Here is a 71,789-nt window from a genome sequence, read left to right as displayed (position 1 = left end):
CTTATGAAATAAATGCAGAACCAATTTGACACATGGTACATGTACAAGGAAACTTCAGCTGCAGATGGATTATCTACAAACCTTTCAGGTTCTCTTTCACTCATTAATTTGCTCATTTCGAAATCCAAGAGATTTATGAGTAGACTTGCTAATCCCAGCTTCATTAAAGGTGGAAGGAGAATATGCACAACTTCGTCTGAGTTTTCAATGGTGGCTAACAAGAGTTCAACATTCTGTTAAAAAAAATTCAGTAAGACTACGAACACAAACATTCCAACCTGGAAATAGAGGTAATACAGTTTAAAAGTGACTTATTGATATGTTTTACCAGTCTTTACCCTCTGAAGCATCAGTAAAAAGAGAATAATAGGCATAATCCAAGGTGTGGATCCTAAAACTATTGTCAAAGTTTAAATCAAATATAGGTAGGGTTTTCACACCATATGATTATTTCAAGTCAAGTGGTCCTATATCCGGTATCAATTCCTGAGTTCAAACACAGTTCAACTTCATATTCCATTGTAATTCATTGGTGAAGTGTAAAGGTATCCATAAAAAAGCAATAAACACCACATGCATGATAAAAAGTACAATTATATAAACAAGAACATCCAAAGGATTTACTCGGGCAAAAACTTTTCACTTATGAGTCTAAGAAAAAGTGACGAGGTACCAAACCTCATTTGAGCAAAAACTTAAATGGTATCTGCTACCTTTTCTATAAGCTGTAGATTTAAGCTATTTTCTGCCATCCATAGAATGTGGCTCAGATTGTGTTCAGACTGCAATGCCTTGGCCCAAGTAATACGTTCACTACTATGAAGACCCACAGTTAACAGCCTGTGTCAATATAATGATTGTAAGATTAATCTCTGCATGAATCCTTGGTATCTGTAAAATCGCTTTGTACATGTTACGGCAAGAAGCATAAAAAGGTCTGTGAAATCATTTATAAAATCACTTGGTATCGTTGAAGGCATGAAAAACATTTTTAAATTAGCACCACGAAGAAATAAAGATACATGATATAATAACCACAACAATGTCCTATCTGTAAAACTGTAATAAAATAAGAGTGCAACATATAAGAAGACAGACATGTACCACCACTTCCCTTGTTTGCTAAATGCAAATGATTAGGAATTATTAAGCTCCATATAATTCATTAGAGATATATGAAATATAGAGTACGTACTGTCCTTATGTACCACACAGAAATCGGTTTATAACAACAGAAGTAGAAACGAATTTCAAGGTCGTATATTTCCTCGCCAAGCCAGGAATATGCAAGAAGCAATTGAGAAAATGACTATTACACAGACAGTATACAGCATAATAGGACAGGAAATAAGGATAAACTTTAATAACATATACAAGTCAACACCAAATATGATAATACCAAATCCAGAAAAATTAAATAGGAGTCATGGATGAAACTTAAAAATTACCTGCAGATTTCACATAAACACTGAGCATCATCAGAAAACAATTGATCCACAATTATTCCAATTAATCCATTTGTAGAAATTATTTGTTTCATGGGAACTTCATGACAGGCAAGGTTTCCAATAATTCCAAGGCTAATTTCCTGGAATAAGAAAAGAGAATATAGTCGCATGCTGAGAACCTTCGAAAACTACTAAGTTACCATGTACACTAGTTTTCACCACGAAAGTTGGAGGGAAACAGAGATAGAGGGAGAGGAAAAATTTCGACTTAAAACAAAAATGATGTCATAGCAAAGGACAAAATTGACTAACCATAGCACGCACAGATTGTGAAACCATAAGGTTTGCTAAAAGCACTTCAAGTACAAGGTTTTGCACCTGCACAAATAAGTTTATATGTCTATCTCATGAATACAAAAGAAAATACATAATAAGAAAAGAGTACCAGAAACATAGAAAAAAATCAAAACTACAAATCCAGCACCAATCTTTTATAATTTCTAAAACCTCGAAATTGTGGCCATTGCATATGATATTCTTTTCCAAAAATAGTTCTATTGTTCATGGTGACAAGCAAGTTGAAGCCATATCAAAAATGATAAGCTAGAAATTGCTTTATATTTTTTAAATGTTATCACCCATCAAGTCATGTCAATAATGACTGTTTTGCAAAGAAATAAAATAACGTTAGATATTACTGTTTATAAATTTGCAATGCTTGTCTTTTAAATTTTTAATCAATGATTATTGGGGATAACATGATCACAAATGAGAATATAACACATCCAAACAAAATCAAAATGAGCAAAAAATCATAAAGAGATGAAGAAAATCCCAAGCACCATGAGTTCTGCATGAGTTTTACTTGCAGCAAGATCCCATAAAATGCAACCATACTCTTCCCAAGCCTCTATTCCCACTGGGAGACCATATAAATCAACGTTTTCTCCTTCCTTCGGAGCATTTTTATGAAAATCGTCAATAATGTCCATGCTTTCAGATACATCTTTTGATGAGTGCGGTGATATGTCTCCAGGTGGAGTGGGCTCGCTCTTTTCCATGGAATCAGCATTTAATCCTTGCACAAGGGCCTCAAAACCCGACGAATTGTGTTTATGGTTTGCATTAGCTGGTAGAAGTCTCCGTATCAGAGAGATCACATAACTAGGATCTACTGTTGTTGAGATGTCAAACAGCTGCAATGCGTGCATGGAAAAACAGTTTGAGCATCAATTATGTTGGCCATACGAACAAAATCTTGCTCTTATACATGTCTTTACAATTTATCCATGTAGGCAGCGTGTGCTTTTCAGTTGTCAATCGTCACCAACATAAATTTTCTACTTAGTCAAGATGCAACGAAATACACAATTGTACTAGATAAGCTGAAAATGTCTCTTTGCCACGGCCAAAAACTTCGATACCAAAACCCAATTCACTGAGTGAGGGAAGGTACCATCATTGATCATTGAAACAAAAAACCAAAAGGATTATTAAAATGGGACAGAATTTGTGTAAGCATAGTTTCTTTTGACAAAAATGTCTTTCCAAATTGGCCCTCCATTACTACTTAGTAGAACAAATTAGTTTTCGTATCGAAACCAACATAAATCTAAGCAGCATACAGGTTTTAACAGTGAATAAACCGAAAAGCAGATTAATACCCACATCACAAATTCCCCCACTTTATCTTCCTAATCAAATAAAACGCAACTCGAAGAACAATAATCAAAACCCAGAACCCAAAAACTCCAAAACCCACAGATGCCCATCGAATTTGTACGGAACCATTGAAATTCAAAGAGAGAGAGAGATTAAACGGTGATTTTACCTCATCAGGGGGAGCAGAAGGGTGGTGTGCGGTTGCGTTGTGGTCTTGTAACTGTGGTTCTTGTTCTTCTTGGTCCTGTAGAGGTATTGAATTGGTGTCCAGCGCCATTACCGCCAGCTTCAGACGAGCCTTTCTGTTTGTCTGGTTAGGTTTCCCTCTGTTTTCAAATTTTTTGGGGAAGAAGAAAAGCCCATTCCACTGGTTTCAAATTAGAGTGATATTTATTTATTTCGGTTTAGTATTCTCCTAATACACTCCACATTTATTTTTTTAATTAAAACATATCTTAATACACCCCGTTTATTTTCTTAAAATACTCTCACACCCCCACAATCTCAATATATACCTCATATTTTCTATCAGCAGTTTTTTTTTATTTTTTTTTATTTTTTTTTATTTTTTTTACTGCTTTTATAATATGCAATCATGCAGAAAATTAATCATGCTAAGGTATTGATTCTGGCTGTTTCTTTTCAATTTTTTACAGAATCTTATGAAATTAAAAGTGTTCAATATGCGTTCCTCCAAAAAACCTAATTGAAGTTTCAAATCTTTCTCGGAGTAAAAAACTTGGGCATATAAATCTTTTTTACTGTAAAAGTTTGGTTGAAGTTTCTTCATATTTTTAATATCTTCACAAGCTTACTTTTCTTAAATTTGGAGGGTGCACGAGTCTCAAGTATCTTCTGAATATGCCACACAATATTGAATTCTTAAGTTTACGTAGCAATGGTATAAACGAGTTGCCTCCATCAGTTTAGTCTCACCAAAAAATTTCTTCTTTGGATATCGGAGATTGCAAAGACCTTAAGAAACTTCCAAACAATAGTTGTAAGTTGAAGGTCTCCGGTTATTTTAGTCTTGACTATTGCTCACCTCTAGACTAGTTTTCTGAGCTTTTCAGGAATATTTGACTTGGACATCAATAGAAGTATTGCCCATAACATCAATGGAGCGTCTCATTAGTCTCACTACAATTAAACTGAATTATTGCAAAAGAATCAATACTATGATATCACAGCCAATATTTTGGTGACTGAAATCGCTAAAACAATGAAAATACAAAGCCTTACCTCATGTAAAGTTTTCGAAACATTGATTTCATGTTTCATTCATCAAGAATAATTTTTCCAATTAACGTGTTTGTAGTTTCATTAATTCTACAATGGAAGATGAGAGTGGTTTTGTGAGTTGAAGAAGATAAATAAACTTGGGATATACATGTGAAAAGTAATTTGGATTTTTATTTTTTGTAAAACCTTATAAGGTCGAAATTGTCATTACATATTAGATATGTAAGTCATTTAATATTAAATTTTAATGAGGGGTGTATTCAACATATTGTGGGGTGCTAATAAAAAAAAACCTTTTTTTTTCTTTTTTGTTTATTTATTTATTTTGGTTAAATATTCCGCAAATTAAGGGCTGTATTCAATTGAGAATTTGAGAGATTTTAATAGATTTATAAATCTATGGATTTTTATGGAGTTTAATTGATTTGTAGATATTTCATATAAAATTTTGATACAATTCTCTCGAAACCTTATGTGGAGATGTGAGATTTGTGGATTCTTAAAATACACTATGAAATCTCTCCAATTTCCTATAATTCCTCAACTTTCTCAAAATTTTTAAAATCAATTTCTAATTGAATACACCTAAAATGTTATAAATTTCTTTAAAATCCTAATTGAATAGACTTGTATTTCTAAGGATTTTAATAAACTATCTTAAAATTCTAATTAAATACACCTTGAATTTCAAAGAATCACTTGAAATCCTGATTGAATACCCCTAGATTCATTAAAAGAATTAAAATGCCTCAAAATTCTAATTGAATGCACCAAAAAGAGAATGAACTAAAGCTAAATCAAATGGTTTTTTTATTCAATTTTTATGAGTTTTTTTATGCTACAATAAAATTTGATATTAAATTTTTCGATATTCGAACTCAATACTTCTTACTTAACAAGTAAATAAGAATATAATTAGTACTAAATAATTTTTCATGAGTTAATTTAATTTTTTATTACTATAATTAGTACTAAATACTTCTTTTATGAAAATTATGATTTAATTGCATTATTGTTGCTATCTATTGAAGTTAATTTAGTTAAGGAAATGATGAGTTGGGAGCCACACAACCTAAACGTGAACAACCAATTATGGTATGTGATCAGGTAGTGAGAGTTGGGATTCTTCTAACAATGAATCTTTCAAAATACGGTTATGTCAAATTGGTATCTTCTCTTTATAATGAAAACCATAAAGGGAAATTTTATTTAAACCCATTCAACCTTTTTTTACACCCAACTTAAAATTTTAAAAGTTAATTGTCTATTTTACCATATTGCATAATTACTATTAAGTACAAAATGAAATTAATAATAAAACTCAAATTTATCAATAAACCCAAACACTATAATTAAACCCTACGATCATTCTTTGTTTATCCTACGTTCATTTCGGCTAAAACCCTAATAACTCTCATAGAGAAAAATAAGTCTTTCTATTGATGGATGATGATTTTGAAGTTTTGAATCCTCCAACCAAGGTATGACTCAATTTATAAATTTTTTGTTCGTTTGATTTCAATTCTTCAGAGTTTAGAAGATGAGATTGTAGGAATGCCAGGCTACATGGCTCCGGAGACATTTCTTACTGGAAGGGCTAATGTTGAGACGAATGTTTATGCATTTGGTGTTCTTATGCTAGAAGTTGTCTGTGGACGAAGGCCTGGTAATCAAAACGAATAGAACAATTACAACAACAACATAGTGTATTGGCTGTGGGATCTTTATAGCAAAGGAAGGATCTTTGAAGCTGTTTACTCTAGAATGGATGGAGACATTGACGAGGATGATATGGCATGTGTGCTGATGTTGGGGTTGTCTATGAATGATGGGTTCACTGGCCTTTTACCAGTTATGATCTTCAAAAGGACAACCCTATAACTATACACATCGCTTTTTGCAGTGATTTTTAGCATGAAGGCATATTCTGCAAGTAACAATTGAATTATCAGCTTTTGAGTTGTGGAAAACCATAAAGAAATTAGGTCTAAACACATCAAATTTAGCTTGTATTGGTTGTGGGATCTTTATAGCAGAGGAAGGATCCTTGAAGCTGTTGACTCTAGAATGGATGGAGACATTGACGAGGATGAAATGGCATGCGTGTTGATGTTGGGGTTGTCTGTGAATGATGGGTTCATTGGCCTTTTCCCAGTTATGATCTCCAAAAGAACAACCCTATAACTATACACATCGCTTTTCGTAGTGATTTTTAGCATGCAGACATATTCTACAAGTAACAATTGAAATATCAGCTTTTGAGTTGTGGAAAACCATGCAAAGAAATTAGGTCTAAACACATCAAATTTAGCTTCTAAAAATCAAATGGGTGCAAAAATAAATCCACATATTGAATTGGGTTTATGGGGGTACATTAGGTATCAAATTTGGGTTTAAAGAAATATTAATAGTTTAGTTAAAAATCAAATGGGTGCGAAGAGTAAATTGGGTGTAGAAATATGTTAGATGAGTTTAAATAAAATTTCCCTAAACTATAATAACAAAGTTAAACATAAAATGATTATCAAATATGTCGTAAATTAATTTTCAGTTGGAAAGTGATTTTCGCACATTATTTTTACTTCTCACAACTCAAAATTCACATATCCTCTTTCTTTATGATTATTGGATTAAATCACATAATTAGCCACCAAGATTAAACATTGTGTGTAAGAGACTAAAAAAGTGTAAAAATCACTTATCTTTTCAATTATTTGCATTAGAGATGGTCTAATTTCTTATTAAAAAAATAAAAGGAAAAGTCTTATGTCCAAAAGAAAAAAGAATCTCAAAATAATAAAAGCAGCTAAATATTCATTTATTACTTTTTCCAACCACACATAACGCCAATTGCAACAATAAAATTTTAAACGGCACATAGTAGTAAAGGTCATAAACTTTGTGCTATGTTTAATTTTCATCCCTGAACTCTCATATTAGTTTCTAGGGTTGAAAAAATATACCGAATATTTCAAATTGAACCGAAAAAATCCTGAAACCAAACTGAAAATCCCGAAAATGTCGGTACCCAATACCGAACTAATCCTGAACTTTCAGTACGGGAATCGGTCTCACATTTTCATTCGTTCGGTAATCCCGAACAGAATCGAAATAAAAAAAATATTATTTAATTTTAAATACATATTTGGAATTGTAACAGCCATTGGATTTTGTTGAGATTTAATCTTAACTGTTGAATACAAATCAAACCCTCATAAACTTAGTCACTCTCTCTCCGTCTCTCGACTCGACCTCACCTCACCATCCTTCACTCCTTGCTGATTTCTCTCTTCGTCTTCGAATCCGGCCACACCCACATCACACAAGTGACTCACCTCTCTCTTGGCTGACCTATCATCTCTTTGATCTCTCTCTCGACTTCTCATCCCTCAGACCCTTACTGTGGAAGAGTCTTCCTTCACGACACAGAGGCAGAGTCACGGCCACAAGCACCGCTCACCTCTCTAATCTCTCTCTCGACTTCTTCATCCAGATTCTAGTGCACTGTGCACCGATTCTCCCCCAAATCAAGTAAATTTTGGAATTAATTTAGGGTTTGAATTCTAGATTAGGGTTTGTGAAATTTAGCACTTGGAAGATATTGATATGGAGGTAGAAGATATGTAGTGGCTGAATGATAGTATTAGAAATTTTAGTGCTAGTAGGTAATTGAAAACCTATCAACCATTTAATCTTGGGAAATTTTATTTAAACCCATTTAACCTATTTATACACCCAACTTACTCTTTGCACCCATTTGATTTTTAACTAAACTATTAATATCTCTTTAAACCGAAATTTAATACCTAAGATACATTCTCATAAACCCAATTCAATATGTGGATTTATTTTTACACCCATTGAATTTTTAACTCAGAAGCTGCCGTTGTGCCGCTTGACTTCTAATAGTAAAAGGGTTACCTCTTCCTTCTCTTCGTAACTGGACAGAGCATCTACTTCTACCTTTATATTAAAAAATGAAGTATCAAAGACAATAGGCTTTGACTAATAAAAACATTATACAAAGCAAACATGACCAGAGAGTAGAAAAGAATATAAGAGATCTCACAGTAAAAAATTCGCTCAAATGGGTACTTTTATGGGCTTGGGGCTTCGGTACTCCATCCCATATCTGCAGAATTTACAATAGTTAGAGATGTATGGGAAAAGGAATAAAGTATAAAAGCAACATAGAGTTGAAGAAAAAATTACCTTATGTATATCTTCCCTTAGCACAGGTTCCAGATATTCAAAAAGGGTCTAAACGAGCAGCCACAAACAAGAAAGTATTAATACGCAACAAGAAAATCATTTCACGAGGACAACTTAATTAGATAGATCCTATTAATATGCACACAAAGTATGCTTATACCTTTGTTTTATCACATATAACAAAAAGTAATGTACTCATAAACAAAGAGTGATCGTAAGGTTTAATTGTCACATCCCGACCTGGGCCACCACCACATCCCGGGCTCGACTCCACCGTAGCATGACATTGTCCAATTTAGGCCCCGACCACGCCCTCATGGTTTTGTTTCTGGGAACTCACACGAGAACTTCCCAGTGGGTCACCCATCTTAAGAATGATCTCACCCGAACTCGCTTAACTTCGAAGTTTCGATGTAACCCGAAGCCAATGAGCTCCCAAAAAGCCTCGTGCTAGGTGGAGAATGAGAATATACATATAAGGCTTATAGGATTCACTCCCCTGGGCGATGTGGGATCTTACAATCCACCCCTCTTAGGGGGCCCAATGTCCTCGTTGGCACACTTTCGACCAAGGATTGGCTCTGATACTAAATTGTCACATCCTGGCCCGGGGCCCCACCACATCCCGGGCTCGACTCCATCGTAGTACGATATTGTCCGCTTCGGGCCCCGACCACGCCCTCATGGTTTTGTTTATGAGAACTCACACGAGAATTTCCCAGTGGGTTACCCATCCTGAGAATGCTCTCACCCGAACTCGTTTAACTTCGGAGTTTCAATGGAACTCGAAGCCAGTGAGCTCCCAAAAGACCTCATGCTAGGTAGAGATGGAAATATACATATAAGGCTTACATGATTCACTTCCCTGGGCGATCCCAGTAGGTCACCCATCCTGGGAATGCTCTCACCCGAACTCGCTTAACTTCGGAGTTCCAATGAAACCCAAAGCTAGTGAGCTCCCAAAAGGCCTCATGCTAAGTAGAGATGGAAATCTACATATAAGGCTTACATGATTCACTCACTTGGGCGATGTGGGATCTTACAATCCACCCCCCTTAGGGGCTCGACGTCCCCGTCGGCACACTTCTGGCCAAGGATTGGTTCTGATACCAAATTGTCACATCCCAGCCCGGGCCCCCACCACATCCCGGGCTCGACTCCATCGTAGTACGATATTGTCCTCTTTGGGCCCTGACCACGCCCTCACGATTTTGTTTATGGAAACTCACATGAGAACTTCCCAGTGGGTCACCCATCTTGGGAATGCTCTCGCCCGAACTCGCTTAACTTCGGAGTTCCAATGAAACCCGAAGCCAGTGAGCTCCCAAAAAGCCTCATGCTAGGTAGAGATGAGAATATACATATAAGGCTTACAGGATCCACTCCCTTAAGCGATGTGGGACCTTACATTAATTATAGTGTTTGGGTTTATTGATAAATTTGAGTTTTATTATTAATTTCATTTTGTACTTAATAGTAATTATGCAGTAGGTTAAAATAGACAATTAACATTTAAAATTTAAATTGGGTGTTAAAAAAGGTTAAATGGGTTTAAATAAAATTTTCCCTTAATCTTTTAAGTTGCCATTGCATTCAGATTATTTTTTTGGTTTTAGCATGCGAAGTTAGAATTGTTATTCTTAAAAGAATACTAGGAATATTATAATGTGAATTGCACATTTTCATTCATTTTTACCTCCAATCGAATCTTTGTATTAAATGATGAACCAAAGAATATTAATCTGTTTTTTGTTAATGAAATGCGGCTTTATTTGATAATGAACAGCACAGGCTTTATATTTTGACTGATCTATGTGTTATTGCAGTACTCACTGAGTACTACTCAGGTTATAGTTGCACATAAGGTTGGTTCTACACACCTTGCACAAGTGATCCTGGTTTAAGGTTTGATATCTTTAAACTGAAGCAGTATTAATTTGCTTTGATGGTTGCTCTCCTTGTTATTTTTTTATGCTAACAATTATCTACGTTGATTAAAAGAGATTTCTCTTTTGATCTGACTCTAATTTATTTTTTATTTTCTAATATCACTTTAGTAAAATTGGATTTTGTTTAAGATTCACTTGTAGACTTTTAGTTCTGCTTCCTGTTTAAAGAATATAAAAATGGTGTCCCCTAAAAAAAAACAAATGTTTTCACGCCACAGGGCCAGAGGGGAGCAGTGTGCTATGCAATCTACGGTTCTGGACAATTTTTTGCCTTATTCATTGTGCTTACATCCTGTTTTGTTCTTTTGTTGAATCACATAAGCAGCAAGAGTGTAAATGATCAATTCTACATGTGGAGGATAATTTTTACATAATGTTCTACATGTAAGATTATTTTTTGGTTTTTACATGGGTGTTGGTTGCTTGACATGGTATTAGTATTAGATACTTAATCACTAACCAAGTCCCATGATATATAGGGAGGTGTCAAATCCATCCACTGGCATTTCAATTTTCATTGTCTGTTTTTCCGATTTATGTTTGAAATTAATGTCTTCCCCTTTTTCTTTGTTGCTTAAGTATGCGTTTCATGATAAGTTGTTATGTTCATCTTATCATGCTCTTTTTTGTGCTACTCTCCTTGTGCGTATTGCTAATACTTGCATTAACTTATTCACCTCTAAGTTATTCTTCCTATTGAACTTTTCTGTTGCAGCTCATATACCTTTATATCTGTATCCTTTTCTCAATAAATCAAGCAAGGCAAGACCATTTGAGTACTTAAGAGTTAAAGCTTATGAATTAAGGTTAGTACTCTATCTTCATTGTTTCCTTAATTGTTTCCTCTTAAGTATTCTCTTTAATTGATACGATTTGATTTGAGAATTCCCCTTAATTGTTTCCTTAGTACTCTATCCAAATAGATATAATTTGAGAATTCTCTTTAATTGTTTCCTCTTAAGAAATGTCATTTAGCATGCTTAGTAGATTTAAAATTTAATGTTGTGCTTACTTTGCACATATTGAATATGTTATTGCATTTGAATTGGATATGTGATTTATTGTATTAGAATTTGGATATATGCTGAATTGTGGTTGTGATATATTAATGTGCATTGTTATTATATTTGTTAGGATGGACGGGTCTAGTAGCCAACCTAGTACACCTATGGTCTCGGTATTAGGAAAACGAAAACAAATCCAACCTAGTGGTACCCTTCAACTAGGCACTCCCTCACCTCAAGATTATCTGCATGATGATTATTATGAAGATTGTTGGGATGATGATCCGGATGTGGAGGAGGATATTGCATTAGAATAAGTAGAAGAACAAGGATAAGAGAGGGAAGAGGGGGAAGAGGAAGTAGAAGAAGTAGTGAGAGAATGGGAGGGTCCTCCTCGGAAAAAAGGGCAATAGGAGAAAGGGCCCAAGTCAGGCATGGAATGATGCTAAAAGGGTAATTATCACCGATAATAATGGGGTGGAATCGTACATGGCCGAACGCAAGCATTGCAAACTCTTAGTACTGGCACACCCTAGAATTTATAGGACGGCGGGAATTCTTAAGCATTTGAAGAAATGCCCGGGTTCTAGTCTCTTTAAGAGTGTGGATCTGAACCAACCTACATTGACACAAGCGAGGATGGGAAGTGCAGTTGTCACTCACACTTTCAATAAAAAAAGACTTGATAAGAGATGTGTGAGGTGGATTATAATAGCGGAGATGCCTTTTAGGGTGGTTGATCAAGAGGAATTTCGAGCTTTTATTTGTGACTTGAATCCAAAGTACAAACTTCCTAATAGGCATAAGGTGGCGGCGGCGGTTTTGGAGTTTGTTGATGCACAAAACTGGAGGGGTCTTGGAACAACGTAAATCCGACCGTGAATCTGCAAGAAAGTAAAGAACACATGATGTATCGTGGTTCACCCCAATGTTTGGGCTACGTCCACACTGATGTTGATACTGTTTCACTTTGAATGGTGAATATACAAGAAGGCTAGAGGCAGTGTGCTCTCTAGCCTATTTTCTCTCTTCCCATGGCCTAAGCCTTCACCTTAATCTTGGCCCTTTTAATGAGGAGAGTGAGGAGTCCTTTTATAGAATAAGGGCTCCTCACTTATTACATATTTGCCCCTTCATTTATTACATAATTACATTTGAGTCCCTCGAGTATTTATACGAGATCTAAATACGGAGGCCCTAAGTATGGTACAAACAGTAGTCCCCAAGTCTTCAGTCAAGAGAGTCTTTTGGTTGGAAACTTAAAATTCAGTCCATGTGTGGGCCGAAGTAACTAGATGTCGTCTAAAACTGAATACTCGATATGAGGCGGTGCCCAATGTGAAATGATGCTCAACTAGAAGTAGCACATGTTGCGAGGCTGCTCGGTTTGTGGCTTATGTTGCCTTGGTTAGCTCGGCTTGTGGCGTTGAAGGTAAGGGAGTCCCTTTTATAGAATAAGGGCTCGCTCCTCAATACATAAGTGATGGGTTATGAGTGATGCTCGCGGCGAAGCGGTTGCTTAGCTGGAGGCGATGCTTTCTAATGATGGTAAGAGAGTCTCTTTTATAGACTAAGGGCTCGCTCCTCAATACATAAATGATGGGTTAGGAGTGATGCTCGTGGCGAGGCAATTGCTCTGCTAGCGGCAATGCTCTCTAATGATAGTGAGGGAGTCCCTGTTATAGAATAAGGGCTAGCTCCTCAATACATAAGTGATGAGCTAAGAGTCTCTCTCTAATGAAGGTGAGTGAGTCCTTTTTATAAAATAAGGGTTGGCTCTTCAATACATAAGTGATGGGTGCCCTCTAATGAAAGTGAGGGAGTCCCTTTTATAGAATAAGGGTTCGCTCCTCAGTACATAAATAATGGGCTAAGTCCCCCAAGTATTTTTCATGAGGCACAGTTGCGGAAGCCCAATATATGGTACATAATGTGTAGTCCCCCAAGTCTCCAGTCAATAGAGTTTGTTGGCTGGAGACTTCAAATTCAATCCATGTATGGGTTGAAGTGGCGATTGTTCGGAGGCGATCTTTGTATACCATGAACTGAAGCTTTGTAGGTGAAGCTTTGAAAGTGAAGCTTTGAAGCTGGAGCTTTTGTAAATGAAGCTTTTGAAGTTGGAGCTTTGTAAATGAAGCTTTCGAAGCTGGAGCTCTTATAAATGAAGCTTTCAAAGCTGATTGACATGAGTGATGCTCATGAATGTTTATGTTGATTGACATGAGTGATGCTCATGGATGTTGACATGAGTGATGCTCATGAATGTTGACATGAGTGATGCTCATGAATGTTTATGTATGATTGACATGAGTGATGCTCATGTATAATTTTGGAGTACTGGACGTACTTTTGATCACCTAGTTGGTGATAATAGTGGCAGGCCGTCGAATAATTTTAGAGTACTGGACATACTTTTGACCACCTGGTTGGTGATAATAGCGGCAGATTGCCGAATAATTTTGGAGTACTGGACGTACTTTTGATCACCTGGTTGGTGATAATAGAGGCAGGCTGTCGAATAATTTTGGAGTGTTGGACGTACTTTTGATCACCTGGTTGGTGATAATAGCGGCAGGCTGCCGAATAATTTTTGAGTACTAGACGTACTTTTGATCACCTGGTTGGTGATAAGAACGGTAGGCTGCCGAATAATTTTGGAATACTGGACATACTTTTGATCACCTGATTGGTGATAATAGAGGGTGAACTTTAAGTGGAGGGATGAAGGTTGGAGTTTAAAGCCATAGAGCCTGGCTCTTTTGGGCATATAGGCTTTTACCCTCCACATAACATTCCAGCCCATTATTTTGGGCTTGCCGTTTTGTTTTTTTTTTTTTTTTTGGCATGCCGTCTTCTTTACACATCAGTATAACTATACAATAATTACTCCAGTTTGCAGAAGACAACTTAATACAATATTCATCAATGACAGTGGGTATGGGTGTGCCATGCTTTCCACTTCTTCCTCAACTTTTTTCTTTTCTCTTTTCCACAGCACCTCTCTCTCTGTCTCTGTCTTTGCGCTGCTGTCATGCATGTGCACCCAATTAATCATTAATATCTTCTTTACAGTCTATCTCTGCGCTGAGAGGAATGGGTAGAAGGGAATCTGAAGAAAGTGAGAATAATGGATGGGAAAGCTTCTTTCAGCTGGATCCCTCAAATGGAAGACGACCCATAAATGCTTTTCCCTTTTTGCATGTTCTCCCGTGGGTTTTCCAGTGGGATGGTGGATGATCGTTGTCCCGTCACTTCACCCATCATCAGAGGCTTTCTTTTTTATTATTATTATTATTTTTATTGCAGCATCATCTTCTTCTCGGAGTCCAAACCCCGGGTCTGAACTGGGTTGTTCTGAACCGGATTATTGGGTACCAGATTCTTGAAAGGAGGTTTCAGAGAAACCCAGAGTTGCAGGAGGTCTTTAGCAAACTCCGACAGGTTCCAAACTACGAAGCTGCTGTTGGTGGAGCTCTAGAACACGACCGGGTCAGTAGCCGGGTTGTCCACCATGTTGTACATCTTGCTCAAGAATGGCGGATTAAACTGATAGCCTTCTCCCGCTATCTAACTCCTTCTCTTTCTCAAAATCCACCAACCCCTTTTGAGCTTCCTTCTTCTTCACCACGACGACGACGTTCTTATTGGGTTTTCTGGATTTTTCTGATTCCTTTGTTTTCTTGCTCTGTTTTTCGATTCTAGGGTCGAATGATTTGAGCTGAGGATTCGATTTGGGGAAAGGCTTGGAGGAATCCATGGATGCCGACATCGATTTGGTCTGCAAACGATTTGGCCTGCAAACTGATTTGTGCACCAAGAGAAGAACGGCTAGGCCCTTGCTATACCCAGCAACTGAAGATAAGAAGAACATTCATTCTTCTACTGCAAATAACATCAGTTCTGCTCATTTGGTCACCAAGATGTGTTTCCTATACATGTGGCTCTACTCAGAAGAACCACTCATGGTAGATGTGTTTCTCGTCGATGCCAGTGACGGCCAGAGGTCCATCGATAGCGAAACCACCCACGACCAGAGGTCCATCGACAGCGAAACCACTCAAGTGTTGGAAGTATGCCCACAAAGCCACTCATTTGATGTAATAGCTTTTGGAATACTTATTGTATTAAACTATTATATGTTTAATGAAGGGCAAAGCTTATTGTTAATCACTATTTATTGTATCATGTGTTTAAGCAATAAGGGAATCCAATGAATGTATTTGATCTAAGAGATAAGTGATTTAAGTAAGTTAGATTAACAAGACCTTTCTCTTATGTTCATTCTTAAAACGTTCCTAGCCATAGGATTGCCAATTGGGCATTGACAATCCGCTAAGGTTAGTATGTGTTATGTCAACTCAAGCGTGAGTATGACTAGTCTCAAGTCATTTAGTGTTGGACACTAAGACAAACACATAGGTGCTCGAAAGAGTAATCGAGTACACTGAACAACGATCAAAAGAGAGTTCGAACATACATGTCATGTAAGAACTCGATAGTTGCAATATGCAAAGTAGTCCTTTGACCTGAGGCATCATAGATGTCTAATGGTTAGGTCCTTGATCTTTGATCATGTCAAAGGCATTCCATTGAGAGTGTCTACGGCATTGTTGGGGTCAAGCTATCTAGTCATGTAGGCATATGAATGCACAATAAGGGATCTCTAACCTTCCATGGTGGAAGGAGAATACTCTAAGATATGATTCAGGAGTCTTTGGCCAAAGCATACGAATATGACTTAGGAAGTATGTTCCAAATCATATTCAATTGAATCATATAAAGAAGTATCACATTGGATAGTAGACATGAAACAAACTATCACTCAAACAATGTGATTAAGAATATTGTATTAGAGAAGGACCGTATTGCGTTGTAGTTGTAACTGGATAGGTTCTCCAACCACTTCTACTTAGCTTGGGTAACCATGGCATGCTGCTAGGTGTCACTCATGGTTTGTGGAAGCCTTGAAGATTAGCAAACACTAATCATAATCAAAGGGAGAATTGAAATGTAGTTTCAATTCATAATCGATCGTTAAGAGTAACAATCGCCCACTGCCTCGCTAATTAGAACCTAATGGATCATACACCGAGTAAGGATGAAAGTGAAGAAATATAAATGAAATGGATATGCAATTAAATGGTTTAATTGAAAAATGGTCAAGATTAATTAATTAGTTAATTAATTTTACGAAAGGTTCGTATTGGGCTTTTAAATTGGTTTTGGGTTTCGGGGCCCAAAAGTGTTTTGGTCCACAAGCCCATTATGTTTAAGTTGTATGACAACTAAAACAAAATGGGCAATTAGCCCAATAACAAAGACAAGGCCGGCCATAAGGGAGAGTGGATGCAAACTTGAATTAATTACAAGTTTGCCACTCAAATGTGATGTAGTATAAAGTCCACTTTATAGCTATTTTCTCATTAGGGTTTTCTTTGAGGCAAAGAGGTGAAACATTATTCTCTCTTTTTCTACAAGGAGGCCGGCCACATAGTGAAGAAATAGCTAGCAATCTTTTCTTCTCTAAGTCATCCATTTCATCTGCACACCTCATCCTTGGTGTGGAGACTTAGAGACACCAAACCTTTGGTGTTTTTGGAGATCATTTCCTTACATCCTCAAGGAGCAAAGGAGCACAAAAGGGAAGGAAATCACAAGGAAGATCCAAGGAACTAGGAGGTGACTTGAAGGCCCTCCACTTGGGTGAATCCCTTGTGTAAACAAAGATGAGCTTCAAGGGTAATAAATCTCTAAATCTTACCTTCTCTTTAATGTTGTTAAAGAGTCTTATGGTTCACCATTCACTAGGCTTTGAAAGTCATGGGTTTTAGAATTGTTTTTGAATGCATGCCTACTTTAATGTGTTAATAGTTTGCATATGTGTTCAAATATTCTCACATGTTCTTAGCTAGGACAAAATTTTTCCTTCATCAAGTAGTCCGCTCTTGGACAGTTGCAGTTTGCAGAGAGTTTGCAGAGAGTATGCATGTGCTGCTTGCCCTCACAAACCCATCTGCGCTCTCGGAGCTGGTAACTCAGAAGGGTTTCTCTTGATGTTTTCCTTCGATTTGCATGTTCAGGGAACTTCATACGGACAAAAACGCAGTTTTTCAGCTTGCTTCACCATAGATAGGTTAGAGAGACACAGATGCAGAGCTTGGATTTTGTTGCTATGAAATGGATGGTTATACAATTAGGCGCTGGGCTTGAGATTGGAGAACTGGGAGCTTTTTTCGGATTTTCTAGAGAGGGAGAGTGGCTGATGAGAGAGAGATCTGCGAAGGTTTTTTTTTCTGGAAAAGCTTAAGATGGAGGTTCTGGGTTTCTGCAGATTCACGGTGGAGATTGTGATATGCAAAAAAATGAAAAGAGAATCGACGTAATTTTTTGTGTCGTTTCCCACAGACGGAGCCAAATGTTGATGCACAAAACCGGAGGGGTCTTGGAACAACGTAAATCCGACCGTGAATCTACAAGAAAGTAAAGAACACAGGATGTATCGTGGTTCACCCCAATGTTTGGGCTACGTCCACACTGATGTTAATATTGTTTCACTCTAAATGGTGAATATACAAGAAGGCTAGAGGAAGTGTGCTCTCTAGCCTATTTTCTCTCTTCCCATGGCCTAAGCCTTCACCTCAATCTTGGCCCCTTTAATGAGGAGATTGATGAGTCTTTTTATAGAATAAGGGCTCCTCACTTATTACATATTTGCCCATTCATTTATTACATAATTACATTTGAGTTCCCCGAGTATTTATACGAGATCTAAACACGGAGGCCCTAAGTATGGTACAAACAGTAGTCCCCCAAGTCTTCAGTAAAAAGAGTCTTTTGGCTGGAGACTTGAAATTCAGTCCATGTGTGGGCCGAAGTAACTAGATGTCGTCTAGAACTGAATACTCGATATGAGGCAGTGCCCAATGTGAAATGATGCTCAACTAGAAGTAGCATATGTTGCGAGGCTGCTCGGAACCCCTTGCCTGATTACTTACCTTCTCTAGCCTATTTTCTCTCTTCCCATAGCCTAAGCCTTCACCTCAATCTTGGCTCCTTTAATGAGGAGAGTGAGGAGTCCTTTTATAGAATAAAGGCTCCTCACTTATTACATATTTGCCCTTTCATTTATTACATAATTACATTTGAGTCCCCCGAGTATTTATACAAGATCTAAATACGGAGGCCCTAAGTATGGTACAAACAGAGTTGTTTTTTCGAAGAGAAGGCAAAAATAAAAAGTGTGATTGAGGGGTTGAGAGTGAGTATCACAACCGATACTTGGACCTCGATTGAAAAGATAAACTACCTAGTCATCATGGCCCCTTTTATGGACACTAATTGGGCATTGCATAAGAGGATCCTAAACTTTGTCCAAGTTACTTCTCACAAGGGTGATGACACTGGAAGATGTCTAAAGATTTGCTCGAATGATTAAGGCATAGACAAGGTGTTTAATATTATCGTTGACAATGCTAGTGCAAATGACAACGTTATTGTATACATGAAAAGAAGACTCGAGTCAAATGGTACTCTTTTACTCAACGGGGCTCACTTGCACATGAGGTGCGCTTGTCACATCCTCAATTTGACAATTAAGGATGGAATAACGGAGCTTAGTTGTAAGATTAATGCCATAAGAAATTGTGTGAAGTTTCCACCATTTGTACATTCTCTTTTGACATGCATCCCTCTCCAACATGGGGAGCGAAGGATGCCACAACACACAGAACGACACCCCCCTCGCACCTGGTGCTAAGCAACGAAAGAAAGAACAAAAGAAGTTTGCTCTTCAGGCTAAAGTAGATAAGCTGGAGGTTTAAAACAACAAGATAGCGATGAAGAATGAGATCCTCCAAGAGCAGTATGAGAAGGTATTCGAGATGCTCCACGAGGCTAGATATACTAAAATACATGAGCTCATCATCCTTGTGGAAGTCAACCATCAACTAGGTGCCTCCCAACATGGAAGGTCATTTGCCTTTGACATGGGTATTCTTGTTGAGGAGTGAGCTAGTCATCGAAATGGCGACCAACATGAGACTTCTTTCAACCTAGCTGCTTCGACCCGAAGCAAGAGAAGTGGAGGAAGAAGACACCTCCTTACAGAAGAAGTGGAAGGATCGAAAGCTGTCTTTCGCGACTGTCGAGATTTCCTAAAGCAATGTCAAGACAATCCCATCCATGTAAGCTCGAAGATCAATGACCCAAAGGTCTTTGAAATACTCAGTCCCCTCCCATGTCCCAGGCCGGTTACCAATTTGGGGAAGGGGCAACAAGTCCTAGAGAAACACGAAGGTATAAGGGACTCAAAGATGTTCCGACAGACATACCTTCGAAGTCAGTACGGCGAGTCCAGGGAAAAATCACATGCTCTTGATCAAACCTTCATACTTCCAAGAGGAGATGGAGATTTACGAAAGAAAGCTCAAGTGGTACATGACTCTACTCAGGACCCTCTTGTCTTACAGCTTCTTAAGGAAGTAAACAAGTTGAAGGTCGAACGACAAACTGAGATACCTGATTGGAGCAAACCTAGGCCTGGCCCTCTTACAAGGAGGATCATCGACACCCCCTCCAAGCAAAGACAAAGCAGAAGCTTGGCTTGCAACTCTATACTGGAAAGGAGGACCCGATTGAACACCTTAACCTTTTTGAGTCCACCATGGCATATCAGATGCACACCGACGAATAACGATGTCTTCTCTTTCCCTCTACCCTCTCTGGTGAAACTCTAAACTGGTATTGCCATCTTCCACCTGAGAAAGTAGACTCATTTGAGGAATTGAGGAAACTGTTTGTTTCTCAACACATTTTTCAGACCGATCGCTTGCACTCTGTGGATGACTTGAACACTATTCACCAGAAGCCAGACGAGTCATTACGTATATATGCTGGCCACTTCAGCCATGAGTATTCCCATTGTGCCGAGGCAGACGATAAGACTGCCTTCAAAACCTTCACGGCAGGCCTACGTGACTGTTTCTTTAAGTACATGATCAATGCCAACACTTGGAAGACTTACTTTGAGGTGATGGCCTAGGCTTATAACCATGCCTCAACCGAGGCAAGGACATACCAAGGGAAACCCCTCACAGCTACCCCTTATCAGCAAATAGGGAGTGGAAGCCAGACCTAACCAAATGAGAAGACCTCGACCTTCCAAATGACAGCGGTGCCTCCCCTTGCCTTACTTCATACTTCGCCAAGTCAACAGACATATCAATCTCAGGGCAAAAGGAAAGAGTTTCATCCTCACCAGTCTCATTTTAGTAAAAAGAGTAAGAGACACTATCGCGATAACCAAGGGTATCGCCACGATAATGCCCGCCCCCAGGCAGTCAACACAGTAGGCCAAGCACGTGTTAGGACAGGTCCTACCCCGAGGTATGAGACATACACACCTTTGAACGCCACATGCGTGGCCATTTACCCCAACATAGCACACCTGATACTGAAGCCAATGCCGAGGCAATCAGGTTATAAGCCCATGAAGAACACGGGCACGTTTTGTTGCTACCACGAGCATAACGACCATGACGGCGAGAAGTGTATCACCCTTCGTGATCATATTGAAGCTTTGACACGTGAAGGAAAAATTGATCAATTCCTCCTTCACCCTTCAAGGGGTAACCGTAACCAACGCCAGGTGAATGTGATATATTCCATAAGTGGTGGCATACCCATATCTAAATCTTCCAACAGGACCATGAAAAATAGTGAACGAGCTTTAAGGTTTGGCCACCAAGTGTTTCACATGGAAGACATCAGGGGAGGCAAATATCAAAAGCCTAACTGGGATCCAATATGTTTCTACTTTGAGGAAGAAAGAGGTATCATCTACCCTCACAATGACCCACTGATCGTGGAAGCTCACATAGCCAACTTTGTATTATGACAAATCCTGGTAGACATAGGGGCTTCGGTCAATATCATGTTTGCTGAAGCTTTTAAGGCACTTAATGTAGCTAAAGACTTGCTTGATCGCTCGATTTCTCCTCTGATAAGCTTCTCTAGTGATATCGTGCAACTTTTGGGGAGCATACACTTACCTTTCACCATTGGTACATGCCATTACACAGCTACCATTACCATTAACTTCCTGGTGGTTGATTGCCTAACGACATACAATGTCATCTTGGGACGCACATGCATAAATGATTTCAAGACCATGGTATCCACACATATGTTGTTGATGAAATTTCCAACCCCTATGGCAATGGTTACATCATAGGAGATCAACTTAGTGCACGATCATATTACAACACTTCGGTCAAGCAACCGCACCTGCCTGTGCTCAAGGAAACCCTTTCTATTCATGACCAAGTCATAAAGATCAGCCCAGACGAAGCCAACTTGGATCTTCAAGGTGGCAACAATCAACCTGACAATCCTCGAGATGACTCTTTCACCCAGTAAACACAACCCGCTGAAGAGTTGGAGAAGGTCTCCATCTCAAAAGATTATCCGGATCATATGATGAAGATTGGTACCACCTTGTCACCACCCATTTGGTTGACATTGATCTCTTTTTTGTAAGAGAACACTAAGGTATTCGCTTGGTTATACAAGGACATGCCAGGCATCTCTCCCGATTTCATCTGTCATCGCTTAAGTATTAACCCCAAGACCAAGCTAGTGAGACAGAAGCGAAGATCTTATGACGCTGAACGATACGAAGCAATGAAGGCAGAATTTGAAAAACTCAAAGGCATAGGCTTCGTCCGTGAAGTCAATTACCCAACATGGATAGCAAATGTGGTCCTTGTTAAGAAAAAGCTAACCAAAGAAAGTTTCATACTCCAAAATGTCTTGTGGAGAATGTGTGTTGACTACACTGACCTAAATAAAGAATGCCCGAAGGATAGTTTTCCTCTTCTTCTCATAGACAGACTTATAGACTCTATGGCAGGGTGTGAACTCTTGAGCTTTATGGATGTTTACTCAGGATACAACCAAATCCTCATGAACCCTCCGGACCAAGAACACACAGCCTTCACTACTGACAGGGGACTATATTGTTATAAAGTCATGCCTTTCGGCCTAAAGAATGCAGAAGTGACTTATTAGAGACTAGTCAATTCAATGTTCGCCGAACAGATTGGGAAGAGCATGGAAGTTTACGTTGATGATATGCTAGTCAAGAGCAAACATGCTGACCAACACATCACCAACCTATCTGAAACTTTCACCATTCTGAAAAGGTATTGAATGAGGTTGAACCCCAACAAATGTGCCTTCGACATAGATCTGGCAAATTCTTAGGCTTCATGATAAGCCAACGAGGCATTGAGGCTAATCCCGAGAAGATCAAAGCAATCATCGACATGAAGGAACCGGTAACTTCAAAAGACATCCAAAGCCTTACTGGCAAGGTGGCAGCCTTAACTAGGTTCATTTCTAAGGCCACTGACAGATGTGCTCATTTCTTCAAAGCACTTAAAGGAAATAAGAAGTACATTACATGGACTGATGAATGTGCTAAGGCATTCAAAAACCTCAAAGATGACATGAGTCAAGCCCCTCTGCTCTCCAAACCTGAGGTTGGTGACACTCTCATTATCTATCTATCAGTATCGGCTTAAGCAGTAAGTTCCGTTCTCATTCGAAATGATGGTAATGTCGAACGGCCTATCTATTACGCTAGCAAGGCCTTACAAAATGCGGAGACACGATACTCCAACATTGAGAAAATGGCTCTAGCATTGGTCATGTTTGCTCGAAAACTTCGCTCTTACTTCTAAGCACACTCCATCATTGTGCTTACCAATCATCTTCTTCGACAGATACTTCAAAATCCTGACACTTATGGGCGAATGATCAAATGGGCGATAACATTGGGTGAGTTTGACATCTCCTACTAACCAAAGACAGCTGAGAAGGGCCAAGCAGTAGCAAACTTCATCGCCGACTTCACATATCCTGTTGACATTGTTTCTACGCCTAAAGAAGTGATTTCATTACCCTTGGAAGCTCAGAAAATAGAACCAACAACCCCAACATGGAGTCTATATGTTGATGGCTCGTCCAACCAACAGGGTTATGGAGCAGGACTAATCCTTACGACCTCTGAAAAAGTGGTGATGGAGTATGCTCTTTGTTTCAAATTCAAGGCATCGCACAATGAGGCCGAATATGAAGCCTTTATAGCAGGCTTACGTTTGGCCAAACACCTTAGGGTTAAAAGAATTGATATCTTCAGTGACTCCCAATTGGTGGTTAACTAGGTGACCAACAACTTTGACGCTAAGAATAGCTCCATGACAGCATATCTGGCACAAACATAATTGTTGCTTAAGCACTTCCACTACCAGATCACCCAAATTCCTCGAGCGATAAATAGTCATGCAGATGCTTTGGCTCGCCTCGCCTTAGCGGTGGAAGACAAGATTGGGAGAAAAATTCAGGTCGAATTGTTGGCAACACCAAACACCATGCCTGCGGAAGTGTGCAACTTACAACATGGGGATAGTTGGATTACCATAATTTATAAATTCCTTGCTTATGGCACCTTTCTAAATGACAAAGTTCAAGCTAAGCAGATTCGATACAAGGCTACCTGTTACTTGATCATTAATGACTAACTCTACAAGCGGGGTTTTAACCTACCTTACCTAAGTTGCCTTACGCCCGTAGAGGTGAAAACTGTCATTCGGGAAATAAATGAAGGAGTCTGCGGAGATCATGCTGGATCTCGATCCCTAGCACACAAGGCTTTTTGCTAAAGATATTACTGGCCAACACTCCACCAAAATGCCATCAGAATATCTCTCTTATGTGATAAGTGTCAACGTTATGCAACTATTCCTCACTCCCCTCTTGTGCCGCTCACTCCTATGATCAGCCATTGGCATTTCGCCCAATGGGGACTTGATTTGATCAACCCAATGCCTGCAGGGAAGGGCAAGGTTTGCTATGCAATCATTGTAGTTTACTACTTAACAAAGTGGGCCGAAGTAGAACCCTTAGCAACCATTACTGAGGTAAAAATAGAAGACTTCGTATGGAAGAACATCCTTTGCAGATTCCCAATGCGATAGTCATTGACAATGGGCGACAGTTCGACAACAATAAGTTCAGGATGTTCTGCTCTAAGTTCAACATCAACTTATGTTTTACCTCCCCAGCTCATCCACAGTCTAATGGACAAGTTGAAGTCATCAACAAAATAATCAAGCGAACTTTGAAAACCAGCTTGGATAAGGCTAAAGGTTATTGGCCAGAATTTGTACCCCAAGTTTTTTGGTCATACCGCACTTCGTATCGGACATCAACAGGAGAAACCCCATTCTCACTTGCCTTTGGGACAGAGGCAGTTGTCTCAGTTGAGCTTGAGCAAGCAACGTTCCGAGTCCAGAACTACGTGTAAAGCGAAAATGACAAACAACTTACCCTCAACTTAGATCTAGTCGAGGAACACAAAAACCAGGCTCACTTGAGGAATGTCGCCTACAAGCAGCGCATCTCCAACTACTATGACTCAAGGGGTCAAACCTCGGTTTTTTCAAATTGGGGGATTGGGTATTGAATAAAAGATTACTCTGCGACATAATCCCGAGTAAAGGAACACTTAGTCCAAGTTGGGATGGACCGTTTGAAGTTGTTGGCATCAGTCTCCCTGGCTCTTACAAGCTTAGAAGCTCCGATGGCAAGACCCTTGGCCATCCGTGGAACGCTGATAACTTGAAGTACTATTACAAGTAAACTTACATTGTACAAGTGTTAAGCTTCAGCCGTTCGGCATCCTATGTAACAAAGACTATTTGGCATGAATTCAATAAAAAGGTGATTTAGATAACTTGATCCTAATCCTCTTACATTCCTAGCAATGAAACACTCGGGTTCAAAGCTTCAACATGAATGCTTCCAACATGAAACAAGGTCTAAGTATATGTCAACAAGACTATACAAATAAACGAACAGCTTCACAGTATATTCGTTCAATCATACATTCCAACACATTCATACATAAGCCAACTGTGCTTCAAAAGGGTTCAACATACTTTGTGTCATTCGACACTTGCTACAATGTGCCTTGACACCTTGCCCTTATTCTCACAAACCAGGTGATGAAATGTACAACCCGTACTCTCCTTCATGCCACCAACCAGGTGATGAAATGTACAACCCGTACTCTAATATCATTTGGCAACTTGCCACTCATGCCACCAACCAGGTGAAGAAGGAACTTATCTTCATGCCACCAACCATGTGATGAAATGTACAACCCGTACTCTCCTTCATGCCACCAACCAGGTGAAGAAAGAACTCATTGATGCGAAAATTAACTTAACACATAAATTTAACCTTTTTTTGACAATTGTAGTATAAGTATAAGTAGGGATCGTTCTGGACCGGGGATTATGAGGGCTTGCTAATAACCTTTAAACTGACTCAAAAATATAAAACTAAACTTAAAAACACTTAACAAGACTCACAAGACTCACAAGACTCAAAGAAAACTTAAAACACTCAAAACAGCTTAAAACAACCAAATAAACTTAAACTAGACACTAGGAATGACTTTGGATGAAAATTGACTTTTACTTGAATCAAAACACTTAAAAACACAAACTAAAACAGATTTGAAACACTTTGAAACAAGAAACTAAAAGGGGGGTTTTGATTTGGATGAAGTTGAAACAAACAAACAAGTATGAAAAGCTAGACAGATTGTAAAACAAATTTGAGAAATAAGATGATGGATGGAATAGCTAGAGGTTTTTTCTCCACACATGATTTGTATGCAAACAACTCGATTTCTAGTTACTACTTCATTGAATTATGAACGACAATGCCCCAAATTAACTGTGACATCACTAGTTAACCCTCAGATTTTCCTTGTTTTATTGGATTGGATGACATCATTCGATAACCCAAAACATTCTTCAAAAGTTCCCTACATGACATCATAATAGAGTACAATCAAAGATCATTATGTTTAATGAAAATCATAAGCATTGACAAAGCACTTGTAACTATGACATCATGTCACTCATGCTAGAATTAAACTTAACATGATCGTTTATAAGCGATCTCCATTACTTATGAATATAAGTTTGTAACGATTATGTGAAACTTTCTTATATTCTAGCATCGGATTTATGCATGCCAATTAAGTGTCGAACCTTAATCAACAAATACAAATAAGTTATCAATCAACTAGTTAAGCCAATTGCATTCACAATTCAGGAGTTCATGACTGGAATTTATCAAATCATATTACACACATAATCATGGCTTTGAAATCACCCCTAGCTAAGAGGGGTTTAGCCACTCATGTTCACAACAAAATTAAAGGAAATGAATTAAAACATTGGAAACAAAAGAAAGAAAACACCTAAACGCTCCAACGATCCAAGTTGGACAGCAAGCACGTCCAAGCACTTTCCTTCCCTTCCTTTGCTACAACACAAGGTGTTGGTGAGTGTTTGAAGGTTTGTTTTTATGGAGGAATGGATGTGAAGATGAATGGATGCGTTTGGATGAAGGTTGTATTGAAATGGGGATGAATGATCAAACAAAAACTAAACTATATGGCTCCCACACACACTTCCTTTTATAGAGGAAGTGCACGGCAAGGAGGGGAAAATGGTGGTGTGTGCAATGATTCAAGGGTGAAAATGAAGTAATGATGCAAAGCATAGGGGGTAAAATGGAGTGGTGTTGCAGCAATGAGTGCATGGAGTTGTGTTAAAATAATTCAAAGGTGAAAGTGAAGTGATGATGCAAAGCATGGGGGGTAAAATGGAGTGGTGTTGCAGCTATGAATGCAAGTGGGGAACATGAATGATTATGCACATGGTAGATAAAGGAAATGGAGGTGGAATGGTGCAGAAATGAGTCAAAGGTGCAGGTTAAGTCATGATGCACGGCATAGGATTCCAAAGGTGGTGGATGGTGCATCAATGAGTGCATGTAGTGGAGGTAAAAGTTGTATGAAATCGGATGGGTGAAGGGGACAAGGAATGTGCAGCAATTGAGTGCAATGATTTAATGTTTTGGTGCATGAAATCAGAAATAATGAAGGAGACAAGGGTGGTGCACAGCAAGGATGGATAATGAGTGTAATGGTGCATGAAATGAGTGCAAGAAATCTGGTGCATGAAGGGGACAAGGGTGATTATGCATGGCATGGGTGGAAAGGTGAGTAAGTGGTGAATCAATGAGTGTAAGGAGGTGAAAAGATATTGTGCATATGGTAGACAAAGGAAGGGAAGTGGAATGGTGCAGCAAATGAGTGCAAGGAGGGAATATGGATGAATATGTACGGCATGGGTGGTAAAATGGAGTGATTTATGGCAGAAAATAGGAAAGGAATGGCTCCCTTGCACGGCAAGGAAGAGAAATGGTGAAGTATGGTATGGTTTGGATTTTTAGGGCAGGTTTAGGACTTGTAGAATATGTAATGAAATGTCCCAAAGTATTTAGGAACCCTTCGTGTGACTAAATCTTTGGTAATTTAGGATTAGGAAAGGTAACGACAAGATAAGGCAAGTTTGACTAGTCTTTCCTCATTCTTAATGGTTTCCTTATCTTCTTTGGTCCTCAATTTATTTTCTTTCTTTCCTTGGCACATTCCTAGCTTCTTTAGATCTTTAATTTCGTCCAACCACTTTGCTCCATACATGTGATATCCATTATATGCCCAAAACTGCTCCAAAAGGCACCAAAATGCACTTCTTTGCCTCTTTAACCCTTTGTACTTACAACCACACGAAAATGGCTTGAAATACTAAATCAACTAAGAAATAACAACATAAATGCACAAGAACAAGCTAACTAAATCGCATAAATATGCTCCTATCACTCATCTTAATGCCACCAACCAGGTGATGAAATGTACAACCCGTACTCTAATATCATTTGGCAACTTGCCATTCATGCCACCAACCAGGTGAAGAAGGAACTCATCCTCGTGCCATCAACAGGTGATGAAATGTGATGAAAGAACTTACCTTCGTACCACCAACCAAGTGATGAAAGCAACTCACTATTCATTCCACCTACCAGAAGACGAGTGGTACAACTTGTACATGTAAACTCCTAGCATTCACAAATAATAAAAAACCATCAAGCTTGACAACTCAACTAGGGGAGCACTTATGCCCAACAAGAGTTATAGTCACTAACAAAGTCTTATTGCAAGCCAATAACAACTTCAGTGCATGGCATACGAAGATTAAGTTATTCAACCCTCTTGCATCTGCTTCAGACATTTCTCATCTGTAACAATGCAAACACTACAATTCTCAAAAGCTTCACACATTATTGATCAAGATAGTGTGAAGCAAAACCAATTTATGGTGCCAACAGGAGCTTCATCAATGGAGGGCAACCATAATTCTCAAAAGCTTCACACACTCTTAATCAAGACAGTGTGAAGCAAAACCAATTTATGGTGCCAACAAGAGCTTCATCAAAAGAGTTCAACCACAATTCTTAAAAGCTTCACACACTCTTGATCAAGACAGTGTGAAGCAAAACCAATTTATGGTGCCAACAAGAGCTTTATTGATGCATAAAACCGGAGGTCTTGGAACAACGTAAATCCGACCGTGAATCTGCAAGGAATGTAAATAACACAAGGTGTATCATGGTTCACCCCAAGGTTTGGGCTACGTCCACACTGATTATATTTCTGAGGGAGAGAGAGCTCTAAGAGTGAGAGCCTTGAGAGGGGGTGAGGAGCTTTAGGAATTGGCCTCCCCTAATTGTGAGGGTGAGAAGTCCTTTTATAGAATAAGGGCTCCTCACTTGTTACATATTTGCCCATTCCTTTATTACATAATTACATTTAAGTTCCCCGAGTATTTGTACGAGATCTAAATACGGAGGCCCTAAGTATGGTATAAACAGTAGTCCCCCAAGTTTTCAGTCAAGAGAGTCTTTTGGCTGGAGACTTGAAATTCAGTCCATGTGTGGGTCGAAGTAACTAGATGTCGTCTTGAACTAATACTTGATATGAGGCGGTGCCTAATCTTAAATGATGCTCAACCAGAAGTAGTACATGTTGCGAGGTTGCTTTGCTTGTGGCTTATGTTACCTTGGTTGGCTTGGCTTGTTGCGTTGAGGGTGAATGAGTCATTTTTATAGAATAAGGGCTCGCTCCTCAATACATAAATGATGGGCTAGAGTTGATGCTATCTAATAATGGTGAGAGAGTCCCTTTTATAGAATAAGGGCTCGCTCCTTAATACATAAATGATGGGTTAGGAGTGATGCTCGTGGAAAATTGGTTGTTTAGTTAGCGGCGATGCTCTCTAATGAAAATGAGGGAGTCCCTTTTATAAAATAAGGGCTTACTCCTCAGTACATGAATAATGGGTTAGGAGTGATGCTCGCGGCGATGCGGTTGCTCAACGGGCGGCGATGTTCTCTAACGAAGGTGAGGGAGTCCCTTTTATAAAATAAAGGCTCGCTCCTCAATACATAAGTGATGGGCTAGAGTTGATGCTCTCTAATGATGGTGAGATAGTCCCTTTTATAAAATAAGGGCTCGCTCCTCAATACATAAACTATAGGCTAAGTCCCCTAAGTATTTTTCATAAGGCCCAGTTGAGGCCCAATATATGGTAGTTGAGGTCCAATATATGGTACATAATGTAGTCCCCCAAGTCTTCGGTCAATAGAGTTTGTTGGCTAGAGACTTCAAATTGAATTCATGTATGGGCCGAAATGATGGTTGTTCAGAGGTGGTATTTGTATACCCTGCACTGAAGCTTTGTAGGTGAAGCTTTGCAAGTGAAGCTTTGAAGCTGGAGCTTTTGTAAATGAAGCTTTTGAAGCTGGAGCTCTGTAAATGAAGTTTTTGAAGTTGGAGCTCTGTAACAAAGCTTTTGAAGCTAGAGCTTTTGTGAATGAAGCTTTTGAAGCTGGAGTTCTGTAAATGAAGCTTTTGAAGCTAGAGCTTTTGTGAATGAAGCTTTTGAAGCTAGAGCTCTGTAAATGAAGCTTTTGAAGCTAGAGCTTTTATGAATGAAGCTTTTGAAGCTAGAGCTCTGTAAATGAAGCTTTTGAAGTTAGAGCTTTGTAAATGAAGCTTTTAAAGCTGATTGACATGAGTGATGCTCATGAATGTTTATGTTGATTGACATGGGTGATGCTTATGGATGTTGACCTAAGTGATGCTCATGGATGTTGACATGAGTGATGCTCATGAATGTTGACATAAGTGATGCTCATGAATGTTTATGTATGATTGATATGAGTAATGCTCATGAATGTTTATGTATGATTGACATGAGTAATGCTCATGTATAATTTGGGAGTACTGGACGTACTTTTGATCACTTGGTTGGTGGTAATAGCGGCAGGTTGCTGAATAATTTTGGAGTACTAGGCGTACTTTTAATCACCTGGTTAGTGGTAATAGCGACAGGTTGCCGAATAATTGTGAAGTACTGGGCGTACTTTTGATCACCTGGTTGGTGATAATAGAGGGCCTGGCTCTTTTGGGCATATAGGTCTTCGCCCTCCACATGACATTGCAGCCATTATTTTGGGCTTGCCGTTTTTTATTTTTTTATTTTTTATTATTACCCTTTGATGGGGTTTATACAGATGTCTCTCAAAGATAAGAAAAATAAATTACATCATTCCCTTTTCTACATGCCATCACCACCACAATTATGTCTTTTTCTTTTTCTATTCTTTTCCTTTTCCTTTTTCTTTTTCTTTAACATCGTGGTGTCGTCTGTGAAGAGTTGGAACATGCATAATGAAAGTTGGTGGGCATCTTCTGCGCTGTCATCGTGCCAAGTTGATTCCCTTAATCAAGTTGGAGCTTGGGCTGCTGTGCATTAGTGGGTAGCCATGCTTTCTGTTTTTTTTTTCTTTTTGCTTTCGTTTTTGTTTCTATTTCTTGCATCTTCTTTTCTATTTTTGCTTTTGCTTTACTTTCTGAAAACTCTTCTGCTCTTGTCCACAACTCATTGTCGCTTGTCCTTTGAGAAGTAAAATGCGCGCAGCGACACGACATTATCGTGCTTAATCTTCCCAATAACCTCCATTGTCATCTCGAACTCTCTCTTTGTAACCACGACGTCCTTCAGCCGCTTCACCACCACCGTCGTCCCTTCCTCTAGCACCACCTTATACGACGTTCCCATGCTTTCCTTCCCCAAAACATCAGCCGACGCTCTCAACAAGTCCTTCAAATCGAAGCTGTAAACTCTGCCGTTGAAAAACACAAGTTTGTTTTTCTCCGCCTCGGTGGACCCGCCCGTGATGTCGTCTTTCGAGGATGATGTTCCAGCCTCCGCCTCTACCGACTGTGTGGCCACATGTGGCTTTGGTGCATTCACCAGCTGCTGTTGGCACCGTTTCCAAAGGTAGATAAAGAATACGAGGAGAAGTAGGAATAGGGCTAGAGCGGACCCCATGGCGATGGGGACAATGGCGGCATTAGAGAGCTTCTTGGACTTTTCGTGGGCTGGGATTATAGGCCGGGACTCGGGAGACTGATTTGGGCTTGGTCTGCACTGTTGCAGGTGGATTCTACTTCTGCTGTTGAGATTGGTTGTAGCTCTAGTGATGCCTAAGCTTTATGTTTTAAAAACGATTCGGAGAGGAGAGCCATTGAAGCCCAGCAAAACCCAACCTCCTTAAACACTAAACAGCTGAGTTTCTGTATTTCCAGTTTCCGTTTTTCACTTTTGGCGCTGTCCCCTTTCCAATGAAGACTCAGATTTTGGTTCATCATTTGGGACAAAACCAGTACCACTAACTGATGGACCGTGTGAAATTCAAATCCCTGGAAATTCAAAGACGCTCGACTCCATAAGATTAATATTCGATCAAAGTGGGGCCCCTCAGGTCCTCACCTCACCTGCAAATCGATCACGTGGTCTGATTGGAAGTTTGGAACGTGCCGACTGCCAAAAACTTGTGGAGCCACGTTCGTATGCTTTCAATTTTTTATGGTGACATGGCATATGATAAGTTGATAAGTCCAATGTCAATGAGGGAGCCTAGCTAAGAATGGTGTAGTAGTGAGGGAGATAGGGCTTTGGAGTTTTTTTGTTTCTGGGTTTTTTACGATTCTTTGCAGATTCACGGTGGAGGTGAAAAATTGAGAGAGAACTGACATAACGTTTCATGTCGATTCCCACCGACGGCGCCAAATGTTGATGCACAAAACCGGAGGTCTTGGAACAACGTAAATCCGACCGTGAATCTGCAAGAAATGTAAATAACACAAGATGTATCATGGTTCACCTCAAGGTTTAGGCTACGTCCACATTGATTATATTTTTGAGGGAGATAGAGCTCTGAGAGTGAGAGCCTTGAGAAGGGGTGATGAGCCTTAGGAATTGGCCTCCCCTAATTATGAGGGTGATGAGTCTTTTTATAGAATAAGGACTCTTCACTTATTACATATTTGCCCCTTCTTTTATTACATAATTACATATTTGCCCTTTCCTTGACATTGAGTGCAACCCTTACTCCAATGTCACACTTAATACTTAGCATAGTGATTGCTTTGCAAGTAGAGATAAAAGAACAAATTTTAAACACCTCTAATGCCACTTTGCAAAGTGTAGCTACCTTAATAAAGCTCAAGTTTGACAAATATTAGGGTGACATTGAAAAGATGAACCCTATTCTCTTTGTAGCCTAAGCACTCGACATGAGGTACAAATTTGAAATGTTGGAGACAAATCTAGAAGAGGTCGGCTATGGATGAAACAAAATAAGGGAGAAGAAAGCAAAGGTTAAAAGCTATGTAACCAAGTTATATAATGCATATAAGGAGGGAGTGATCCTTAGTAGTAGTAGTAGTAGTAATAGTAGTAGTGTTACTTTAAATGGTGGAGTAAAGATCAAGTGTTGTACTAGATGATTGAGGGGGATATGGTAGATATTGATATTGCTAAAAGGATGACAAGGAAGATCCAACAAAAGAGAGCGGTGGCACAACAAAATGAGATAGCCAATGAAGTGGATATGTACTTCAATGATCTCCATCAAAGCCTAATATATGAGGGTTTCAATCTTTTGGATTGGTGGAAAGGAAATAGTGGTACATGTCTAACTCTTAGTAAAGTTGCTAAGGATGTATTGGCCCTTCCTAGTAGCACTGTTGCTAGTGAGAATGCCTTTAGTCTTGGTGGGAGAGTTGTTGATCATTTTAGAGCTTCCTTAACACCTAAAACAGTTGAGGCTTTAGTGTGTACTAGTGATTGGCTTAGAGGAGGAAATTAATTTTGTTTATATAAGGAGCCTACACTCGACAAATTCAATTTCTTCAAGGAACTTGAACGCTTAGAAAAAAGTAAGTAAATAATTTAATTCTTCTTTTATTTTCTTAGTATTTGTTGATGCACAAAACCGGAGGAGTCTTGGAACAACGTAAATCCGATCGTGAATCTAGAAGAATAGTAAAGAACACAAAATGTATCATGGTTCACCCCAATGTTTGGGCTACGTCCACACTGATGTTGATTGTATTTCTCTGTAACTGTATGTATGGATTACAAGTGTGAGGGGGAGTCCCCCAGAGAAAGAGAGAGTTTGAGAGAGCTTTGCTCTGAATATGAAAGCCTCTATTTGGGGATGTGAGGCTTGAGGATTGTGAGGGTGAGGAGTCCCTTTTATAGACTAAGAGCTCATCCCCTTTTACATAAATCATGGGCTTAATGTGTGGAAGCCCAAGTAACGAGGCCCAATATAATATGGTACTAACAGTAGTCCCCTAAGTCTTCAGTCAAGATAGTCTTTTGGCTGAAGACTTGAAATTCAGTCCATGTGTGGGCCGAAGTAAATAGATGTCGTCAAGAACTGATGCTCGATATGAGGCAGTGTTCAATGTGAAATGATGCTCAACTAGAAGTAGCACATGTTGCGAGGCTGCTCGGCTTGTGGCTTATGTTGCCTTGGTTGGCTCGGCTTGTGGCGTTGAAGGTGAGGGAGTCCCTTTTATAAAATAAGGGCTCACTCCTCAATACATAAATGATGGACTAGAGTTAATGCTTGCGGCGAGGCGGTTGCTCAGCAGGCGGTGATGCTCTCTAATGAAGGTGATGGAATCATTTTTATAAAATAAGGGTTCGCTCATCAATACATGAATAATAGGTGCTCTCTAATGAAAGTGAGGGAGTCCTTTTTATAGAATAAGGGTTCACTCCTCAGTACATAAATAATGGGTTAAGTCCCCCAAGTATTTTTCATGAGGCTCAGTTGCGGAAGCCCAATATATGGTACATAGTGTAGTCCCCCAAGTCTTCAGTCAATAGAGTTTGTTGGCTGAAGACTTCAAATTGAATCCATGTATGGGCTAAAATGGCGGTTGTTCAGAGGCGGTCTTTGTATACCCTGCACTGAAGCTTTGTAGGTGAAGCTTTGCAAGTGAAGCTTTGAAGCTGGAGCTTTTGTAAATGAAGCTTTTGAAGCTAGAACTCTTGAAGCTGGAACTCTGTAAATAAAACTTTCGAAGCTGATTGACATGAGTGATGCTCATGAATGTTTATGTTGATTGACATGAGTCATGCTTATGGATGTTGACATGAGTGATACTCATCAATGTTTATGCATGATTGACATGAGTCATGCTCATGTACAATTTTGGAGTACTGGACATACTTTTGATCACCTAGTTGGTGATAATAGCGGCAGGCTATAGAATAATTTTGGAGTACTGGACGTAGTTTTGATCAATTGGTTGGTGATAATAGCGGCAGCCTGCCGAATAATTTTGGAGTACTAGACGTACTTTTGATCACCTAGTTGGTGATAATAGCGGCAGGCTGCCGAATAATTTTGGAGTACTAGACATACTTTTGATCACCTGGTTAGTGATAAGTAAGTGGGTGTCCGGTCAGACATGAGATCACCATAAGCACGTGGCTTATTAGTCTATAAGTTGGTAGACTTCTTTAATCAGCAACAATGTTGATCAGTGGATTTAGTTGCTCAATTATTCCTGACGATAAATGACAGTATAAGTAAGACCGTATAATGAATAAATCAAATTGACAAAGTTTGTTAAGGCAAAATGTTGTATTATGTGCCTTTTGTGAATAACTGATTTATTCTGTTGTGTGATAAATGACATGTTGCATAAATCAACAATATATTATGTATTGCCTAAATGTGTGTGTATATATAATCATGAATAAATGATTTATTCAGTTGTTTGGTAAATGACATGATGCATAAATCAACAATATATTAGGTATTGCCTAAATGTGTGTGTGTATATTATTCAGTTGTTTGATAAATGACATGCTGCATAAATCAACAATATATTAGGTATTACCTAAATGTGTGTGTATATATATAATCATAAATAAATGATTTATTCAGTTGTTTGATAAATGACATGCTGCATAAATCAACAACGTGGTAGTAATCAAGTGATATGAGAAATAATAATTATATTATTTAATCATAAGTCATCATGACATAAAAATAATAAAATTATTATTTTATAATTAATCATCATGACACAAATAAAATAATTAAATAAACAATGATATTGAGAAAACATAATTATGGGATATTAAATGAGAGCATCTTATCTTTTGCAGAAGTTGGTGGGTTTTTCAGTGGGATAGTGGATGACTGCTGTCCTGTCACTTCACCCATCATCAGATGCTGTCTTTTTTTTTTATTCTTTTTTTTTATTGCAACATCATCTTCTTCTCAGAGTTCAAACCCTGGGTCTGAAGTGGGTTGTTCTGAACCAGATTATTGGGCACCAGATTCTTAAAAGGAGGTCCCAGAGAAGCCCAGAGTTGCAGGAGGTCCTTAGCAAACTCCGGCAGGTTCCAAACCACGAAGCTACTGTTGGTGGAGCTCCAGGACACAACCGAGTCGGTAGCCGGGTCGTCTACCATGTCGTACGTCTTGCTTCTTAAGAGTCGAAGCAAGAGTCTTGGAGGTGAACTTTTCTAGGCTATCATGTGTCTTTTTTGCACATTCCACTGCATGGATCTGCATAAATGGTGGCATATCAGCTGAAACAACTCTCACCCCATTATTTGTTAACACATCCGCCAACTACACCTGCGGTTCAGATAGGGATATTCTCTTTCCTCCGCTGTCGCTCCCGGCGAATGAAACCGACAGCCTTCTCCCGCTATCTAACTCCTTCTTTTTCTCAAAATCCACCAACCCCTTTTGAGCTTCCTTCATCTTCACCACGACGACGACGTCCTTATTGGGTTTTCTGGATTTTTCTGATTCCTTTGTTTTCTTGCTCTGTTTTTCAACGAGCGGCGACGTCATTGGAACTAGAAGTGGGTGCTCGATTGTGACTCGGAGCAAAGAGAAAGGGCGATGAGGAAAGTCATCTCGATCCAGACCACATAATCTCAGGTAAGGCTTAGCAGTCTCCGATTGAACGCAATATAATTTGATCTTCTTGTACTTGTCAGCTTTGATCACCCACTTCAACCCTCCATGGTGGAGATGGCAGACTTCATCATATACCACGACGCCTAGCTGAAGGAGAGTGGGTTGCACGATCTCTGATGCAGGAAGAGTTTAAGTCGGGTGCGAATGCACTTTTCGATTACTTGAAAAGGGACGAGAACGGATGATTCCCGGTAGTGCTTGGGAGGCCGCTGATGTTTATGTAGTTGGAGAGGATCTGAGAGTAGGGTTTCTGGGTGACAGGGTCAATTCCCATCTTGGAAAGCTTCTTGTTTAGCTTGGTGTTCCAGTAGTTTTTGACATCATTGTTTGTTCTTCCTGGTAGTCGTTTTGCAATAAGAGACCACCTGCACTACAGAAGCATAGAGTCAGAGAGAGAGAGAGAGGCTGTGATTGTGTTTCCATCGCTACTGCCGTGACCAAGAGCTGGAGCAGGAGACATTGGTCTTGAGGTGACTGTGCAGGTGTTTGGTTCTTCAGTTTCTATAGATTCATGGTGGAGTGTGGTGAGATGAAAAAATGAAAGAAAATCAACATAGCTTTTCGTGTCGATTTCCACAAACGGCACCAAATGTTGATGCACAAAACCAAAGAGGTCTTGGAACAACGTAAATTCGACCGTGAATCTGCAATAATAGTAAAGAACACAAGATGTATCATGGTTCACCCCAATGTTTGGGCTACATCCACACTGTTGTTGATTGTATTTCTCTGTAATTGTATATATGGATTACAAGTGTGAAGGGGAGTCCCCCAGAGAAAGAGAGAGTTTGAGAGAGCTTTGCTCTGAATATGAGAGCCTCTGTTTGGGGATGTGAGGCTTGAGGATTGTGAGGGTGAGGATTCCCTTTTATAGACTAAGGGCTCCTCCCCTTTTACATAGATCATGGGCTCAATGTCTGGAAACCCAAGTAACGAGGCCCAATATAATATGGTACTTTATTATCTATTTCTATAATTCAGTCTAAATGATTTGTGGTTTATTGTTTTAGGCATGGCTAATTTGGGAGGTGAGGAGAATACAATAGAAGGAAATGAAATGCCACCTCCACCTATTCGACCACCTCAAGTTGAAGTTCAACAATGTCAAAATCAATCACTACCTCCATGAGCACCCATTTTAAGGGGAATGGCTCAACCATCAACATCAATGGGAAGAGTATGAGTACCAACAAGAAGGGAGCAACCACAATCTTCATAAACCTTAAGCTTTTCTTTTTGCTTTTGGTTTGTAACTTAATTTATTTTGAAACTTTGACCTGTAACTAATTTTTTTGCTTTTCGGTTTATTACTTAATTTATTTTGAAACTTTGGCTTGTAACTAATTTTTTTTGCTTTTGGATTTGTTACTTAATTTATTTTTGTTGCATGCATGTGTAGTAGAATATATTTGAAGAACAATTCATAATTTCATATTTCAATTAGGGCTATAAATCTACGATTGCACATATTGGTATGTATGAAGTTAAAGGTTCAAAATAGATTGCATTGGTGGCTCAAAATAGATTGCACAAACGCACATATGACATATTTGTATGTATGACAAATTGATATTAACGAAATTGGGCTGACAATTTCAATATAAAAGGCTAAATTTTATCCCAAAAGCCCAATATGTCAAGTTTCAGCCCAAAAGCCCAAAACTATTTCAGGATTTCCGATTTTTCCCGAAATCCCGAAACTATTTTGGGAATCCCGAAAATTTGGTTTGGGATTCGGGATATGGTTTTCGGTTCAATATCCCATACCGAACCAACCCTATTAGTTTCTCTTGTCTTTCAACTTAACTCTGCGTTGCATGGGTGGTTATTCCGTCAAAGTTGTCTTTTTTCTGTCAAATTTAAGGCAGATTGGTTTCTTTATATAGAAAAAGCTAACTAATTTATTTAAAAAAGAGGAGCTTGGCTCTTCAAGGTTAAGGAGGAGTTCCTCCACAAAATACTTCGAGGTCTAATTGCATAATTTCGTGCTTATGGTAAAAAATTTTCATATTATAAATTATTATATAAAGATCAAGTTTGCAAAAAAATAATTAAAAAAAAAATCAGTTAGTCAACCCTTAGTCCTTAAGGGGGCGTTTGTTTGAGCTCGCTAGCTTTCGCTGGCTTAGACTGGACTATGTAGTAGTCCAGTCCCGTGTTTGTTAACAGTCCGGACTAAGTTTAATGAGATTAGAAGGGACTCGCGGGGACTAACTCCCTCGCTAGCAAACCCGTCGAGAACCATGGGATTAGCGGGGACTAACTCCCTCTCGTCTTCCTCTGCTCCTATGTTTTCACAAACGCCGAGAGCCACCATCATTCCCCCTCGCCAATTCCCCATTCCCTTCCTCCTCTCTCTTCACTTTCTTCTCTTTTTGCTCCGTCGAGATCCAAGCTCGGCTCGAACTCGGCCGCCACAGCGACAGTTGCTCCATCCTCTTCATGCTGCAAATTTGCTTCTCTGCAACTCTGGCCACCTGTACCCAGACCTGAAACCCACCACCTAATTCTCAACATCCAACCACCAAAATTTGAAAAGAAAAAAAAAATCAATTCGATAACAACAACAAAAAACTCAACAGAAAAATTCTTCATTTTTCCCAAAAAATTAAGAGATTTTCTGAGAAAATCAAAGGAGGGTCGAGAAACAAAGTGGTTGTGAAATCCATGACGCCGCAGAGAGGAGCTTCTGCACGATTTCAATTTTCAGTGGGATTTGAAGTTGGGAAATCAGAATATGTGGTGCCATAAATAATTTAGAGGGTGATGAATGATGATGTTTTGAGGGAGGAGAGACTGGAAAGGAAAAGAAAAGACGAAGAAAGGGAGAGGGTCGGAGCAACATTAAGAAGAAAAAGGAAGATCACAGGAAAAAAAAAATTGGGAATGGAGATGGGAGTTTCTAAAATGATAAAAGAAATAGATAGTGGTAGTACTAAATATGTATTAAATAATATAAAATATTAATAAAATATGAATGAGAAAATATAATATTAGAATTTGTTGTTATCCTGTTTTTTAGTCTGACACTGCACCAAACGCTTCACTAAGTCAGTCCAACTTAGTCTAGTCTAAGCCAGTCCAGCTTAGTCCCTGAAGCTAGTCCAGTCCTAGATAATCCGGTACAACAAACGCACCCTAAGAAGTTATGATTATAAGAACAAGGTTTTGTGAATAAGTCACGAGATACTTTAGGTTGAGGAGCCAAAATTTTCTCTTTAAAAATTTCCCTTTCTTAAATTTTTGGATGAAATTCTTATTTTATACATCAACTAACAAAAAAAATTGACAAAATTAATAAAAATGTGGATGTCCACTCAAAAGGAATCAAGTAATGGCTGTTAATCAAACTGTTTTCGGTGATTGACAACTATTGGTCACCATGACTATCCAACTAGTTGGTATTTGCCTATAAAGTGGATTGTTGAAGATGAGAGCAAATGTACACACAAAAACTCAAGCTACACGGCTGAGAAGAGAGAAGATAGAAGGAAGAAGAGAGGAAGAAGAGAGAAGCCACAAGGCTCACGTCAAAGAGAAGAAAGAGAAATAAGATAATAAAAAGAGTTATCTTTGTAATCTTATTATTTCAGATTATAAATAAAAGCATTACTGTTGCACGGATGACGTACTTCCAGTCATACTGACTGTAGAGGTTACTTATTTATTCCACCTCACACACCGTTGATTTTACAACAAAAAAAAAAAAGACTAATGATGCAACAAATGACATTCGAGAAAAACTATTAATAAAGTTAAACTAAACTCGTGGTATAGATCAATCATCTTTGCTACAGTTTAGCCAATTTTAAGATATCCACAGAAATCCATTTTCACGTTACACTTACAGATACTACCCAACTCTTCCACCTACATGATCGCAACCAGGGCTCTGCGACTCTGCAATGGCTCTGACTCCATGGCCGTACCTCCTCCAGCTCCCACTCCACTCTTCCCCCCACTCCTCTCAGCTCTTCTTCTCCCAATCGCGAAAGACCGAAATCTCTCTCGTCTCTCCGATTCCGGTCAAGCTCTCCCTCTCGGTCTCGCCAAGACCCAAGTGCTTTAGATCGGCCACCGAGGAGGACCGCTTCAGCGACACCGAAACCATCTCCGATGACGAGGCTAGAGCTAACGACGTCGTTCCGGTGAACGGCCAACACCAAACGACGGAGACGAATGGTGGTTCGTCAAGGGTTGCAACGTCGTCCGCCGGTGACTCTTTGCTCGGAATTCGCGAGCCAGTATACGAGGTCTGTTGCAAGCCAATTTCGTTATCAGTTAATTGCAGTTATAGACTGTGATTAATGCACTAATCAACATGATTAAGCAATAATATTATTTAATTATTTTATAGGTGGAAGAAGTGAAGGCTAATGGGACGATATCTATTAGAAAAATAAATAGACGTCAGCTATTGAAGTCAAGTGGTGAGTAAAGTATACGTTTGGAAATGCTTCTCGGAAGTGCTTCAAGGGCTTTTATCAATACCGAAGCACTTCTAATTTTTTATGCCAAATGCTATCAGAAGTGCTTTTGGTGATCAGAAAGCGGTTTTAGTTATTTTAAAAGAACTTACAAACAGTTCGTAAAATACTATGTTCTTTATAATGCTCTTTGAAGTTCAACTGAAGTGAGTTATTTCTAGTGCTGTTTTCGGGTTACTGAGTGCTAACTTTCGTCCTCAGGTCTTCGTCCACGTGATATTCGGAGTGTTGATCCTTCATTGTTTCTAACAAATTCAATGCCTTCGTTGCTGGTATGGTTCCAGCTTCCAATTTTGGTATTTCACGCTAGTTCTTGCAAATTGTAATGCTTTTGTGCGTGTTCTTACCTCTATAAAAATTTAAATTTTGGTAAGTGGATTACTTATTCTTACTAAATGGCAGATATTTATCATGCTTATGAGCTTCTTTTGGTTCACCTCTTAGGTCCGTGAGCATGCTATTCTGTTGAATCTAGGCTCATTACGCGCAATTGCAATGCAAGAGCGTGTCCTTATATTTGACTACAACAAGTGAGAGCAGAACAAGATATTGCACCCATTGACGTCTAATTTTGCCTTATCCAGTTCAAAGCATAATACTATTGGAAATTTTGCATGTGCAGTATAGGAGGCAGAGCTTTCATAGAAGCATTGTTGCCTCGACTAAACCCCAAACATATGAATGGAGGACCATCTATGCCATTTGAGCTTGAGGTTAGCATTCTTGTCTGATCGCTCTCTCACTTCAAGCTAAGTCGCTATTTTTTCTTCGGAATTTAAGCATAACATTTCTGTTTTTTAATATATGTTATTAGTGTGTATTACAAATTTGCAAGAGGTCTGCCTGTAGAAATCTTACACAAAGATGGTTCCTAGAAATGCTACCTTGTAAGTTTCTTCAATTATTAGCCCATTAGGGTTCAGTTCTGGAGAATTTGAAAGGGCCTGGAGTTTGCATTGGAATATGCTAATATTGTGATGTCTCCAATCTTTATTTTATTGCAAGTTTTTTATGCCTTAAAGGAACTCTAATATGGCTGTCGTTTGCATTGGAAAGAATTGCAGGGCCAAATATATAACTGAATTGAAGTTTTAATGCAAACACCAATCTTTATTTTATGACTGGCTTCAAAGATATATTAGTCTTTAATTTGATATTTTGTATGTTGGATACCATTACTAAAAACTTCTTTAAGAAATAAGAATCTTACTTATGGAAGAAATATTCGTCCTATAGGGGAGAAGCATTCATACTCATATGATCAAAACTTGTCTCATTTGTTTAACTGTATTAAGAGTGCAAATCAACCCCTTAAGATCATTATGGAAGATTATAGTGACTTCCAGTTGTGGATGTCACAGGTGCCCAAATCTGTGGGAGGTTTCTAGATGAAGAATGTATCTTTTAGGAACCTGACAGCTTGTGGCATGCAGTGAACTGCATCTAATACAAATTCAATGACAACTGAACTGAGATTAAAACTGAAAGACAAAGCTTTCTGTTTTGGTTAAGGTGTGACTGCTTCGGATAATGTCAAATTTCTAAAGGAGGATACATGGTTTTGAGTTTAATGTTTCATTGTATCTCCTTTCTCAATAAATTAGAATAAACTGTACGTTTTCAATAACAAGGCTTACACCAAGGACTGATTTCTGTGTTACTTATCTTCATTTTCCGAAAAGTTTGGCAAGAGGTAAAATGTGACCTTTTGCGTTTATAAGATTCATATTCCTTGTCATGCATATACTTCCTATCTTTTCACCTATTAGGCTTCTGATTCTCAATTTATCAGAGTGCTGAATGAAAAACATATTTTGTGTTTTTGGTACTTTCAGGTTGTTGAAGCAGCATTGCTCTCAAGAATACAGCGTTTAGAACAAAGACTAATAAATTTAGAACCTCGTGTGAGTATGGCCAGATAGTGAGTGTTTTAATATTCTTTTTCCTAAGGTTCTCTCAGCAAATAACTGTCTTAAAGCTAAATATATCCTCTATGTATTTAGCTTACGGCTGTCAAGAAAAAATCAGTAGGTTGACCAATCTAAAGATCACATGTTATGTTACTTTTGCTAAGAAATATGCTGATCATATTTGTACAAATGCTGCATGGTAATGATTTATATGATTAAAATTGCCTATTGTCAAGGAAAACTAGAAAAAGGATTTCGTGAGTCAAGTAAAATAATAGAAATAATTTTGTGTACTTGTTTTGCAATGTGGATGATACATCTCTCTCTCTCTTCCCCTCCCCCAAATAAATGTATATATATATTTTTTTCAAATTCTGTGGTTCAAGTGTTATCATGTTTAGTCTCCTTCAATTTGCTTCAGGTTCAAAATTTACTTAGCGTTTTGCCGAACCGGTTAACTGCTGACGTACTGGAAGAGCTTCGTATTAGCAAGCAAACCTTGGTATAGTTGATCATTTTGATTTAATGGTAAACCCATGTCTATGGGCATTGACAAACATTAGTATTAATCTGGTTACCTGTCCTTTGTTAATGAAAGGTTGAATTGGGTTCAAGGGCAGGGGCGCTCAGGCAAATGCTGTTTGATCTGTTGGAGGATCCCCATGAAATACGCCGTATATGCATCATGGGGAGAAACTGTACACTCAATAAGATGAATGATGACATGGAATGTTCTGTTCCTTTAGAGAAGCAGATTGCTGAAGGTTAGTCTTAGATGCGAGTCTGTAATTTACTTGAGCATTGTTTAAGTTGTAAATTCGGTCAATGAGCTAAGTGTATCTTTGGTTTGATTTTGTTATATGCAGAAGAGGAGGAAGAAATTGAGATGCTTTTGGAAAATTATCTTCAACGGTCGGCTCCTCCTCACCTTCCCCAAACAAAGACAAATTTTTTTTTTTTAGCACGAACGGATACTGATGGATTTGTTTTTTCTATGCTGTGGTACAACTAAAAAGCAGCATTATTTGAAACTTGTGCTACACCACGGAAGTTGACCTTAGTGCTTGTTGCATTCGCAGATGTGAATCTTGTCATGGCCAGGCTGAAAGGCTTCTTGATTCTGCTAAAGAAATGGAAGATTCTATAGCTGTCAACTTGAGGTCTGAATGTTTTTGTCGTTTTTGATTTGTTTATAGCTTTATACTGTCTGTCTGGATGTGAAACTTTAATTGATCTTGTTGTTAGACAAGCATGAAATCCGAAACGTTTAAGTTGTTAGAATATTGGGCCAACAATGTATATAGATCAGCATCCTCTTCCACGTGCAGCCCCATCCTTCACATGGAGAGGCAAACATAGATGCAGACAAGAAACACATAGGTGCCCATTCGGCTCACCTTACAGCCCCACCCTCAGCTGAATCAGTATTAGTTAAAAGTTTCATATATAATCCTAAAACAAAAAAGTAAAGATTTCCCCATTAGTTCCTGATCTGTTTCCACTCTCATACAACCGGATTGAATTTTGCTAAATGCTTAAAGGCCACACTGTGTGCTTTCCATTTATCTAATACCAATTTTAACTGATTTCATTTACAGTTCTCGGAGGCTCGAGGTTAGCAGAGTGGAATTACTACTCCAGGTTGGGACATTTTGTATGGCACTTGGCGCTCTGGTTGCAGGTGTGTCCTTAACCTGCTACAAACCCTATTCTTTACCTGTATTAGTTATGTGTAATGCTTCTGAAAATAAGCTTGGGCATTGTGTTGTTAAAAATGTTCCCATGGGTTCGGGTGCGATTCTATTTGTTTCCAGTCTCTCCTTGTTGTGGAAAATTTACTACATAACTTTCCACATAGGAAATACTGATGTCCATATATATATATATGTATATATCCCTATTGCAGTTATCTATGAATTTTGAATCAATCAAACTTTTAGACAACAAACTGGATTTTGACATGTCTAAGTTGGTTATAAGAATGTCAATGATTTCTGTAGGCTAAGAAACTAAAAAAACCTATTGCTAGAGGTGGTAGATAACATAGATTTCTTGTTCGTTCTTACTTTAGAAATATAGTCATTTTTGGACTCGTCTCAAAACAGAAGAGTTGAATGGTGCAATGGGTAGTTTTTTTAAAAGGGAACTGTTATTGGCACTCCAAAAATCACATTTTGCACTCCTCACAAATGTATTTTTCTTTCTAAATATTGAAAGGTTGGAGCGCAAAATAAGAATTTTGGAGTGCCAATAACAATTCAAAATCCTTTTTGGTGTTCTGTACATTTCAAATATAATCTCAGTTCAACACCATGAAGTAACAACTGTAATATCAGTTCCTTAGAATGGTAAGTTGGCTAGAGCAGTATGTGCTTCCCTCACTGAACCCAAGTTTGAATCCCCCTTCCTGTCGTTTAGATGAATTTAATGTAGATTACAATATTGTTTTGTCAAACAACTTCTTTATATTGTCCATATTTGTTTGCCAGCCAAATTTGTCATTAAATTGATGTTTCGGTACTCAGCAGTCTCGTCTTCCTTCTAATATCAGGTATATTTGGCATGAACTTAAGGTCCTATCTTGAAGAACATGTGGTACGTAAAAGTTTGTGAATTAACTCAATTGATTCTCTTCCCATTTTCTTCCGGGTAATTGCAACATGGCCATTACTTATTGCTTAGTTTGGTGCAGTTCGCATTTTGGTTTACTACAGCAGGGATAGTTGTTGGCGCCGTCGTCGGATTTTTTCTAATGTACTCTTATCTCAGGACAAGGAAAATATTGTAAATAGAAAGTGATTCAGTATAGGTAAAAATTTCATTTTCGCTTATGCACTATGGAGGCCATGAGATTCAAATGCTTTTCGTTTGTGTACTGGAAACTTAATCGCACCTCGTTAATTTTACAGGTGATTTCAGAGGTCATGAACGTTCAGCTGCCAAACACATTGATATGATTGTACCATATTTCAATTATTTGTAGAAAATTTTCAGGTCAACGGGCCGAGAGTCCACTGCAACAACACCGATATTGTTTCCACTTAACCACCTGCACAATCTTAAGGTGGGGTTTTATCACAAAATGCCTTGGTATTAGTTGGAGTAGGGTTAAAATATTTAAACTCTTATTTTCTCATTGATACGGTCGCTGAAGGACATTTCAACATTATTGTGGGCTCTATGAACATGTACTGAGTTTCTCCCATAAGATTTCATCACTGCAGCTGATTTCACGAGTTGAATCCGTTAGGCTTATATATAGCATGCAACAAGTAAAGGTGATTAGTGTTTGTGGCCCTGTAATATTTTGGCCGACCTGGATGCTGGATTGTACAAGTGCCTGAGCCTTTCGGAAGTAAGAAACTAAGAATGTACACCCAAAAGAACGATAAACCTCATTTTACCCTTTCGGAAGTAAGAAGCTAAGAATGTACACCCAGAAGTGCCGCTCAGGTCAACGTAACACGAAATGGATTATCAAATGAATGTGGAAAACCTACAAAGCTCAACGCTTCGGGCAAAATGGAAAAAAATGAGGAAGAGAAAAACACAGCTCTATACTAGTACAAAACAAATTGCATAAAACATGGAATCGAAAAAAACCTGAACCGGCACTTCATGCGTGTTGTGATGAATTTAGTGCAGTTTGGGATTCTTTAACAGGTTTTGAAGATTCATCAATGGCTAAATTCCCCATTCCCACCTCCATTGCTTTCCTCTCATCCTTCTCCGTCTCCTCAGAAATACTCCCATTGGAGGCCCGAGGCAGCACGCCAGCCACGGAAGGCTCAAGGAGTCGAGGCCCTGCACTAATCCATGGATGACTGAGGCATTGTGCAGCAGTTGGCCTCTTTTCGGGGACAAAATCAAGTATGGGAACAAGGAAGTCTGCCATCTCATTTGCATCTTGCTCGCTGAATGCGTACTTCTCCGTTAGCACCTTATTAAGCGGCCAGAAACGCAATCGTCGAATATGCTTCAAATCCCCATATCGGTTAAAGAAATCCTGGGAATATTTACCACCTAATGCTGTCTGGAAAAGATAAATCCATGAATACCCTTATTTAACCCGATTTATTGTCAAAAAGTACAATTACATATAACTCACATTTCTTTCAGTGAGCAAAGTATCATGGTATTACCTTACGGGGAATTGTTCCAAGAAGTTCCATCATCAGTGCCAGGTGATCCTTCACAACGAGATTTAAAAGTCAATATATCAGACACCTAGTTTATCAAATTCATCATAAACTTCCAAAGAAGAAATCACGAATCTGCACGTACCTCATCCTTATCATAACTGTCACCACTGTGCGGATCAAAAAGAACGTCACCAGTTGCTAGCTCAAAACAAACACAAGCAAAGGACCATAAATCTGCTGGAGTTGAGTATTTTGCTCCAAGAATAACTTCTGGGCATCTGTACTGCCTTGTCTGAATATCACTTGTAAACTGCTTATATGTCCAACAAGCATTTCCAAAATCAACCAATTTGCATTTAAGGTCAGCTTCTACGAATAACTTCTTCCTTGCGGAACGGCTTGCTTTTGCTTCTTGAGTTTCTTCCTTATCTTCACGCTTTATTGATTCATTACTAACTCCAGAATCCTTCACTTGTTCTTGAACAGAATCCCCATTTGATTTTACTTCACTAATAGAATCTTCAGAGCCAACTATTGCGGAATCTGCCTCATTGTCTTCCCTCCCGGCACCACCCTGAGTTGCCTTCTTAGCCTTTTTCCGGATCTTCTTCTTCTGGTTTTTTGTAAGATCTCCGTTTAACTTGTTAATGTCTTTAGAAGCCCCAGAGACGGACACAGTTTTATCTTTGCTGGTCGGAAGGATGAGAGCAGCACCTGATTTCCTAGGATCTTTAGATGGATCAATCATTGACAAAAGCAAGACATTCTCTGGCTTCAAATCAGTGTGTATTAAAGAGAGTTGACTATGCAAGTAATCCAAACCCACTAATATATGGAAACAAATTTCTTTGACCATGTGCAGCGGAGCCCCTCGGTAATCGTTATACTTAATAAGGGTCAGGAGGTTATCCCCCAGGTACTCAAAAACCAAACATACATGGTGTCCATTTGGCCCTGAATGCTTGAAGTGATCCAAAAGCTTCACAACACACTTCTTATCGCCAGGGTCTCCCTCGGCAATCTGTTTGAGAATCTTTATTTCGTCCATTGCAGCTTCAGTGTAATAATGAGAACTCTTTTGAATCTTCAAAGCTACATAACGCTACAAACAATGAATTTCTCATGTTGTTAAAGGTTCGAATAGATAAGTTCCTCATTTACGTGAATGAAAAATTGGCACACGCACACAAGACAGAGAATCTCCACTTCTAATGCTATGCTATCAAAACAATTAAGGTAAAGTAACTATAATAAGCAACTAGTCCAAATTACTAAAGAATAACCAATGCAATAAATTTACTCAGAAACCGAGATCCTTACTCGATTACGCCTAACTCTACTCACTATTTGTATAAGCCAACCAATATAAATTTGAGGAATTGAGCCATTCCCTAAGATTTTTTTGTTCTACTATTGAATAACATTCAACATTTTCTTTTCGTTCTCTGAATAGCCGAATCGTTTTGCTATTAACTAATTGGATTCATCAAAAAATTGTGCCTCTCCTTTCGTTGCCTAAACCCTAATTTCCCAATTAAGCATACAGAACACAACATTTAGTTCCACTACTCCTTCATTTTCCCTCAGTTTCTCAGCAACCAAACAAGTAGCATTCTTGACAACAAAGCCAGAAACATACCGAGCTGCTCGTATCCCAAGCAAGCCAGACGGTGGAGAAGTGGCCCCACCCGAGCTTGCTCTGCACCACATAGCAGCCATTCTTGAAGGAATCCCCAACAGAGACGGCGTGGTAGCCTCCTTTCTTGTAATCCTCGGTGCCCTCGTCCTCCGATGTGTAATCGCTGAGCTCCTCGCGGTCATCCGCCATTGGAGTTGGGGAATTAGGATTTGACTTATGGGGTATTTGGGTTAAATCTTCAGTGAGAAACCCTAGTGAGGTTTACTGGAATTAGTGCTGACTGCTGAGGGTCAAAATTTTGGTATTGGGGACAAAGAAAGTTGGATGGCAGAACCGTAAATAAAAGATAAAAAACCAGAAGACAAATGGGCCAGGCCAGCCAGACTCTACCCGGCCCAAAATGTTTGGGTTCTACAGATTTTCATTATAAATGAAAATTTGTGTTTGATGAGAGATTTGAACCCAATACATAAACCTAATATGAGCTATGCTCTCTTAAGCATCAAAAGACAATAAAGAACGGTTGAGATTTAAGCAAATAATTTTAGTTAAATCTTAACCACTCACTCATAAAAAATGATGTGAATGCATTCTAATATAACTTCAACCATAAGCTTGATTTGATAGAGAACAAAACAAACAAAATTTCACTAATATCCAACGCCATTGTTTGAATTGGCCCTACTGGCTCGTTTACTATTCCGTAATCAAGATGAGAGGAATTGAATTGAGGAGAGTTTGGAATGGGGTGAAATCAAAATCAGATTTATGTAGAAAATTATATACTAAAACTTTTAGGGATCGGAGTTGGAATAGTACCGAATCACAAGTTGTTTACCAATTCACATGAATTGGAATGAAAATCAATGTGATTACTAAAATGCATCTATCCTAATAATCTATTTTATATTGTTAATTCTTTTTTGGTAATTTTTTTTAACTTTGTGAGAAAAACTTAGGTTTTTTTTTTGCTGAGAGAACAAAATTTGGTGTTGGGTTAAGGGAAGGAAAATTTTGGAATTTAGAAATACGTGAGGGTATAATAGGGAGGAAATTTTCATTCAGATTTCCCCAATAACTTGGAATTCATGGCTAAATAAATCTGTCATCAAAATGAGAGGAACTGAATTGAGAAGGAGCTGGAATGGGGTGGAATCAGAATCATATTCATGTAGAAACTGTATACTCAAATTTTTAGGGATGGTAGTAAGAATAGTACTGAACTATAAGCTATGTACTAATTTACATGAATCAGGTTGAAAATCAATATGATTTACTAAAATGCGCCTATTCTAGTAATCTATTTTATATGTTAATTCTTTTTTTTTTTTATTTTTTGGTAAAACTTTATATGTGATTTACTAAAATGTTATTTTATTTTATTTATTTATTTTGAGGATCTCCTCAGTTCCATTGTTGTTGATGTTGAATCTGGAGTGTTACCGAACAGTATACAACATTACATTATATCCTTTGAGATATCGTTTCTAGAATATTGCTTGCATTTTGTAAAATGTTGCTCATCATTTTCCATCCGTATCGTTGATCTCAGAGAAAATTGTCACAAATATACATTGTTCGGAATATTCGTCATCACCGTTGTCATTGCCATAGGCAAACCCATTGTCGCCCTTACTTCCAATGCCCTTTTGATGAAGCTGCAATGCCAATTCAAGCCCCCTCACAACATCATTCATCGACGGTCGTTCGATTCCTTTATCATGTAAGCAACTTATAGCAATGTCAACGAACTTGTTCAAGCACTCGACTTCAATCTTACCCTTCACATTCGGGTCAATGATTTGATCAAATGTCCCGTCTCCATGACAACTGTTCGCCAACTCAGTGAGGTTGATTTGCGTAGCCTCCACCTTTTGCATCAAAGCTGGCCTCGCACACAATACCTCCCACAGAACTACTAAACAAATGAGTATACATCAGATTTCCCAGTCAACTGTTGACGTTTGTAGTATTCCGGGTCTAAATACCCGAAACTACCTTTCACCACCGTGCTGATGTGCGTTTTGGACGTGCTGGCCATGCCCATTTTTGACAACCCGAAATCCAATACCTTGGCCACCATTTTCTCATCCAATAAAATGTTTGTGCTCTTCACATCACGATGAATAATGGAGCCCTTGGCACCGCTGGAGAGGAATGTATGTTGCAGTACAACATTAAGCTCTCAGGCTCCAAGTGTAGCCTTTCATTAGGACTAGCCACAGTACGTTTTCGTGTTAATTACAATTTCTAAGTTTCTTATTTCTTTCCAGCTGGATTCTAGCCAGATCCTTCAATCACATTCGTTCATCGTATATTGTGCGGTAAAAAATCATTGTAAATTTTTTTTATTTAAAATTGAATATAAACAGTACTTGACAAAAACTGACCTCATGATGTACGATGAACGAATGTGATTGGGGGATTTCTGGGACCCTCACAAAGAGGATCCGGCGAGGACCATCTCTATATTTCTTTCTCTAGCAAGTATTCAGTTTGTTCATTTTTTTAAGAGCAGATCAATAATATAACATTGTGTCGTTTAGCTCAAACCTCGAGAACTTCCATTAATTAGGTTTAGATCAATAGTATAACATTGTGTTGTTTGGACCCATGATTTTGACAAAAAAATAATCACTTTTTTTTTTCATTTATCAAATACAATTTTAACTCCAGCTTTTTTAAAAAGTTAAAATTTGAAACATCAAACATGTTTGGTAAAACAAAAATAAAATAAAATGCTTATTAAAAAAAGTGTTATCAATGACAGTAGAAAAAAGTGCTTATTTAACAAATTTTAAATCTAACATTTTTTTTTAGCATAGGATAGTATTTACACTAAGAGGGAGGGGGTTGATTTAGCCTCACAATGAGCTAGCAATAATATGGTTTGAATTCGCATTCGGCGAGAATTGAACCTAAGACCTCTCACTTACAAGTGAAGAGGAATACCACTAGATCGAAGTATTAAGTGATAAATTCAATGTGTTGATCAGAACATTAAAAGCAACAATCAAGTAAAAACAACAAATTCAAGGTTATGAGTTACGTTTTCTACTCAAGGTTTTGTCTTTATACAATTTCTATATTTTAGGGATTCACTTTCCGATCCATTAAATATTCATTTTGTCTCTGTATTTATTTATACTCATTTTATAATGTGGTTGTTCCTATTTAAGGACTCCACTAGAAATGCTAAATTTGTCTCTTGATACAAAATAAAATAAAAAACAGTTGTTATCCATGTGCACTGTACAAGTTATGTGTCGATGGACGACATCCTCTTGTGAGCACATAGAAAGTTTCAAAAGTTGTCCCCAAACGACCTTTAAAGTGAAAGCAGATGACTATTCAAAGGTTGATTGCAAGAGATTCGACCAAAGACTTATTACAGGCCAGTTGCAAAGCTTCTTTTTATGTTAAGTGACCAATCACAAGTAGGGATAGGCACGGGTCGAGATGGATTTTACTATTTTAAAACTGAGAACCGAACTTAACCCAGCCCGTATAAAACGGGCCGGTTCCCACGGGTCCAACGAGTACAATTTTTTTCTTCTTTCTAATTTTCAATATTCAGATCCCCAATATCCACCATCGCCAAATCCAATACCTACAACCTATTTGTGACCCTTTTGGTGGGCAAAACCCTAACCTAAATTTCACAACCCCGGAGATCCCTGCCACTTCCATCAAGCACCTCCTATACAAAATCTTCAAATACAATTTCGAATTCATCAAAAAATATAATAAAATTGAATCCCTATGAGAACCAGAGATGTCGTTTTCCTTATGGGTTGAACCACAGACTTCGTCTTCAAGCATTTCTCGCTGACCCTGATGCACAAATCGAACCAAAGACATCGTCTTCCTCACGGATCCAAGACCTCCACCCTCGCCATTACAAATTACATCAGTTGATGAATCAAAACAAAATCAGAAACCCACAAAATTCCTAAATCAGAAACCCACATAATTCCTAAATCAATCAAAAAGCTTATTAAAAAACCCTAAATTTCTAAATCAGAAACCCTAATTCATAAATTACCTAGGGATGCCACGATGGAGAGTCAGGAGAGGATGCTACGATGGTGATGGTGGCAGGCTGCTGTGATGTCGAAACAGTCACTACGGGTGGGAGAGAGAAAGAGAAAGCGTGGAGAGTCGATGTATGGAGATGGGAGCCTGGGCTCGAGATTGAGGTTTGAGACGAGAGAGGAAATGAGATTCAAGGAGGAGAGATCGAGGGAGGAAACTCGAAGTCGGGATAGAGAGAGAGAGGATGAGGGGATAGTTAAGTGAATTGGGTGAGTTTGAGAGTAAGAGAGAGAGGATGATAGAGATTATATGGTAAAGATTTAATCAAGTAGGCAATGAACGGTCCAGGCCGGGGGCTCGTTTTCTCCAATTTTTACCCATTATTTACCAAGAACCGGGCCGCCCCGCCCCGTTTTGTATTTATAATTTTTAGACCCGCCCAGAACAGCAAGGATCCGCCCCGACCCGCAGGTCCAGGAACCGTTTGCCCACCCCTAATCACAGGTTCTTTACGTGCATATATAATGAATCTAGATCCTCTTTGTGAGGATTTAGAGAATTCATGAATTGTGTTTGTTCATCTACATCGTGTAGTCATAAATTATTTTAAACATTTTTATTTAAAATTAAACAAAAATAATATTTGATAAAAACTAACTACATGATGTACGATGAACAAATAAAATTCATAGATTCTAAAGATTCTCACCAAAATAATCCGGAGAGGATTTTGTTGGCATATATAATTACAGTTTTAAAAGAAGATGTGAGATTGTCACGTGATTTTCCCGTAAACAAAGAGGAGAGAGAAGCTTCGTATTTATCAATAGTTAATGAAATGTTAATAAAAAAGATATTGATTAGTGTCATTTAATTAGTATCAATTGTCACGTGATACAAAGTGCCACATTTCTAGAAAAGAGAGGCCCTCGTTTTTTTTTGTGAAATAAGTTAAAAACATTATTGGCCGCACGATTTGCTACTACTTTGAATCAACGACAATGATGTTGTGGGCCGCAGGTTCCACACAGAAAGATCGGGTTCTGGATCACAAGTTCATTCTTGGTCAACTGAGCAATCAGAAGTTCATTGCAAATTGGGGGGTGCATCAATATTTACAATCCCAAAAGCCTTTCATTCTACATTGAGCTATTAGCAAACTTAGCAACCAAGAGAAAACCAAGAGAAAAATGGCTGGCACTTTGATTGGAGAGGCTTTCCTCTCCGCTTCCATCGAGGTGCTGTGTGACAGAATTGCTTCAAATGAGTTTGATGACTTGTTCATATCCAACACATCGTAAATTAAAGTAGTTTAAAATAAGGAAAAATTAATATTCGATCTCTAGTTACTAATGTTTATTGATTGAAACCTTATTAGTTTTTCAGATTTTGATCCAAGTTCATAGCATTAATGTAATAATGAATTTACATGTTAGTTACATAATTTTTTAAAATAAAAATTAATAATTGATTTAGGATTTTAATACTCACACCTTTATTAAACTCCTAACTAATTTTTAAAGGAAAACTAATGAAAAGGGCTTGAAAACTTTGAGTTTTAATGATAAAGACAAAATAAAGGGTAAAGTGAATAGTATCAGGATTGACTTTTTAGTGTAAAATGTGGTTTTTCGTTAAAGTGAACAGTATTGGGTGCTTTTCGTTAAAGTTCCCAATTTTTAATCCAAAACATTTCGAAAATAAATAAAAAATTAGAATAAGTTTGTACCCATTATAAAACATTTTTTAATCTTATATGTAACCATTCACGTACTTTTTTCACATTTTTAATCTTAAAATGTACCCATCCTTAAATATACTAATTTGTTATATGTAAAATGTATCATTTTTTTTTATATAAAAACTATTCAATTTTTTTATAATCCCTTTTTAAACTTATAGGGGTACATTCTTTTTCTTTGATTTGAGAATGTATCCATGTCAAGTTTTATTAAAGAAATTTATTAATGTTATTAAGCCTAATATCTTTTCTTTTCCTTTCTTTTTTTTCCAATGGTTTTGAATAATGTACTTATGTTCTGGTAAAATAATTTTTTTTGTTAATTTTGATGAATGTACCCATATATACACACATACACACAATAATATAATTTTATATTTAATATTTTTAATCCCACAAATTATGAGTTTTTATTTAAAATCTCATTAACATAAACAACTATAAATGACACACCCTGACCTGGAAAGGTCGAAGCATGCTGGCCATCACTGTGAGGTGACATAACCATAAGGGTAAGTGATGCAGAAAGTGAATGAAATTAAAACTAATTAGAACTAGATTATACTAAACAATGAAAGCGTGCGCAGTCGTGGGAAGAACCCACTACAATTATTCGGAGCGTAATAGACAATGAGACTACAGAAGAGTAGTCAAAGTAACTAAGTACACTTATTACACAACAGTGATAAGTTCGTACGTCTAAACAGAAGAGAATGTCAGAACTGCCGAAATTCCTTGATAGCCAAAAAGAGTACAGTTATTTAGGTCCTAGAGGGGCAAAAAACAAAGTTGAGTGGGTCAGCAAAACAATGCTTATATGAAATCCTTTATTTTTGAATATACTAACCCCTTGCCATAAAACAAGTATAGTTTCCTTAAAACATACTACATAAGTATGTAAACAATAAAACAACAGTATTATAACCAGAAGTATGCCAAGTCATGATGTATCAAATGCCACAATAATATAATCAAGTGATAAACGAGTATAGCTAAGTGCTCATCCATCTAAACTGACACACGAGTTCGAATGGATAATTTTTGACACGAACAGGACTGGGTGTAATCAATATGCTTTAGTACTACGATCACGTGAAGACTGGTGCAGAAGCATATCACATACAAGTCGGATTGCCTAATGCAATCTACCCCACAGTACTGGCACCTAACTTGGATCCAAGGCGAGCGAATGGTGCGTTGTGAACATACAAGTGAAGGATTGGCCTTGGCCCTAAGACGAGTACTAACACCGAGGTGCACCAAGATGAGCATGTACAAATATGTATGAATGCCTTGACAATAATATCCCAATAATATAGCAACATTTATCGCAATTAATATCACAAGAACAATACTTGGCAAAATAAGCACAAAAGTGAAATAAATACGCATTTGTGGAAACTATAAATATGTATAAGTATGAAAACAAACTGCCCACTCACAAGTACGTCGTTGGGTTGTAAACCCTGAGCCTAGCTTGGCCTCGAACGTCCTCAGGATACGTCCCCCCTATACGTGATATAACTAAAATAGAATTAATTAAAGCACATATACGGAAACCTAAATAAAACCCTCATAGTTTCCTCAAACCTAGGGTTTAAATATACCATCGTGGCCTACTCGACGCCACGAACATCCCCAAATTAAAAAATATATATTTGGATGGCTCATGCGCCCCCACGCATCGTCAAGGGCACGGCCAGACGCGCTTCACGCATAGGCCATTGCCTGACGTCCGTCAGGAATATTCCACGGAATATTCCTTTAAAAGCTAACAGAAGTTAACGGCATTAGCTGACACCGTCAGGAATATTTCGTCAACTATGACAGAATATTCCGTCTCCTTCTTCGGTGAGCCTTGCTGTCGTCGCCGTCTGCAACTCGATTTTCCCTAGATTTTTGGAAAAATTTCAAATTCACTATTCTCCTTCATTTCTCAACCATTTTCGACGTACTTTATATGGATTTGAAGCTAGAAAAGAATAGAATCGCGTTATACATGTTTAGAGTCCAAAAAGTGGACGGAGGTCGCCAGAAAAAGCCTCAAAAGTTCCGGCCAAAAGTGAACTCTTCGAAACTTGGTCGTTTCACGTCAATCTTCTTCCAAAACAAGCCTAGGACCTTTATAATGTCGTGTATAAGCTTTCCCAACTTTCAAAACGTCCTAACTCGTTCGAAAACACGTTGAACTCAGTGTGCCTGAGTTCGAACCTCACGAGTTAACGAGTCAAAACTCGTCGAAACCACGTTTCAAGAACATGGTTGTGATCGTGAAGATGAGAGGAGTACAATGGTGTGGTTTTTGGGTTCGATCCGCGAGCTTTGAAGCTCGTTTAAAGGTTGTGCAGAGAGAGAGCATACGGGAGAGAGAGAGAGAAAGAAAGAGAGTTCATTTTTCTCTTTTCTAATTAGGTGATAGAAAAGAGGGGGAGATGTGATTAGTGAGAGAGTGAATAATGGAGGAGGATACACGGGATGGGCTAGGTAAAATTTAAGGATAGGGTTTTAGATTTGTATAGAAAAAGGGTACAAAAATCTATCTGAAATAGTGTTTTCACATTGTTAAAAATAATCGTACACTTGCAACAATGTGCACAATTTAGATACGATAGGGAGAAATGGAATAAAAGCGATACAAATACGTCCACGTCACTTGCCCATAAGGGCATAATCGTCAAAATACATACTCGGGGAGAAATTATATAGGAAAATCAGGGACTGGTCGTCACAATCTACCCCCTTATAAAAATTTTGTCATCGAAATTTCAACATCGACTACAAATCAAAGCCATAAAACAGATGTGGATACATATCTTGCATATGCTCTTCTTTCTCCCAAGTAGCTTCCTCGACCGAGTGGTTCCTCCGCAAAACTTTCACCATCCTCACGGTCTTGTTCCTAAGAACCTTATCCTTCCAATCAAGGATAGTCACTGGAACTTCATCACAGGTCAAATCTGGATTGATCTCCAGTGGCTGAGGATGGATCACATGTGACGGATTAGAGACGTATCTCTGCAACATCGATACGTGAAGCACATTGTGTACTCTGGCCAACTCTGGTGGCAAGGCAAGTCGATAAGCAATTTCACCAACTTATTTAACTATTTGGTACGGTTCGATGTACTTAGGGCTGAGCTTCATTTTCTTTCCGAATCGCACAACACCTTTCCACGGTGATAACTTCAAGAATACATAATCACAAACCTTATAAACTTTGTCGGTAGAATGTCTGTCTACGATACTCTTCTGCCGATCCTGGGTTATTTTTAGGTTAGCCTTTATTACCTGAATGTTCTGTGTCGTCTCATCCACGATCTTAGGGCCCACCAAAACTCGTTCACCGACCTTGGACCAACCAAGTGGAGTACAACATGGTTTCCTATACAACGCTTCAAATGGTGCCATACCAATACTAGAATGGAAGCTGTTATTGTACGAGAACTCTATCAACAGTAAGCGCTTGTGCCAAGCGTCTCTAAACTGTAGAACTGACGATCTCAACATATCTTCTAAAGTCTGAATAGTTCTCTCTAAATGTCCATCAGTTTGAGGATGATAGGCGGTGCTGTAGAGTAATCTCGATCCCAAAACTTCCTAAAACACTACCCAGAACTTCGAAGTAAATCGGGGATCCCGATCAGAAATGATACTAACTGGGACTTCGTGGTACCTAACCACTTCAGAGATGAATTGTTCAGCCAACCGACTTAACGAGTAATTCTCGCGAATGGGTATGAAATGCGTTGACTTGGTAAGCCGATCAACTATCACCCAAATACCATCGTAACCATTTCGCATACAAGGTAATTTGTACACGAAATCTATTGTAATATCTTCCCCTTTCCACTAAGGTCTCTGGAGTGGTTGTAGCAATCCAAATGGTTTTTTCCTTTCTGCCTTAACCTGCTGGCAAATTGCACAACGACTAACATACTCTGCAATTTCTCTGTTCATACCCAGCCAATAATAGAAGTGTCGAACGGTATGATACATCTTGGTGCTCCTTGGATGTATCGCATAAGCAGAAATATGAAGGGAAATCTATAAAATTCATGGATGGGATTTCTAAATGACTATCATGCATATACAAATCAAATTTAATATACGAAAGCAGCGGAAGCATTTATAACATATTAACAAAGCTATAGTCATGCAAATCCCCTTCAAGGTTCATAGGTTTATATATAATGCATCAAATAAAATTTTAGAGAAAAGAACAAAGTGAAGGTTTAGTCTTATACCTCTTGATCTAGACTTGAGACCAAGGATGGACCACCTCCAAGCCCTTTGTTCCTTGAACTCCTTGAGCCTAGCTTCCCTCCTTGCCTCCTCCACTTTGATAGAATGAGTGCTCCTAGGTTCTCTTCAAGTTTCCAAAATAGGAAACCTCTAAAGATCCTCACCCACTAGAGTAGTGAGAAGGATGAAGGAATAACCAAAGGGTGAAAGATATGTTAGTAAAATCACCCCAAGGTGGCCGGCCTTTGTGTAGTTATTGGAGAGATATTCTTTTGCCTCTTTGTTGTTTTTAACCACACAAAAACCCTAATGAACAATATCACTATAAAGTTCCTTATATAGACATAAGAAACCTAGCTAACAACTTGACTAAATATCTCACCCTTTCCACACCTAAAATGGCCGGCCCTCTTTGTGTTGTTCGGGCTTTGGGCTTTCATTTATTTCAAGTCATCCAATGCTTGAATAAAAGCCCAATGGGCCCAATTAAACCCCGAACGTTTCTTTAAGCCCAAAACGATCTTTATCGCTTTTATGATTTCTTTAGACTTTCTAAATTAATCACAACACTTAATTAATCCAATTAATTATTTCCATCATCCATTAGTTACTCACTACAATAGTGTATTGGTGAACAATCTTTTAGGTTCTAATTAGCAAGGCAGTGATGTGATTGGCATCAATCCAATTGATTATATTTAATTCAATCACTTAGTGAATTAAAACTTCATTTTAATTCACCTTTCTTCTTTGACGACTACATTTAATCATCTAGAAGAACTCACAAGCTATAAGTGACATCTAACCATATGTCATAGCTACCCAAGCTAATGTAGAAGTTTATTCGGAGAACCTATTCAGTTGGAATTACAATGTAATTTAATCCTTCTCTAAAACAATACTCTCAATCACATTACTAGGGTATGGATATATTATGTTAAACCCCTAATGTGATTATTCCTTCTTATATGATTCAATTGAGTCGTATAGGAACGCTTTCCTTTATTACGCTCGATACTTCGGCCGAAGATTCCCGAATCATATCTTAGAGTATTACAACCCGAAAGCTCATACCGTACCTTCAGATATACGTAATCATCGTCATGACGCAATATTCAACACCATTTAAATGCACGATGTTAAAAGTGCGAATAATGGCAGACATTCCGACAAATGCAGCAACCCGAAAGTGTGTTTGAGGCAACCAAGCATACCATAACCATACCAGCCCCACCTGATGGAGATTTTTGGCATTTGCAAGTTGATGGATCATTCAACCATCAAGGATCAGGGGCAGGCCTAGTTCTTATTACCCTAGATGGTTCGATGCTCGAGCAGGTGATCACTCTAAGCTTCAAAGCATCAAACAATGAAACGGAGTATGAAGCCCTACTAGTAAGTCTCCGATTAGCAAAAGACCTGGCGGTGAAGAAGCTCGCGATCTATTCAAATTCCCACCAAACCTCAGAAGAGTATGCCGCAAAGCATCCAAAGATGGCTCGATACCTCGAGAAGGTACAAAAGTAGCTAACAACATTCCAAGCGTACGCACTCACTCAGGTTCCACGAGCAGAAAATGCCCACGCAGACACATTAGCAAGCTTAAGCTCTGCGCTAGACCATCATCTCATACACTTCATCCCAGTTAAGTACTTGGAAAAGCCAAGCATAGATGAGGAATCAGCAATTGAGGTGGCGCAGATCAGCACAATCTCGAGTTTGCAAGATCTCATCATCGACTACATAGTCAATGGAACGCTCCCTACAAATAGAATGAAGTCCAGAAAGCTCCAGGTGAAGGCAACGCGCTTCTACATATGGAACGGCATCCTCATTCGAAGATCTTTTTTAGGACCGCATCCCCACTACTTATCACCTCCTGACAACCTAAAAATTCTTAGCTCAATCCACGAATGCGTCTATGGAACCTACTCTGGAGGCCACTCTCTGGCGTAAAAAGCTGTCAACCCTGGCTATTACTGGCCAACCATATATCAAGACGCCAAGGGGTATGTACAAAGGTACGACAGCTACCAATGCTTCAAGTTCGTGCCCTCATTAGCTGTCAACGAACTCCACCCGTAGATAAGCCCTTGGCCATTCTTGTAATGGGCGATCGACTTGGTAGGACCAATGACACCTGCCACTAGGCCAAATGCATAAACAGATTGACCAACCCTGTGACAAGCAGAAGACGCCCGCTACCTCACAAACATGGCATAAGCTCTCTAGCACGAGAGGGTAAACTAATCCCCCGACGCCTATCAGGGTAAGCTCTCAAGCGCGAGAGGGTAAACTAATTCCCCGACACCCATCATGGTTAGCTCTCTAACGCGAGAAGGTAAACTTATTCCCCAACACCCATTTGGGTAAGCTCTTCAGCGTGAGAAGGTAAACTAATCTGGAACATCCAGACGTGGATGGGTGGTACGACTGCTCAGTTTCCCCTGAATGCAAATACTATCTACGCCGGATAACTCCTAGAATTGGCCACGATAATCTTTCCCCTAGAATAAACTTAGCCAACAGAAGATTCAATTCCGTAGGATCCCGAGTCTCTAACCAGAATGGACGTTAAGTGCAAGACCCCTACCTATGAAAGAATTCGTGTGAGAAGATGGTTCTTCCTTGACATGCAAATCTTCATGAAGCGGCTTGGTTTTAAAGTGTTGCAATACTAATTAAACAACTTGCGTGATCAAAGTTATGACTCGGAAGGATATGGCCTCTAAGGAGCAACTTCGCCTCCACCTCATGTAAAAAAAACACCTCCAAGAGCCAGGGATGACGCCTGAAGTGGTTACGAGGGTCGTCTACTTCTGTAAGTAAGACACATGGTCGATAACCCAACTGCTAAAAGCCCAAGGTAACCCATATGCCGAAACTTACACCTGCTATGACTACACGGACTTGCCTGCTTATTTACAATGACCACTTCCGGCTAACGGTCTATGGTTTAAGTTTTGCTAGGACAAAGTCGAGTGTCACGACTATAGCAGCTACGCGAACCTCCTCTGCTTCATACGAGAAGCACGAGTCCGGCTAACAGCTCTATAAGTTAAAAATCTCGCAACATGCCTCGGGAGGGCCCAAGCTCAATAAGCCATTAAAGTCGAGTGACATGACTATAACAGCTACCCGAACCTCCTGCTTTCTACGAGAAGCACGAGTCCGACCGACGGCTCTATAAGTTGAAAATCTCGCAACATGCCCCTGGAAAGCCCAAGCTTAAGAAGCCATTAAAGTTGAGTGCCATGACTATAGCAGCTACGTGAACCTTCTCTACTTCCTACGAGAAGCAAGAGTCTGGCCGATAGCTCTATAAGTTAAAAATCTCGTAACATGCCCATGGAGGGCCCAAGCTCAAAAAGCCACTAAAGTCGAATGTCACAACTATAGCAGCTACGCTGACCTCCTCTGCTTCCTACGAGAAGCATAAGTCTGGCCGACGGCTCTATAAGTTAAAAATTTTGCAATACGCCCCAGGAGGGCTAAAGCTCACGAAGCTACCCAAAGCTGAGATTAACAACCATAATAGCTACCCGAACTCGCCTGCCTCTTGTGAAGACAACGAGTTCGGTCGTTGGCTCTATAAGTTGGAAATCTCACATTTCTTCCTTTTGCAGGTAAAGCTCTAGAAGCCCCAAAGCCAAAACTGAAGCCTAAAGTGACCGCATAGGTCAACTGCTCCATCGAAGTAGCCAACTCAATTGCCCATCCTACAGCAAAGTTTTGCAACATGCCTCAAGCAGGCAAGGCTCCCGAAGCCCAGAAGCCAAAACTAAAACCTAAATGATGACCTAAGATCAACTGCTTCGTTGAAGTAGCTCACCCAATCGTCTGTCTTACGATAAAGTTTCACAAAAGACATGGCGAAATAGGAGGATAAAGCAAAAACAAGGAAAGTTGTTTATTAAATTTCTAGCAAATTGATAAACCAGCTCGAAGGCCAGCAAAGTTTAAATAAAGCAGAACAAAAAGGAAAAGAAGAAAACTTCTAAGTTTAAGAAAAAGACTACTCCTTAGCAGTTTGCGTAACCACTGGTTCCTCGACTTCCACGCATTCAGCAGCCGTGCCATTCCAGCAGCCAAAGCTTCCATCAGCTCATCCTCAAAAGTCCCTGCCTGGACTACCTGGCCCTCAACTGCTCCACTAAAGGCAGCCTTAAATGAGAAATCAAGCATATTAATTGGAGAAATGGAAAAAATCTCGAAGTCCTTATCGAAAACCTCATAATCCGACAGCTTACCCTAAAGATGATCTACATAGCCAAGCTTGTAGAAACCGGCCTGACAAGAAGCAAGCACCACTTCGTGACCAACTTTCTCATTCTTCAACTGCACATTCTCCTCAACAAGCCTAGTGTAAGAACCCTGCAGCTTATCCAGTTCCTTTTTCAGGTTCTCGCTAACAAACAGCACACCTTGTAGATCCATTTCCTTGGACTCAAGCTTACTGGCAACCTCCTTGAGACGAGACACTTCGGTATGCATGAAGATAAGCTCATCGTCCTTGGCAAAGCAAGCAGATCATAGCTCTAAATTGACACGCTTAATGTCCTGGACCACCGAAGAAACACGACTGACTTCTTTCTCTGCAACTTCCAACATCACCTGAGTCGTATTAAGCCTGGCATTCAAATGGGTGACCTCCTCAAGAGCGATCTCCAGCTGCGAAGAAGTGGGGGCAGAGACATCAAACCCCTTCAAAATGGTAAGTTCAAATTCGAGCTTCTCGATCTTTTCAGCAACCGAGTGAAGCTGAGCCACCAACGCCACTTTGGCCTCCTTAGCACACTAGACAGATCTTGATTAATGTGCATACACTTAGCTACCAGGATCAAAGTCTTATGCATTGTAGAAATCAGGGAGAACCTCCTCGAGTAAGCAGAATGTTTCGCAAAGGAGTCTAAGCGGATAACAACTTTCCCAACACTGCCAATAAACTTGGCGCATGCATCTATGAACACGTATTTTCCTGCAATGAAACAAGACAAGAACAAGTGTACAAAATAATATTTTTTATTAATGATTTTAGGGTTACAATCTCTTTATAGTTTGATCCTCTGATTCGATCTTCGTAAGATGTAGATTTGTGGATGTTTTGTTAATCCAATGGTCGTCGAGGCTTGATCTTGGATGAACGGTTGGAAGTTTCTTTAAGAGCCTTTGGGGCTTAATCTTGAAAGTCGATGGAAGTTTCTTCAAGGGCCTTCGGGGCTTGATCTTGAAGGTTGAGGATGAACAGATCTTCAAGGGTTTTTAGGCTTGATCTTGAAAAATGATGATGAACAGATCTTTAAGGGGCTTTTGAGCTTGATCTTGAAGAACGGGGATGAACAGATCTTCAAGGGTTTTTAGGTTTGGTCTTGAAGAATGGATGCATGGATTTATTGATGTTGTTAATCCAAATGGTCGTTGGGGCTTGATCTTAGGATGAACGATGAACACTTTCTTCAAGGGTCGTCGGGGCTTGATCTTGAAAGAGGATTTGACGAAGAACGAAGAGCCCTTTCTTGATCCTTCGGGATTTGGCTTGAGAGCTTTAGAGTTTCAAAGCTTCAAGGTTTTGGTGTGATGTGAATTGGTGAATGAAAATGAATGCCTTGGCTTTCTATTTATAAAATTCCAAAACTTGATTTTTGGATTTAAATAATTAGATGAAATAAATCATTTCTACTAGGTGTTGACACATGTTCTATTTGACTACTTTTCTGATTTATTTCGATTTTTCGTTGAGACACACGCTACGTGTAAAATTTATGTAACACATGAGAGTTGAAATTTTAATTATTGGTTAACATTTATTTTATCGAAATTTCGATGTCTACAAATGCCCACACTTTAAGGCACGTCGCATACATGTGCTTGTCATGTGTAAAAGATGCATTTTGAAGTTCCTCAATATAAATGCCGATTCAAAGGCCGTCACTTGATCTTGAAAGGGCTGCAAATTTCTTCAAGGGCCGTCAAGGCTTGATCTTGAATTGGGCTGGAGTTTTCTTCAAGTGCCATTGAGGCTTGTTGTTGAATTTTGTTTGAAGTTTCTTCAAGGGCCGTCGAGGCTTGATCTTGAATGAAATTGGACCACAAGGAGCTTCACGTGGTAAATCTTTGGCTTTGGTAGTGGATGAATCGGCACGTATTTTGTTGCACTTGTTAACTTTCCACAACTTTGATCTTGAACTGGGTAGAAGGATTTTCTAGTTTCCTCCAATTGTTGACTTTCCACAGGCTTAGTCTTGAACTAGGTTGGGGGGTTTCTTCTGCTAGACTTACACAAGTAAGATTTGGCTTTGTTGAGGATGAATCAGCACGTCGGTTGTTATGTTTGTTGGTTATCCGTAAGCTTGATGTTTCATTATTACTCGTCTTATCTGTTCTCTAGGCAGATGTGGATGAGTACTCGAGAGCGATGCTAGGTAAGCAATCAGGGAAGGGGTTCCAGGCAGTTGGATCCTAACTGGAAGCTTGATTCCAAGTGCTGACTGATTGCTCTCCTTCTCATTATCATGCAGGTAAAAACAAAGACAAAGAAAAGGACAGGGAAAAAGCATGATATGAGATACTTTTTCTTTTGAAGAAGCAAGGGTGATTCGACGACTTTGTACGGCGAGGCTTTGCTCTTTGGCGACGGTACCAGCGAAAGGCTGTTGAAGCTTCTCGAGCTCTTGGATTAGAGCAATGATGCCAAGCTTGGATTTGACTTAGACTCCTTTGTCTGGATTATGCAATTATGCAGGGAAGGGCGTCGTGCTACAGTGATTTGTTCCAGCTCATCGTGCTGCATTCTTCTCTGCTTGTTTCTTTTGCATAGCAAAAGTGGTGCGCAACCTTTTGCCTTTAAATGGTCATTCAGAGCATCACCTCTCAGTGACTCATCCATGCGTGGCAGCTTTAGTGTAAAGACGAGCACTCAAGAGCAATTCTAGGGAAGCAACCAGGTTAAGGTTCTGGGCAATCAGTTCCAAATCAGAACTTTGATTTCAAGTTCCGACTGATTGCTTTCTTTCTCCTTGTCTTGCAGGGAAGAGCAAGGGCAAAGGAAAAGACAGGGAAAAAGCATGATATGAGATACGTTTTCTTTTGAAGAAGTAGTGGATGAATCAGCACATGTATTTGATGCGCTTGTCTCCACATGCTTCGATGCATCATTTTCACTTGCCTCATCTGTTTTCTAGGCATCTGGTATCTTCTTTGGAAGTGCATCAACAGTTGAAGATGAGTACTTGAGAGCAGTGCTAGGTCAGCAATCAGGGATTGGGTTCCAGGCAGTTGGTTCCAAATCGGAAGGTTGATTCCAAGTGCCTCCTGATTGCTCTCTTTCTCCACGTCCTGTAGGGAAGAACAAGAACAAAGAAAATGACAAGGATAAAGCATGCTATGAGATACTCTTGCTTTTGACCCTGATGATATGAGATACTTTTGCTCTGGTGTGACTTGGTTGAAAAGGTATTTTTCAAGGAAGAAGAAAACTGAGTATGTTAAGGGGTTTGGTTGCAAACACATTCTTGGCAAGAAAAAAGAGTCAGGCATTTTGGATGTGTGTCTTGCCATGGAAGATGAAGGTCAACATATATAGGGATTTCCCAATAGCAGCTAGTGGTACAGATGTGGCCTTGTCACCCACGTTTGTCGGAAAAAGTGTGGTAGTTATAATAGTGAACTTCACGCGTTTTCAACTCTGCCAGAGATCTTTGACAAAGTTGTACGTGCAATTCGACAAGTTGAGGTCGCATCTGAAAAGTGTTGACGAACTTTATGCAGGAAAATCTGACTTTTGAAATTCGAAGAGTGGTGTCTCTTCGATTTATTTGAATTGGTGGCTGTGTTGCCTCTCATTTTATAGAGGTATCGATCACATCCAACACGCACACTTTGAAGATTGCCTGTTCATGAAAATTGTCTCTGGTGTATTTCTGAGATTTTACTCCATCCAACCCTTTTCTCTTACCATTTTTGAAAATGGCCTACCCGTCTAACGTTTGCTTAGATTTAAGTCTCAGGAGTGATACAGGTGCGCCGCGTCAGGGTAATATATGGCGCCCGTCCTTCTTAACTTTTAATGGCCCTATTACAGTTGAAGACTCTGTGGTGAGGGATACAATAATGGTGAAGATAGTAGCTATGAACCTCCTTACTCCTAGAGATAATAGGCTGCTTTCAAGACGGTCCGATGAGTTGGTTGTCCAAAACTCCCTGGCTCTCAGTGTTCAGTGTGCAAGCTCTGTGTCCAATATGGGCCAACGCCTACTTGCTCGAACTTGCCAAGTTGAATCATTGACGGCCGAGATGGCAAATCTTAGACAAGAGATCATGCAGCTCAAGCGCGAGAATAGAATTTGCACATGCTTGCCAATAATTATTCAACGAGCATGAAGAGGAAGCTTGATCAGCTGCAAGACTCAGAAGGTCGGATTCAAAGTGACCATCAAAGGTTTGTGGCTGTACTCCAGAGGCATTTTCTGCCTTCGTCATATAGATTTCGACCAAGTTGAGGCTCCAAATAATCAACCTCTAGTGCCTCTTCTTCCTGGAGTTTGCCAAGTATTGTGGCGTCACGTGAGCAACCTTTATGAAGGCTCCCTCTTTTTTTTTTCTTTTTTTTTTTTTTGGTTGTATATATTTGTAATTTCTCGAAGATATCAATAAAGATGCTTTATTTCATTCAGTGTATTATGCTAAATACCTTAGAGCATATATTTCACTAAGATGTGGTACTTCTATTTTTTTCCTAATTATATTTTCAAAATGATGCCGTGCACCATCCCATAACCTTTTTTTTTTCTCTTTTTTTTTTAGATGGTGCCTAAAGCACCATCCTTCCCATTTTTTGTTTCTATCATTCAATGATTTTGTCGCCACCATCCCTTTTTTTTTTCTTTTTGACTTTCCAATAGTAGCATGCAATTGTGAATGGCTTTAAGATGGCATGGCTGTTCCTCAGTGGGCTTCCTCGTTGTACTGCATTCTCTGCATGCAGACCATTTTCATTTGTTTCTCTAGAGACCATTATTTGCATAGTCATCGCACCAATAGTTTTTTTTTTTATGATTTATATATGTATGTGTGCTGCATGGGATGAAAGGCAGCCACCTGCAATGGGAAAGGAGAAGCTTGCAGAGGGCATGGCAGCTTAAGCGAGGAGGAGTGCCACGGCAGCTTGGGTGAGAAGGAGTGGCTGAACGTGCTGCTGACACTGATGGGCAGAAGAAAAGGTCTTGTAAAGGAGGAATGATGCACAGAAATTGGAGCAACGAAAGGCTAGGCTGTAGTTGTTTGAGGATGGCAGAGAAGACGGCGCCGCAGAGTGACGAGCTCGAGGTAATGCATAACGTCGAGAAGGAGAGGGATGCAATCCAAGTCCCATGACACAACAGTGAGGCAAAAAGAGGGATGCAAAGCGTCGGTTAATCACATTCAAAGGCAGTAGAAGAGCAACAGAAGCACACCAACCTTCGAACCCAAGCCCAAGACACCAACCTTCGGAGCTGAGGATTTTAAACAAAAGACTATCGAAGATCTAGCGACGATAGAAGGCGGAGATGAAGAAAGACAAGAAAACTGCAGGAGGAGGCCCTCGTGAACACTAACACCGCTAGCGACCCTTGAAATCGCCATCAGCACCATGTACGCTCCGTATCACTTGGAGGATGTGGATTTGGGGATGCAGTGTCGCACAAAGCCAGAGAATCACAATACTAGCAGTGGCATCAACAAAGAAAAGCACCGTCGTCGTTACACCTTCGCCGTCATCAACGCCCTGCAACTTATGATGTTCATTGGATATTCCTTCCCAAGACATGACGCTAGACCCTAGCACCACCGCACTGCTCCAACTTCTCTGAACCGTCGCAACATGTCCAAGCTGCTCAAGTGCAAAAGGAAAATAAGGCTCTGAAGCTGACAACGGTAGTGGCACCATTGTGATGAAGCCCTTAGAATTGCAGAGAAATTGAAGGCATCGATAATGTGGCAACGGTGCTTCAGCAATGGAGGGTACGGGGTCAAGCTTGGAGCTGGGAGTGGAGCAGAGACCAGTTTGGGTGGAGGTCGTGGTGCATGTAGGAGGTCTGGAGGCAGACATAGAGGCTCCAGAGGTGGGCAGTGATGGAGAATGGACTTGGCAGCAGTGGTAGAAAGAAGAGCAAGCTGGGATGGTGCCACTAGAAGTTCCAAACGTTTGTCATTGAGCATCTCAATCTCGAGCTCTTTGTATTCCATGTAGTCAGGGTCAGAGATAATGAACTCAAGAGCCTCGTTCCTGACAACGTTGGGTGATTTGAACTCGGTGAAGGTTTGTTTCCACTGTTGTTGGTCTCCGTGCGAATTTTACATTGTCATTTATGGTAGCGCTGTTGTGGAGTTGATGCCAGAATCCCACTTCTGTAATTTGTGATGCCACTAGAGAAGAATTTGGGTTTTATCCGCTCTGATCCATTGCACATGTTTTTAATTGCTAGGAAGCCAGCAAATCTTCAAGTTAAGAAAGAAATGGTCGAAGCAATGCCATTGAAGGAATGCAACAATGACGCATATCAAGAGCTTGCTGGTGCTTCTTCAGGTCACTGCTCACAAAGACTTGTTTGTTGCCATGAGTTCGAGGAAGCAATGGAAGTCGAATGAGGCGGTGAACTTCTCCTCGATGACTATGGATTTGAGTTGGGCTTGGGTTAGGTTGTCACCGAGCGATCGCATTAGGATCCCCAGCTCAGACGGAATAATCTTATCGTCGTTGTCAATGTCGAAGAGCGTGAACGCCTGCTCCATCGATGATACATAGTCATTGCTAGAATCCTTGCCCATTTTTTTGGGTTCGCGATTCGGTTTTTTTTTTTTTTTTGGGTTTCTCTCTGCGAAACTGGCTGGCTTTTCTTTTCTTTGATTTCTCTAGAAGATGTGAGGGTAGAAAGACACGGCAAGGCTGAGCTGGAAAATGAGAGGGTGGAAAAAGTTCAAGAATGGAGATGGAGAAGTTAGGTTTGGGTAGAGACTTTAAGAGATGGGCCTGGATTTAGGCTAGTGGAATCCGGCTGCATCGAGCGAGCTAGAGATGATAATGGCACTGGGCTGGCCTGTGGCGTTTGGTGAGCTTGGCAAAAGATGAACTTGGGCCTACTGTAGAATTTAACTGAGATTGTTTTGCTTATCAATGCAGCTTTTAAGTGGACATTTCAACATATATAATATAAAAATATATTATATAAAATTTTTGTTGTTTTTTTTTTTTTGGTTTTTTTTTTTTTTTTGTTTTTGTACAAAGAAATTGTAATAACATTGACCTTCATTAATCAAACCTTTAATAAAAAGCTTTATTCTTTGTTTTGATGTGACTGAACTCGAAGTTGAATGTTTGAGCTGCCTACGTACCCTTCTAAAGAAAAGATCAAGTCATAACGTAGTTCAAATACATATATTTTTTTCTACCATACGCAGTTTATGCTCTGGCGAGCTATGAGCATTTGGTGTCGTTTGCAGTTTTAACTCTCGCAGGCAAGGAGCATTTGGTTGTCACCTTTTAGGCACGTGCAAACGAGAAGCTTTGGTGGTCGCCTTTTATGCTCGTGCGGACGAGGAGCTTTGGTGTTGCCTTTTAGGCTCCTGCGGACGAGGAGCTTTGGTGTCGCCTTTTAGGCTCGTGCGAACGAGGAGCTTTGGTGGTCGCCTTTTATGCTCGTGTGAACGATGAGCTTTGGTGGTCGTCTTTTATGCTCATGCGGATAAGGAGCTTTGGTGTCACCTTTTAGGCTCGTGTGAACGAGGAGCTTTGTGAATTTGTCAAACGATCTTAGAGAGGCATTCCTTGCAATCTTCTTAGCAATGAGTCTTGACTGAGTGATTGAAGAAGTCTTCGGGGAAGAAATCATGCATCGTGATGACAACGAACAATCTTTATGTCGCAATTTCATCATCCTTAACACTTTCATGTAGCTTTGGAGGTTGACGAGAGCTGCTTTGCCTCTTTTCCGATTGGTAAACTTGTGGATGAAACGTATGCTTCTTCTGTAGTTTCTTTAGAGTGACATGAGTTCATCCTTCAACTTCACTTGACTGGACTAACATGGTTTTGGAGCATGCCCTAGTGGTTGAGGTGAAGATTTTGAGTCGAAAGAGCCAGAAGTGACGATGGTATAGTTTAACTTTACCACATCATCAAGATCTAGCTTGATGATTCTTTTCTAAGTTAGCTTCATGATGAGATCTTTCAACACGAAGCACTTTTACATCGAATGACTGATGAAAAGGTGGAATTTACAGTACCTTGGACTGTCAGTACGATTTATCTTTTCCGGTTGTCTACACTCAGGTAGGTCAATCACCTTTTTGTCAAGCAAGTATTTTAACATGGCAACCATATCAGAGTCAAGGAATGGATAAGTCTTCTCCTCAAGCTCCTTCAAAGTGCGTCTACGCATCTCTTGATCACGAAATGCTTCGGTTTAAATCGCCTTACCTCGTGTAGAGATTTGACTGGAGCTGTGTTGACCGTCATTGCTTTCTTGGTGGGTTTCCATGCAGCCTTATCCATCTTTGGCCCAAAAACTTTGTTGTTCTTGTAGTCAGCGATCGGTTCTTTCTTCCCATGATGGGTGATACTTAACTCTATGTCATGGGCGTAAGTGGCTAACTCCTGAAAGGTCTGTGGTTTGATGCCTTGAAGGATGTAGTGTAATCCTAACTGCATGCCTTGAACACACATCTCGATCGAAGAGGTCTCAG

General features: G+C 39.3%; 4 protein-coding genes and 1 long non-coding RNA gene across 7 annotated transcripts in view; 1 reads left to right on the top strand and 4 right to left on the bottom strand.

Moving 5' to 3' along the window:
- The window catches only part of LOC126591044 (uncharacterized), a 6,604-nt gene extending 3,111 nt beyond the window's left edge, over positions 1-3,493 (bottom strand). For all 3 annotated transcript variants that reach the window (XR_007612225.1, XR_007612226.1, XM_050256576.1), the window contains exons 1-6: positions 3,280-3,493; positions 2,291-2,644; positions 1,761-1,826; positions 1,449-1,588; positions 714-840; positions 82-233 (exon numbers count right to left, since the gene is read on the bottom strand). Coding sequence is in view for 1 of the 3 variants with exons in the window: in XM_050256576.1 (XP_050112533.1) it covers positions 82-233; positions 714-840; positions 1,449-1,588; positions 1,761-1,826; positions 2,291-2,644; positions 3,280-3,387 (947 nt within the window). In the remaining 2 variants the exon portion in view is untranslated. The remainder of the gene's footprint in view (positions 1-81; positions 234-713; positions 841-1,448; positions 1,589-1,760; positions 1,827-2,290; positions 2,645-3,279) is intronic.
- Positions 3,494-13,727: 10,234 nt separating this feature from the next.
- On the bottom strand, positions 13,728-14,142 carry LOC126591310 (uncharacterized). Its single transcript, XR_007612333.1, has 3 exons — positions 14,070-14,142; positions 13,940-14,004; positions 13,728-13,874 (listed from the first exon to the last, which is right to left on the bottom strand). It is a non-coding gene; the product is annotated as an uncharacterized LOC126591310 (long non-coding RNA).
- A 26,518-nt stretch (positions 14,143-40,660) lies between these two features.
- LOC126589731 (magnesium transporter MRS2-11, chloroplastic-like) lies at positions 40,661-46,512 on the top strand. Its single transcript, XM_050255115.1, has 14 exons — positions 40,661-41,126; positions 41,231-41,303; positions 41,562-41,632; positions 41,805-41,890; positions 41,983-42,073; positions 43,196-43,264; positions 43,692-43,772; positions 43,869-44,034; positions 44,137-44,182; positions 44,350-44,430; positions 44,869-44,951; positions 45,822-45,865; positions 45,963-46,079; positions 46,180-46,512. The coding sequence occupies exons 1-13, from the start codon at positions 40,779-40,781 to the stop codon at positions 46,056-46,058; spliced, it is 1,335 nt and encodes a 444-aa protein (XP_050111072.1). The 5' UTR covers positions 40,661-40,778; the 3' UTR covers positions 46,059-46,079; positions 46,180-46,512.
- Positions 46,513-46,654: 142 nt separating this feature from the next.
- On the bottom strand, positions 46,655-49,357 carry LOC126589730 (uncharacterized). The gene is made up of 4 exons (XM_050255113.1): positions 49,052-49,357; positions 47,555-48,514; positions 47,413-47,460; positions 46,655-47,303 (listed from the first exon to the last, which is right to left on the bottom strand). The coding sequence occupies exons 1-4, from the start codon at positions 49,238-49,240 to the stop codon at positions 46,887-46,889; spliced, it is 1,614 nt and encodes a 537-aa protein (XP_050111070.1). The 5' UTR covers positions 49,241-49,357; the 3' UTR covers positions 46,655-46,886.
- Positions 49,358-50,574: 1,217 nt separating this feature from the next.
- On the bottom strand, positions 50,575-57,851 carry LOC126590251 (receptor-like protein kinase FERONIA). The gene is made up of 3 exons (XM_050255752.1): positions 57,637-57,851; positions 51,050-51,198; positions 50,575-50,966 (listed from the first exon to the last, which is right to left on the bottom strand). The coding sequence occupies exons 1-3, from the start codon at positions 57,849-57,851 to the stop codon at positions 50,575-50,577; spliced, it is 756 nt and encodes a 251-aa protein (XP_050111709.1).
- Between the last annotated feature and the right edge of the window lie 13,938 nt (positions 57,852-71,789).

The sequence above is a fragment of the Malus sylvestris genome, chromosome 11 (genome assembly GCF_916048215.2).
Source record: "Malus sylvestris chromosome 11, drMalSylv7.2, whole genome shotgun sequence".
In the NCBI taxonomy this organism is placed as follows: Eukaryota; Viridiplantae; Streptophyta; class Magnoliopsida; order Rosales; family Rosaceae; genus Malus; species Malus sylvestris.
The sequence above is the reverse complement of the archived record's forward strand: the minus strand, read 5'-3'. Positions and strand labels throughout refer to the sequence as shown.

Bases quoted from the DNA above. Each gene is read 5' to 3' on its own strand.
- LOC126589731 (XM_050255115.1), top strand. From the start codon at position 40,779: ATGGCTCTGACTCCATGGCCGTACCTCCTCCAGCTCCCACTCCACTCT. The intron at 42,074-43,195 runs GTTAGCATTCTT...TGGTACTTTCAG, and splicing joins CTATGCCATTTGAGCTTGAG to GTTGTTGAAGCAGCATTGCT. The intron at 44,952-45,821 runs GTGTGTCCTTAA...TTCTAATATCAG, and splicing joins ACTTGGCGCTCTGGTTGCAG to GTATATTTGGCATGAACTTA.
- LOC126589730 (XM_050255113.1), bottom strand. From the start codon at position 49,240: ATGGCGGATGACCGCGAGGAGCTCAGCGATTACACATCGGAGGACGAG. The intron at 48,515-49,051 runs GTATGTTTCTGG...CATTGTTTGTAG, and splicing joins CTTGGGATACGAGCAGCTCG to CGTTATGTAGCTTTGAAGAT. The intron at 47,304-47,412 runs GTAATACCATGA...TATCTTTTCCAG, and splicing joins TTGGAACAATTCCCCGTAAG to ACAGCATTAGGTGGTAAATA.
- LOC126590251 (XM_050255752.1), bottom strand. From the start codon at position 57,851: ATGTTGCAGAGATACGTCTCTAATCCGTCACATGTGATCCATCCTCAG. The intron at 51,199-57,636 runs GTATCCACATCT...ATTCCTCTCCAG, and splicing joins GAAGAGCATATGCAAGATAT to CGGTGCCAAGGGCTCCATTA. The intron at 50,967-51,049 runs GTAGTTTCGGGT...TTTGTTTAGTAG, and splicing joins CATCAGCACGGTGGTGAAAG to TTCTGTGGGAGGTATTGTGT.